The 66,317-nt window shown below is 36.5% G+C and overlaps 3 protein-coding genes across 5 annotated transcripts in view; 2 read left to right on the top strand and 1 right to left on the bottom strand.

Moving 5' to 3' along the window:
- The window catches only part of LOC131634981 (uncharacterized), a 4,149-nt gene extending 1,935 nt beyond the window's left edge, over positions 1–2,214 (top strand). For both annotated transcript variants that reach the window (XM_058905615.1, XM_058905617.1), the window contains exons 4-5: positions 1–425; positions 546–2,214. The exon at positions 1–425 is cut by the window's left edge and continues 209 nt beyond it. In XM_058905615.1, the coding sequence (XP_058761598.1) occupies positions 1–425; positions 546–2,023 (1,903 nt within the window). In that variant the 3' untranslated portion in view covers positions 2,024–2,214. The remainder of the gene's footprint in view (positions 426–545) is intronic.
- A 19,222-nt stretch (positions 2,215–21,436) lies between these two features.
- LOC131634969 (uncharacterized) lies at positions 21,437–24,447 on the top strand. 2 transcript variants are annotated; one of them, XM_058905605.1, is made up of 2 exons: positions 21,437–21,734; positions 22,260–24,447. In XM_058905605.1, the coding sequence occupies exon 2, from the start codon at positions 22,262–22,264 to the stop codon at positions 24,191–24,193; it is 1,932 nt and encodes a 643-aa protein (XP_058761588.1). In that variant the 5' UTR covers positions 21,437–21,734; positions 22,260–22,261; the 3' UTR covers positions 24,194–24,447. The 2 variants fall into 2 exon arrangements, with proteins under 2 accessions (XP_058761588.1, XP_058761579.1); XM_058905596.1 differs by having other exon boundaries at positions 21,439–21,734; positions 22,226–24,447.
- A 297-nt stretch (positions 24,448–24,744) lies between these two features.
- Positions 24,745–33,565, bottom strand: LOC131634959 (uncharacterized). The gene is made up of 8 exons (XM_058905588.1): positions 33,167–33,565; positions 31,521–32,816; positions 29,201–30,928; positions 27,597–28,685; positions 26,738–26,842; positions 26,459–26,548; positions 25,910–26,026; positions 24,745–25,831 (listed from the first exon to the last, which is right to left on the bottom strand). Exons 1-8 carry the CDS (start codon positions 33,221–33,223, stop codon positions 25,349–25,351), a joined length of 4,965 nt encoding a protein of 1,654 aa, XP_058761571.1. The 5' UTR covers positions 33,224–33,565; the 3' UTR covers positions 24,745–25,348.
- Positions 33,566–66,317: the final 32,752 nt, after the last annotated feature.

Below are 66,317 nucleotides of genomic sequence, written 5' to 3'. Positions count from 1 at the left end.
ACCACCGGTCTTTGCTCAAGAAAAAAACAGGCAAATTTTTCCTACTCATGCTTCAACTGTAACCAAAGAATCTTTAAAAGATTATAAACTACCAGAGTCCAAATGTAAAAAAGTCGGTAAAAAGATATTGGATCTTCAACTTCCTGCCGACGAGTACATTGATAGCGACGAAGGTGAAGATAACGTACCATTTAAGCTTGACTTAAATGTACCATGTAGGCTTGAAGTAGAGCCAGCTGCAATGTCTTGTGATATGGAGGGCCCTGCGCATCATATGAACAATTGTTTGTATGATCCATCAATGAGAACAAAATTTGGATCTCAAAATTTACGCGGTGATGTCATTAACAAGAGACAGGATCTTGAAGGATGCTCAAATAATTCACTGCCAGAAAATGAGAAGAAATGTGAATGGAAGTCCTCAGGTAATAGTCAATATTCAAATTTTTATTACACTCTTTATTTTCAAAATTTTCAACTGCTAAATATTGTCAGTTCATTCATATACACTAATATAACTGTATAATGTATGATTTACTTTTCAGGGCTAAGTGGTGGTTTGTTTCATTCTTTTGCTAAAGGTATTAATACAGAAAAGCAACCAGTTTCAGTTGATTCGTTGAATAAGAACGTGGAGCAATTTGATGACGGTTCATGTTTCCGTTCATCACATCAAATTAACCGTGGACCTTGGACAAAGAGAAAGTTTGGTAGCAGTGAGAGCTCTGCACAAACTCAATGTTCTACAAGTAACGATTTGATTGGGGCAATGGGGTTGCCTTATCTTAAAGAAAGTAAAACCTCAACCCATATTGAATCTGTTGTCTTAAATCCTAAAGATACAGGAGTTTTACAAGGTTTCAAATTAAGGGAGATTGGGGAAAGTAACTTAGGTACAGAAAAGGCTCTTGCATTTCACAGCAATGGAAAGCCGCCCAAGTCATCTGATCCACATTCTTTTCATGACTTCGCCACTGAATTCTTCCAAAACCAATCCAAAAATCAAAGAATTGAAGACATCGATAAAGGCGGCATTTCTGTTGTAAAGTCATCTTGTATTGATGTGCCTAACTCGGGGGAACTGATTCCCTCAGGTGAGCATTTGATTAAGAATGAGAAGCAGGAGTTTTTGGCAGGTATTATTGACCTAAATTCAAGCATGATTGAGGATGAGAATATGCCAATTGATGTTGACTTTCATGCACCCGCGAGTCCGGAGAACAAGGAATGCTCTCCACCCAGAGGAGAATCTGATGAAAACCAGCTTCTGACACCCTTTCAATTTACAAAACAGGAGGATCACCATGTGCAAGAAGAGCAAACCAGAATTGCAGCACAAGCTTTGGTTTCCATATCAGGATTTGTAGCTCAAAAAGACATCCAAATGACAACTTGTTCATCATCTGAATCTTTTTTGAATAGTCCTCTTAACTGGTTTGCTGCAATTGTTGCCACAACAGCGGATCATCTAGAGAATGACAACGAAACCGATTTCAACAATAAAGTTAATGGTCTCAAGGAGTTTCTGTCTGATGAAATGGATTACTTCGAGTTCATGACCTTAAATTTGACAGAGAAAACAGACCTAGATTGTTTCTGCAAGAATAATGACCAAACCGAGCAAATTTGTGGATCAACTTCACAAAATCAACCAAGGAAGAGTGTCCGAACAAATAGGGGAAGGTGGCGAAAGGATTTTCAGAGTGAAGTCCTTCCAAGCATTGCTTCTTTGTCAAGGTATGAGGTAACTGAGGATCTTCTGACTATTGGAAGTCTTGTAAGTGTTGGTACTCACTCCGAGACGTGCTCTCAAAGAAATGCACATAGTAATGTACCAAGTAGGGGGAAGAGAAGATCCTGTACTTCAACCTCTAACACCAAAGACACAGACTTGTTAAACTTGAAACAGCTAACTAGCATCTCTAAATTGGGAATTGAGAAAAAGTGTCTAATAAGTTGGGGAAAGACGTGTAAAAAGCGAAGGGGGAAGAGATTTCGCATCACTAAACCTTGGTTTATTTGAAGCTAAGTATAGAACTAATTCTTAGACTATGTTCATTGACATTGGATGAGATTTTTATGAAGTATAGAATGATTTGTAAATGTCTTATTATACAATATAGTAACTGAAGGATAGAAAAAGAACTTTATTGTATATCCTGTTTTTCATTGGGATTGAATCCATTATATCCTCTCATTGAAGAGATGGAATTAGTTATGACGTGAATCTTAAATAAAAATAGCTTTTTGAAGAGTTCATTGTTGATGTGAATTGACATTGACATGTCATCAATGTGAGTGTCATGCAGGATTAAAATCCTTAAGAAAACTAAAATAAATGAACTAAAATTTCAGATTTTAAAATGGAGAGACCAAAATCTAAAAAAAAAAAAGATAATAGGGAGACCAAAATTACAATTAGGTCTAAAAGATTTAATTTTATCTATTATCATTAATATTATTTGGGTGATTTGACATTACATAAACCATTTGAGGTGAGGTTTCATAACTGAAGTGTTTCTTTTCGAATTGCTTTACACTTAGATAAATTTTTACCATCTGAAACTAAAAACCTTTCAAAAGAAGCTATGTTCAACTGTATCGAGTATAAATCATATTATTAGGATAATTATGTATTGTTGAGATAATTATGGATTATTGAGAGTATAGCTCATATTGTTAAGATAATTATGGATGAGATAATTGTTTGTTTAGGAAAACTGAGGATTAAGATATTAGATTAACTAAACTCAAGTATTATATATATGACTTGTAACACTATAATCCAATCAAATTTATAAGACAAAAATAAAGGGAACTATAACTACTCTATAGTCGCAGAGGTAAGCATCATTGATCAAACTGCATTAACAAAGATTGATTGTGTCCATTGTTTTTTTTTTACTTTCGTTTATCTTTAATCTTATATACTAGTTGCTATTCTAACAATGGGTATTAGATAGAGATTAATCCTGGTGTGAAATTCGAAGTAACAATGTTCGCCGGGATGAGTAATTTCAAATTATGGCAAATGAGGGTTCAAGATAAGTTGGCTCAAAAAAGTTTACAGAATGCGCTATTTGAGATGAAACCAAACGACATGGAGGATATTGATTGGGCAAAGATGAATAAGAAGGTCGCAAGATTGATTCATCTATGTGTTTTATACAAGGTGATGAATCATATCTTGTACCTGACGACTCCAAAGGAGGTTCGAGACAAATTGGAGAGTCAATATATGTCCAAGACGCTGATGAACAAATTATTCGTGAAGCAGCGACTATATAGTCTGAAGATGCATGAAGGACCTGGTTTGCAACAACATGTCAATGTCTTCAACAACATAGTCACTGATCTAGTGAGGCTTAGAGTGAAGTTGATGACAAAGATAAGACAATTATCTTACTCTACTTGTTACCAGTTCTTATGATCACTATGTGACTACTCTTACCTATTAAGATACTATCAGTCTTGATGTGATTACTAGTATAATTTTGTCTCATTCTCAAAGGAAACAAGGCGTAGAGGAAGGAGCTCAATGTGAAGGTCTGTATGTGAAAGGGGGTCAAGATCGTGGGTGGAACAAGGGTGATTGAGGTTCTGGAAAGGAGAGGTCTAAATACAAGAATAAAAAAGTAGTTGAGTGTTACAATTGTAAAATGATTGGACACTGGAAGAGAGATTACTCAAACAAAAAGTAGTGTTTATCTAATTTTGCAATTGTGGTTCAAACCGATGATTCTGACAGTGAAGCAAATATACTTTGTATTTCATTCAAAAAGTGCACAGATGCGTAGATTCTTGACTCTGTTTGTTCTTAGCACATGACACTACACTGGGAATGGCTCACTACATTCAGGTCATGTAATTTTTTATTATTTTTTGTAGGTGATGATAAAGATGGTACTATCACTGGAATGTGACAAATTAAAATGGTCATGGACGATGGTGGCGTTCGAATATTGAACAAAGTCGGATATATTCTAGAATTGAGGAAGAACTTGATTTTCCTAGGTACTCTATAAGTAAATGGTTTCTCCTACCGATGCGATGGAGATACGAACATTATGAAGGTTAGCAAGGGTGCATTGAATATGATGAAAGCAAGGAGGACTGCAAGTAACATCTACAAATTTTTAGGGAACACTAGTATAGGTGATGTTACATCAGTTGATTTTAATAATGATGCAACCAAAATCTGGCATATGCATCTGGGTCATCTCAGTGAACGTGGGATGATATAACTTCATAAGAGAAGTATATTCAATTGTGTTCGTAGTTGCAAATTGGAATTATGCAAGTATTGTATACTATGGAAACAATGTCGTGTTTGGTTCAAGACTGGGAAGCATAAAACAAATGGAGTTTTATACTATGTGCATTCTGACGTGTGGGGACCTACCAAAGAGGTTTCTATGGGTGGTTTCAGGTATTTTGTGACTTTCACAAGTAATTTTTCTCTCAATGTTAGAGTGTATTTCTACAAACAGAAATCCAAAGTCTTTACCAAATTCAAGTTGTGGAAGGCAGAGGTAGTCAAACAGGCAGAAAAATCAAGTATTTGAGATCACATAATGAGACATAGTACAATAATTTGAAATTCAAGAGTTTTGTGAAAAACACAGTATTCAAACATATTTTTAAATTCATAAGTCATCACAACAAAATGGTATGACAGATAGAATAAATAGGTCTTTAACTGAAAAAGGAAAGATGTCTTTTGTTAAATGTTGGACTATTAAAAGGTTTATGGGTAGAGACACTTAACATGGCATGCTATCTTATCAATATGTTACCACAGGCTTCAGGAAGGGGGAGGTTGCATAGGAGGTATGGACAGGTATTCCTATTGATATTGACAATTTAAGGATTTTCTAATGTCTTGCTTATATGCATATATCAAGTGAAGATCAATCCAAACTTGATCCAAAGTCAAAGAAGCGTGTCTTCGTCAGTTACACAAAAGGTGTGAAGGGGTTCAAGTTATGGGATCCAATTAAAAGGAAGATAAATATTAATATAGATGTTGTTTTTATGAACAATTAATGTTGAAGCACTCAGTTGCAACAAATGTATCAACATTTGGATAAGAAACTTCCAACAAACAAGTGATTGAGGTGGAAGTTGATCAGCCACTTATGAACAATTTGCATGTATGACTGAAGAACAAGAGGAACTAGGCTTTAATACTGAATTTAACCATGAACCTAACCTTTTAGGTGCAGTACATGATCATATTCTTGTACGTGATAAAGAGCACCGTTCAACCAAGCCACCAAAAAGATATGGGTATGTAGACTTGGTAGCCTATGCACTTCTTACTAGTTCTGGAGATTGTTCTACTTTTAGAGAGTCTATAGCTAGCAAAGATAAAGATAATTGGATGGGTTCAATGGTAGGTGAGATGGAGCCTTAAAGAAAAATCAGACATGGGAGCTTGTTTAGCTTCCTAAGGGAAAAGACCATCGGTTGTAAGTGGGTGTTCAAGATAAAACCAACAATAACAGAAAAAGAATGAGAAAAACCCAAGGCTCTTATTGAAGCAAATGGGTACTCACAATAGAAGAGGATTGATTATGATGATATATTTTCTCCGCTTGTTAGACATACTTTTATCAGGGGAGTGTTAGCCTTGGTAGCTAGTCGAGACATGCATTTAGAGAAGATGGATGTGAAGACAATATTTCTTCACGATAATCTAGATGATCAAATATACATGGAGAAACTACAGGGGTTCATTATCATTGGAGAAGGCAAACTAGTTTGCAAATTAAAGAGGTCTTTGTATGGTTTAAAGCAATCTCCAAGGCAATGGTACAAGCGCTTTGATTCATACATGCTTAAGATTAGCTCAAAAGGTGTCTGTATGACTTTTGTGTTTATGTTAGGAGCCTTGATGATGGCTCTTTTATTTTTCTGTTATTTTATGTTAATCATATTTTGATCATTGCTAATCATTTACATGATGTAAATGAATTAAAAATCATTTTAGGAAAGGAGTTTGACATGAAAGACTTAGGTGTTAATAATAAAAAAATTGGTATGGAAACTCATATGGTTAGGAGTGCTAAGAAATTATAACTCTCTCACAAAAGCTATGTTGAAAAGATGCTAAACAAGTTTCGCGTAAGTAATTCAAAAACTGTGAGTACTCTATTGGCGAATCAATTTAAGCTTTCATTGGATTAGTGTCGAAAGATGGATGGAAAAGCTGAGTATATTTCAAAGGTCCCATATGACAATGATGTGGGTTGTTTAATGTATGATATGATTTGCATTAGACAAAATTTGGCACAAGGTGTAAGTCAAGTTTGTAACTTTATGTCTAAACTAGGAAAGCGTCATTCGGTAGCAGTCAAGTGGATTTTCACACACTTGAAGAGTACTATGAGTTATAGTATCATGTTTAACAATGAACAAGTTGGTGATATGGATGATAGGAGGTCTACAATTTGGTATGTCTTTACTTAATTATGAGGACCTATTTTTTGGAAATCATTGGTTCAATCCATAGTGACCATGTTAACAGCAGAAGCATAGTATATGGTGTTGGTGATTTTAGTATCATCAATGTATTTTGATAGTAATGTGATTTACTATAGGCCAATGCAATTATGCGTTAAGTTTGAAATGAGTTAGGGTAGTGCGGAGTGCACGCTCGTCGAGTCAAACGTGTAATTGAATACGAATAATTGAAACGGAGTTCCAAGGGGCGTAACCCTTGGCGGGGTGCGGGGCAGCGCCCTGTCGGGGTCCAAGGGGCAGAGCCCCTGGCTGGGGTCCCGTTCGAAAAATTCGTTTGAATAGTTGTACCCTTTCGCAACCGATATAACCGTTTTTCTAAAAAGTTGTGCCTTTTCGGTTTCAGTTATTAATCTCCTATATAAGGAGTCATTTGGCCTCAATTTTGGTACACGAAAATTATACTTCCTCTCTACATTCCTGATCTGTTCTCTATTGTCAGAAACAGATTGTTCTTCGAGAATTATCCCCGTAAAGATTTCGTGAACCCAGACAAGAATAGGGTCGAAATACTTTGTTCGGAAAGTGAACAAACACAATTCTTCGAAGTTATCGAGGATTATCATACCCGAATTTCTAACATATGGCGGCATGTGAAACTGCCAAAAAAGCCTTATGACTTACAAGATTGGTGAGAGAATTGGATGTTGAGCAATGTGGAGTTCAATTGCATTATGATAGTCTTGTTCCATTTACTTGATAGAAAATCAGGTGTATCTTGCTATGAATAAGCATATTGATATGATATTTCATAAGATTGGAGAGTTACTTGCATCTGGATAAATATTACTTGAATAGGTTGATGTTGACCAAGTATGCCATCAATGACAAGTTCTGAAATTACTTGGACTTGTTACTTGTTTCTCAATGTTAAGCCGAAGGTGTACCTCCCTAGTTTCCATGATAAATCGTTATGCAAGAAGTCTTCATAGAGGTTTGATATTCTCCAAGGTGGAGATTGTTGGGTATGATTCATATTGTTGAGATGATTATGGTTTGTTGAGATAACTATGGGTTGTTGAGAGTAAAACATGAAACCAATCGAAGCAGATTTTCATCAAATTTTGGTCGTGTTCAAGTGTGAATCCGCGAGTACGAATTTTATTACCAGACCTACGCTTTGGTATTGCTACTCATTGTTATAGTTGGAGGGAACAATGTTCCCTCTTTTATTGGATTGGGTTTTGTCTTCTTTTAAATTGAAGTAATGTTGTTTTCACGAGTTTTAGTTTTTGTCCTTGTATACTTTATCATTATTATTTTTTTAAATATATTTTTCTGGGTATCGTTTTTGTCTTTTAAGTTGGTGGTGCTAACCTAGTTGGAATCACAAAGAAGTATCAACTTATTTGTGATCTCTTTTTTTATTTTAAATTTTGCTAGCTCAATATTTCTGTTGACTTGAAAAAAGAATAAAAAGAAATTTAGAGGTCGTTCGAGGTGGTTGTTGTTATATAATGCTTCTAAGTGGAATGAATCCAGACTTAAATCTGGAATGTTATTGAAGAGGAAGTACGTTTGTAATGTGATTTTCTAAATTCGAAATGATCAATTTATAAGTCAAGTTAGTGCCGTTTCACAAGGTTGCACCCCTTTGATGAAATAGACCCTTTTAGCAACAATTTTACTAAATGTTGTACTATTTTGCCTATAACAATACTTTTTAAGCGTCGGTTATTTGCATTCTACAATACTTCACGAAGTATTGTTTATTTCTAAATTCAAAATTTAAACTTAAGCAACGACCACAAAAAACAAGAGCATCGACCACCGCCGTGTGTAGCAACTTGCCGCCACAATCCCGACGAAAGTCGGCCGTCAAAGCGTTACAATCTGATACTAGCATCTCTATGCCCACGCCTTCAGACCGGGTCGCAGAGCCGGTGTCGTCGGTACGAGGAGATGTATGGAGGAGACAAGGGGCATAACGTTCGGGACCACCGCATTTGTCCATGTGACATTTTATCCTATTTACCTCTTTTATTGAGTTAATGAATGTAACTCTTTATAAAGACTTTCGAAATGAGTGATACTTTTTATGTGGGACTATTTCCCGTGCTTTTATTGTTCATTTACTCACTTGCATGTTTTTTTTTATCATTTTGAAACACACTCATAGAAATTTATTATTATTAATTACAACAGTCGTAAGTCTTGGGTGTTTAATCCTAAAAGTTAAATTTTAAAAACAAGAAATATTCTAGTAAAATGAGATTGAATTTGATTTTTTTTCATTTTAAAACAATTTTTATTTAAATTTCAAAACAAAATATAAATTTTAAAATTTAAAATCTAACATATAGTTGCCCAACATTACTTGACCACCACTCTAATCACCGTCAACTACTATCATATGATCATCGTTGTTCACCAAAAACTATCCTCATCGACTATCACTATGACTACCATTATGACTATCATCGATCACCGCTTTATGGATTCATCAATCTTAACAACTAACATTTTAACAACCAATATTGACTATACTCAGACTTCTACCCAAAAGAACTAATATCTCTAATATAGTTTGACACTGTGTGCTAATTTCCATTTCATCATTATTATTAAATTTATTAAATTTATAATATTTATTTACTTTTATATTTGCATTTTAAATTTATTTTAATTCTAAATAATTAAATATAGGTTTAATATTTTTTTTTTTAAATTTATATGTTAATTTTGAGATTCATTTTAGTTCTTTAATTTAAAAAAATATTTATACTAGTTTTTTAACTTTTCAAAACGGCTAGTTCTTTTTATCTAATTAATGACAAATTTAATAACTGATTTTTTAGTTTTTCCGTCATTAATTATACAAAAAGGATTAATATGATACATTTTGAAGAATTAAACAAGAATCTTTTTAAAATTAAAAGATCAAAATAAATCTCAAAATAAACATTCGAAACTAAAAAGAATATTAAGTCAATAAATATATAAAATAACACGGAAAATATAATGTGGAATAAAAATAATAGTCATTATAAGTTTTTTTTCTTTTTTACTATTCATTTTAAAGAGTATTGATTGATAAACTTTATAAAAAACCATAATAAAAATAAAATGTAATATTAAGAATAACAATGGAGTGAGAGCAGTGTTTTAAAAACCGGACCGGTCATCGAACCGGTGAGGATACTGGGTCACTAGTTTATCGGTCGAACCACTGGGTCACTAGTCGAACCGCACGACCAAACCGGATTAAACTGGATAACTCGGCTAAATGGACCTGTCATTATATAGGTATAAAACCGGTCGAACCGGATGATTCAGTCTCTAAAAAAATATAACTAGCTTTTAAATTTTTTAAAAATATCATATCATAAATTCACAATTTCATAACTTAAATTCAAATTTTAAACAAAGGTATCACACATAACAAAATAGTAAAAAATTACAAAGTCTAATTGCAAACAAAGTCTAATTACAACATAATTTAATTGAATAGTTTATAACAAAAAAAACTCCAATATGTACCAAATTTAATTCAAAATAGGATCCTCCTAAAAAGAAAATCAAATAAAATTCAATATGTTTATGCTATTTAAGAAAATTTATTAGCAAAGATAACAAATAGACAATAAAGTTTTTAATTTGTCACTAACGAAAAAAACTATGTGAAAATGCTATTTAAGTAATACAGTACTAAATATATAAAAAAAAGTTAAAAATTTTTTTTAAAAGAAATGTTAAAAAAAAATTTAAAAAAAAGTAATTAAACCGCCGATTTTTTCGGTTTTCACCGGTTTGATGACATACCCGATCCGACAATTGAACCAGACCGGTTCCCGGTTCGACCGGTCCGGTCCGTTTTTTAAAACACTGAGTGAGAGGGATACTTCAACTTATTTGAACAAGTTGAATTAAAATTTAAAAAAAATGAAAATTTAGAGTTTAAAATCTAACTAAGTAAATATAATATAAATAAGTAACAATTGCGATTAAAAAGAAAATAGCGAGAATAACCCTTCGTAAAAATAATAATAATGATAACCCCCTATCACCTGTTTGGCTGGCTGACGTGGCTTGCTTATTGAATATTATGCTTAATAACTCTAAAAAAATTGTCTCCCATGAGAATCGAACCCATGAGCACATGGACATAAACCAACCCCCAAACCACTAAGCCAATTCGTTTTAATTGAAATAACATTGCTCCTATTAAACTATATTTAAAGCTGAGTTTAATTGTATAATTTAAAGCTGTACATATATACTTAAAAAAACTGTATGTTAAATAATTATAAAAAAACGTAAATTAAATATTTTAAGTTTTTTCTTATAATTATATAATATAATATATATAAATGTTAATTAAAATGTTTTTTTAATAAAGTTTATAATTAACGTTTTTAATTTTTTTAATAAACGTTTTTTTAATAAATATGTACAGCTTTTTTTAAAAAAATTTAAATAAATTTAAAAAAAAACGTTAAAATTATTTAACGTAAATTAAAAAGGTTTATTACAATTATTAAAAAAAGTTTATATAAATCATTAAAATATAAATTTATATAACGTTTATATTAAAAAAAAAGTTTATATAAATTATTAAAAAAAAGTTTATAATAAACTTTTATATTTATATAATTATATAACGTTTCCAATAAAAAAATTAAAATCGTTTATTAAAATTATTAAAAAAAATGTTTATATTAATTACTAAATAATACATTTATATAATTATTAAAAAACTAAATAAAATTATTAAAAAACGTAAATTAAAAAAATTTATTAAAAAAACGTAAATTAAAAAAATTTATTAAAAAAACTTAAATTAAATAAAATTATTAAAAAAATGTAAATTGAAAAAAAGTAATATATATATGTTACATTTTTTATATATTACATTTTTTTATATTTATTATTAATATACTTTATTATTAATATATGTTTATATATATGTTTATTTAAATAAAGTAAATAAATTCAGTAATAAATAAATATTAATGAACATATTAAACAAGAAAGGTTTCATGGCTCAGTGGTTGGTGTTGTGCTATTTTACCATTAGGGGAGCGGTTCAAATCCTAGCATTTGTATCTTAATTTTTAATTTTTCTTCTATTTCTACAAGCATCCAAGCATAAGTCCAGCGTGTCAACGTCCACGTATGCAGATTCATTCCAGTCAGCAAGATTCCAAAAGCCCAGTCAGCCAAACAGGTGATAGGGGTTCCTGGAAACAGAATCTTGTTTTCTAAGGGGCGAAGGCTAAATTTTTTTTAATAAGGGGGTGTCGCTGCCGGCAAAATTAACAGAGTCGCCATCGATATTTATTTGTTCCTAAAGAACGGGTAAAACGTCGAATAAAACCTATAAGAAAAGGGAATGGTCATCGCAACCATATCGGGTTCGGGAGTCGGTTACGCGAAGGGAAGGTGTTAGCACCCCTCACGTCCGTTGTACTCAACGGGACCCATTTAGTTAATTTTGCGTTCAAGTACTATCATAAAATGTTTGCAATCTTCTACTTAAGAAAGAGAAAAAGAAGGGTTTTTAGTTTATTGGGCTCGCCAAGACGTCGTGTCTTGTGCCTACGTATTCCCTCGTGCAATGGGAAAGTCAGAGCTCCGTAGTTCGGGGTAAAAACCACGGGTTTGTTGGTTGATTTTAGAAGAATGATGCGTTAGACATTTTGAACGTTTGAACTTTGACTTGTTTGCTCGTCTGAGAGGCTAAGTCTATGTGTTCGTTCTTCGTGTCGAAATGGCTAAGACACATTCGTTTTGAAAATGTTTCGAAAAGTCACACAAGGGCGAAAAAGAAGTTTGATGAGTTTAAGTTGTTTTTTATGTGGGTGACAAATATTGGATCACAGGTCTAGAACAACAAACGATCCAATTACGAGAAATCAGAGGAACAAAATGGGCTCAACCAATCATTTTCATCCAAAAAGTTTTACTTATGAAAATGGTAAGGTGAAACAAGGTTCACTTATTAGAGTCTCTTATGCATGGAGGACAAGTATTTAGACAATAGGTCTAACAACCAACAATCTCAATACTCGGAGTTAGAGGAGCATGCAGTGCTCAACTAACCTTTTTCATATCCAAGTTTAGTGTGAAAATGTTTTGAAAATACATCTCGACATTGGGTCGAGGTTTTTATTCTATGAGTTTGAAATGATTCCTCTTATTTGGTTAAAATATTTTTCTTTTAAAAACAAAAAAAAAAACCAAAGTTTATTTTCATATATTCTTATTAATTTGTATACTAGTACACAAAAAACCAAAACTATAGTTCTTAATAGCATGCAGCTACGATTATACATGTACACCTTGTAAATATGACATCACACTTTTTAACACATTTTGTAGTAACATCATTATAAGAATGACATCTCTTTTTCTAAGAAAACACTCATATATTACTACTATACTACTACTAGTAGCACCATTACGAGAATCACATCTCTCTCTTAACAAACACATATTTCTTGCATAAAGCTAAATCATGTTAAGAACACATATAAATTAAAAAGCCTTGGCTATTTCAAATAGGTTCTAACAGTATCTAGACTTATTTAAATGAAGGACAACATGCAAACTAGATATCTAAAGCCATGACAACATCATAAGCACTTAAAACCAAGGCAATTTCAACACAATATATGAACTAAAACCAACCAAAATCTCAAACGAAAATTAATCAATGCACATGAAACAGAGAAAAATGGAGATGAATAATACAGAGAAAGCACATATTAAAGGTAGATTTAATGAGATTCAAGCGAAATTGAAAGAATAAGAAATCTACCGACGAAAGTGCGATTGACGATGGGGGCGGACTGAGAGCTTTGCGGACGTGTTTCTTGTCGTCGAATACCTCTGCTGTCGAATTTGCAGCCCGGTGTTGTCGTAGCGTGGCTGAACTAGCTTGAACTTGTTGACGTGAAGCTTGAAACAGACGTGTTTGGGTTGCTATCGGCAGAGGTTCTTGGTGTAGATCAGAGGTAAACTGGTTTGAAGTTGTTGTGTTGGTGCAATGTTTGATACTTTGATGGTTGAGGAAAGTGTCACGATGAATGAGCTGGTTCTTGAGTTTGTGTGGTATCAGGAAGAATAATGGAAAGTTGGTGAGTGTACAATTGGGAGGAGATTATAGTGATAGGTTTGGAGGAAGCATATTGAATTTTGTAACCGTTTTCTTCTCCTCTTCTGTTGTGAATTGAGAGCTGTTATGTAGTGAGGGATTATACTTATTACGTGTGATAGGTTTAGAGAAAATTTAGGAATGGTTTTTGACTGAAAAAATGACGGGATCATGACTTGAATTTAAGAGAAGTGGTGGAGTCCGTTAGAGAGAACTTAGGAAGTTAGGATTGATTGAGCCATCAGAGAATTGTGGCTTAAAGTGTGAGAAGTTTTAGGGGTTGAGGTTGAAGAGTTATGGTACGTGTGAGAGACGTTGGGGAGAATTGAATTGGTCTATCCATAGTTTAAAATTTATTAACCAAAAATCTCAACAAAATATAAATAATTAAAATAAAATTAAACTGAAAATACAGTTAATTATATTTAATTATCTTAAACATTTTGCCGGAAAAAAAAAAATAAAAGGATTCAAAATGCATAAAAATCGGGCATAAGTATGCTCGAAAAATTAAAATGACTGCACCAAAATTATCAGCGCAAAATATACTTTCGGAAAATAGACAGGTCTTGACCGAATTTTGCAAAAAAAATACACGGTTAAAAAGACCCTGACAAGTAAAAATGTGACTGCTAAAAGAGTCAAAAAAATAAAATGAGCACACCAGGTTAAACTACACGATCCGTAGATTAATAAAACTGACGTCGGCAAGCTCGATTTTGAAATTTTTCGTCTGCTAATTTTACGTACATTTGATAATTAATTCAACCTGTCTGTCTATAGATCCAAAAATTTATTCTGCTTGACATTTTAGGCACTATGCGAGATGAAATGCATGTTATGATATGCATATGAAGCGAACGTCTGGTAAATAAATGGACTTATATATCGAGGGGCAAAATTGGGGTATGACAGGGGGAAAACCGAATCTCGCTTATTTGGCAGGGGGTGAACACTATTTAACCCAAAGTAATATATATATGTTAATTTTTTTATATATTACATTTTTTTATATTTATTATTAATATACTTTATTATTAATATATGTTTATATATATGTTTATTTAAATAATATTAAACAAGAAAGGTTTCATGGCCCAGTGGTTGGTGTTGTGCTATTTTACCATTAGGGGAGCGGTTCAAATCCTAGCATTTGCATCTTAATTTTTAATTTTTCTTCTATTTCTACAAGCAAACGTCCACGTATGCAGATTCATTCCAGTCAGCAAGATTCCAAAAGCCAGTCAGCCAAACAGGTGATAGGGGGTTCCTGGAAACAGAATCTTGTTTTCTAAGGGGCGAAGGCTAAATTTTTTTTTAATAAGGGGGAAAACCGAATCTCGCTTATTTGGCAGGGGGTGAACACTATTTAACCCTATAAAGTTTATAACTTCTCACATTAAATCATTCAGCTAATTATGTTATTAAACTACGTTAGGTAGGGGGTGATCGTATCCGAACCAATCCAAAAGCAAAACTGCAAATCGAACCAATCCAAACCGAAACCGCCAAAAACCGCATTTGGTTTGGATGATTTTGGATGATTTTTGGACTAAACCGCACGGTTCGGTTTGGTTTGCGGTTTTTATTTCGCAAAACCGAACCAAACCGAACTGAACCGCATATTTAACTTAAGTTTTGAATTTTAATAATTAATTTATTATCTTTCCAAATCCAATTGCACACAACCACATCTCACGTTTTGAATTTTAATAATTAATTTATTAACTTAAGTCTTGGCATAATCCACTTAGTTTTTGTATTTTATTGAGCTACATATATATGTAATTCTCTACTATCTAATATATATATATATATTTCATTTATAATGTATTTTTAGTTCTCTACTGTTCTTGTAATATAATTTCTTTTGTATGGTATAATATCATATATTATATTGACATTGAATTACTTTCTTTTTTTCTTTTATTTTAGTACATTTTTATTTTATAGTGTAAACCGCGGTCCACCGAACCGATCTAACCGCATTAGTTTGGTTTGGTTTGGTTTGGATGACTTTTTAAAAATCAACCGAACCAAACCGAACCGCATGTATTTTTATCTCGCGGTTAGGATGACTTTTATGCTCAAAACCGAACAAAACCGCACCGCGAACACCCCTAACGTTAGGCGTCAGTAATCATTCTAAGTTCTAACATACAGCAACAACCAGTGACTTTTATCTCATTAGATAGGGTCGGTGATGTGATGACACAACTTTAATTTTCTATCAAGTATAGACTATAGAGATGAACATAAGCTTAATATGGATATATTGGGATTTAAAAATATTTCTTAAAATATTTGTCATTCTTCTTAAACCATGACAAAATAAAATTTTATTTGTTTTTTCAAGAGTTAAACTGCAAATATACTACACGTGATATTTATAAATTTAAAACATCCTCAAAATAAATTTGATAATCCATGAGAAATTCTAATTTGGGGAACTAAAAACAAAAACTAAAAAAGTGAACTCATTTTGTTTATGGAAAATTTTAGTCAATTTAAATGGTATAATTACAATTAATATAAGAAGAAATTTGCTTTCTTCAATCTCAAGTCAACTAATCTTAAAATCTATTAGGTGTGGTTTGAATATATTTGATATAATAATGTCAATAACTTGAAAAATTAATAAATAAAGGAAGACTAATGACGACTTTTATTTATAAACTATAGAGAATGCAACGCATAGTGGGGACTGACATTGTAGTTAGGCTAACATCCAAGCAAACCCACCATAGCAAACTCAAAGAAAATTCTTAAATACCTATTAATAAGTTAGAGATAAAGTTCCTTTTAAATACATTGGAAACGTCTAAAATTTGAATTATTTAATAGATGATTAATTATAATTGTTCTATAGTCAAACCAGTAATACTTAATGAAAGTCTTTTCAGTACGGTCGAGAGGAGGTTGAACCAATAAATTGAGCATCTCAAAAACTCAAGTCAATTATTGAGTAAAAAGTGGTGTGATAGTAAATTATGGGTATAACATTCCTCGTCTTGCATGTGGTCCCTTATACAAGAGGAACAATTAGAGATTCTGAGTGGTATGCAGAGTGTCGCTACCGCGAAAAAACATGGAGTCACCATCGAACTTTATTTATTTTTGAAGGGGAAAGAAAAACATCGAGAAATCTCATAAGGGAAAGAACAAAGTCTCGCAACTAAATTCGAGTTCGGGAGTCGATTACGCAAGGTGAAGGTATTAGTACCCCCACGTCCGTTGTATTCAGCGGGATCCACTCTGGTTGTTCTAATCAAATGGTGTGTATATCTAAAACTTATTTGCTCTGATACATAACATTGGGGTCAAGATCGTTGTGTTTGGAACTATTATGTTCACTTTTAGCTATTTGAATTTGATGAATTACCTTTCATGGGATTAAGATGTTTTGAATTATGACTCATGAACTATGAAGTTCGATTGATGTTTTATGAAGTTTTTTAAAGAATGTTTTTCAATTATGAATTCCACTGCGAGATATTATGTTTGTTTTTGTGATGATTATGGAGTATAATTCTAAATCAATTTTGAGAATTCGTATTATGGAGCAGGACATTTAATTGCGAAGTTTTTATGACAATGTGATACTCTTGTTGGTGATTCTGTTTTGATGTAATTCGTATTATATTACGAATATTCCTTGTGGGTTAGAAGGGTGTTACACCAAACAATTAGCTCTTCAACACAACAGACTCAAAGTCAACATATTATTGAATCTGAATATATTTTGTCTGATGAAACTCAACATGAGAAACAACCACAACCTAAACCTCGCCCTCCATCTCCAATTAGAGAAACTGCTTCTGTGAAACAAGCTGGCACAGAACAAGTATCCGAGACAGGAAATGACCCTTCTCCTACACATTTTTTTACGACCCTTCCCTTTACATCACCTTATTCTAACATCAACCAACTCACTCATCCCCATATTATTTCCCAAATGAAAGAGTTTAGAGATGGATTTTATAACAAGGTCAAAGAGCTTGTCTCTTGCAAACTTGTTACTTCTGATGTTGGAGCATATGTTGCAAGATGGGATGCCTTCAGATCTTCTGTTGACTCATTTATACAGAATATAAGAAGCTTCACATCAGAAGTTTTTGCTTCATCTATTTAGAGGCAGAATCAACTTGATGCTATATTAGCTTCTGTTACTAATTCTCAGGTGCAGATGGATACTCAAATTCGGGAAATGAGCTCTCATATTTTCAATCTTTCAAGTCATTAGGATATTATGGATGCGAAGCAAAAAGAAATAGGTTTTGATATAAAGATTATTCTCGAGCTTCTGAAGAAATCCTTGGATTAGGATTTAGAACCTGCTTTTTTTACTTTTTCTGTCCTCTGCAACTATGAACTAATTTTTCTATTAAATATTTTTCTCTTCACTGTTTCTTTTCTTTCTCTCTATCCTGTTTTTTATTTTACTTTTTTGATGACAAAAGGGAGAGAAAATCATGGGAGTATTTAAAGAAGATAAGAGCATTTTGAATGCTTTTAAATGCACCTAAATCCATAATAGGAACTTATTTTATGTGTTTAAATTTGGAGCTTATTTCTTTGTGCTATCAAGATAAGGTTAAATAACCTGGATAGGACTTAGAGGAAGCTTACAAAACTCAACCTTTGGAATATTAGACTTAAGGGGGGTTTACAAACCTCAGACTCTGATGTTGTAAAGTTAGTTAAACTAACCATCCACTGTTCTTAAATACTTTTGCTTGTCATCATCAAAAAGGGGGGATTGTTGGAACAAAATTGTTATTATGCTGTGGGTTTATATGATACCAAAATACTTAAAGAACAATTGGAAATACTAACATTTGTTTAAGTGTGTAGTATCATAAGCTTAAAAATCAACTTGGTTCTGACCTTGATAAAGAGCTTATGAAGAGAAGTTAAAGGTCTCAAATTCTGAAGAATCAGAATCTGATGACTCAACACTTGGTATCTCAGCTTCTGGTGACAGCTCAGACTCTGAAGACCTGAGTTAAAGATACTCAGCTTCTTGTCCGTACTCTATCTCTAAAGTAGAACCAACTTGTCAAATCCATATTTTGGAGAAAGTCAACTAGAATTTCTTAGTGCAAAACTTAAGGAAAGTTGACATGACCTCTTAAGTCTGCTCCAACATATTGGTAGATACTTAGTATGACAAGGATGCCATGATTAAAGTTATTACACAGAGGATGAAGATTTTAACAGATCATCTTCTAACGTCTCTCTTGGAACCGCTTCTCTATAAATATCACTTGTGCAAGTCTCCTTCCAACGTCTCTTTATCTGCCTCTATAAAAGGATTTGAAGATTTGAAGGAACACAACTAATCATCTTACAAGAACAATTCTGAACATATTTGAAGTAAAGTTGTTTGTTGCACAAGATCTTGAGATTTCTTATCCTTGTATATCTTAGAAATCAAGTGTTTACAGAATTTTTGTGTGTGTATTGTATCTCTTCTAGATTTTTGATATTACATTAAGTATAGTGGTTATCTATTCTTCTAAAGTATTTGTTTAAAGTATAGGAAGTCTCTTTCTAGTGCAATTGAGCACTTGAAGTCTCTTGCTAGTTTGTTTGAGCAATGGAAACCTTTTGCCTGTGTGCTTGAGCAGAAGTCTCTTTCTAGTGTGATTGAGCAGTTGAAACCTCTTGCTAGTTTGCTTGAGCAAAGTGTAATCTGATTAATTATAGTTAAAAATCTCTTATGGATAAGAGAACTGCACTACTTTCAGTTAGTGGGAGGAACCAGAATAACTCTGTGTGTTGTTTTACTTATTGCTTTTGTACTATATTTTATTCTGCTGCTAACAACTCTGAGTTCATATTCTTAACATGTTTAGATTTTCAATTAAGTTGGTTTTTCAAAAGTAGAAAAGAATTCACTATACACAACTCAACCCCCTCTTATGTATTTTTCTCACATTTGTAGACCTTTTAGATTTTAATTATAGAAATTAAAAACATAAAAGGACCCGTGTGAAAGAAAAAAATCTATTGGTTGCCATACGCCCATACCAACCGATGTAATAGCAAATAATTTTAAAATAAAATTAAAAATTTTAGTTATTGAAAATTGATTGTGTATCTCCTAGAAATTTTTCTGATCAGTTGGTAGTCTAACCGAATAAATAGATAATCATTTTTTTAAATAAAATAAAAAGTTGCACGCCTTAAATTACACCTTAATTGGTTATTGGCTGGGATGAAAAAAAAAACTTAAAGTTACACATTGTAATAATTTAATTTTTTTTCTAAAATCTATTACACATTGTAGTAGTTTTATTTGTGCATATTAAAAAAAAAAACTTATAAATAATATTCTCTCTGTTTTTTTTTATCATAAGTTGTTTTAACATTTACACGAGTGTTAAAAAATGTAAAGTGATCTAACCTGATCAGAATGAAGCGTCACGGCGGCTAGATCTGGCTTGATGGACAGAATGAGGGGTACCTGCAAGGTTCTCCGATGTCAAAGTAAGTAGCAATCAGAGAGAGAGAGCAAGCATGGCTTTTAGGAAGGAAGAAAGAATGAATACCTGACCCTCTAGTGAAAGAGGATATTTATAGCCCCCAACGTTGGGCCAAGGTTTCCTAATTGGGCCAAATCCAATTGGAGGCCCACATGCTAGGAAATTGCCAGAACTCTCTCTGCTAGGGCTGAGTCAGCAGGTGGCTCATGTTCTGGGTGAGCATGGCGTAGGGTTCGGAGGTGGTTGACTGAATCTTTCGCTGTTGTTTTGACCACGCGGTCCTTGCACGTGGCCACTTTGCAACGGTCGCTGGGAATTGGGCCTAAGCAGATTGGGCCTGCTCGACTAACCAAGTGGCTTGGGCCTGCTCGGCCTAAAGGTAAGCGTTGGGCCTGCTTGGCCCAGTCCGGAACATAAAGATTATTATATAATAAAAAATTATGAAAAATTGTATAAAATTATTCTTCATTATGAAAAAAAAGTAAATTAGAAGAATGGAAAGAAGAATAAATAATAAATACTTAGTAAAAAATAACAAATATATTTCATTATTATTGTAAATAGGGATGACAACAAAACCCGTACTCACGGGTATCCACCCGAATCCGCTCTGAAGTTGACAGGGAAAACCCACTTTGATTGGGTTTGGATTCAGGTTTGAGTTTTTCCCGATTACAAAATATGAGGACGAGTTGGATAATGGAGACAGTAGTACCCTTCCTCAACCCGCCCCGTTTATTTAATTAAGTATATTATTATTTGTTTTTTATAATTTAGAATATTAAATATGTGGTCAATTATTTGATATTTTGATTTGTATTATTATTTAAAATATTTTAAATGTATGTATGAAATATTTTGAAATTATTTTATTTTATTATTTATAATAGAATTTGATTTTGGAAAAAAATAAATATTTTTATTTAAAAATATGATTTCACTAAACGGATAATGGCGGGACGGGGATACTCGAATCCAACCCGAACTCGTTTGGGTCGGGTTTGAGTTTTAATTCTTCATCCCTGTTTGAATTTGGAGCAGAAAACGGAGATTGTTTGAGAATTCGAGTTTAAGTTTTTGGAGGTAATAACCGTTTCCGACCCACCTTTTTGCCATATTTAATTGTAAACCCACTTATAATTGAGACATGCATAAGAGTTTCTAATCTCAAAATAACTTAAGTTTTCCACATTTATTACTGATTTTCCCATAAAAAATTTATAGGGAAAAAACAGGTTGTAAAAAAAGTGGTAGGGAAAGAAAAACGTGATAGGATTGAATAAAGGACATGTTGACGTGCCTTGTTCCTTCTGTTCTAAGCTATCTCATCCCATTTCCTGGTCTGTTGTAATCATATTTGCATGGTTAGGGTGACAGACTGTTATTCTTTCCTCATCATCTATACCCTCTCCTCTGGTGGGACTCTCTTTCTCTCTCCATAAACTAACGCGTATATTCGCTGGTTTCTTCTTTTTTTTCAAACGCCACCTTTTCATCTCATCAAAACAACACCACCTCTTTTGAGTTTGCATCCAACCATTTCTTCACACACACAACACAACTAATTCATCCTCCTTCTTCTTCCATTCCTTTCACCTCTCTTTCTTTTCTCTTAAGAATCAAACAAGGTATGTTATGTATTCATCAATACTACTCTTCAATCTTCATTTTGATTCATGCACGCATTCTCTTTAATTTAAGCTATGTCATGGATTCTTTTCAACCGATTATTCCTCACATCATACCTATAAAGGGTCTCTCTAGTCATAACATTATTTGTATTCTTTTCTCTTATTATTACAATCTTTTTGGTCTGAAATTAATCTGATTCAATTCATGATCTACCGTGTATGAATCTATCTATCATGTTATTATGTTATTTAACAAATCATGTACGGATCTCCTAGTCATGGAATTCAATCATGGAACATGTCTTGTTTGTTTTAAAAGATTTACCAAACATTAGCTATGTTTTAATTTAAGGTTATTGTCTAAGTTGTATATTGATGTTTGCCAAATCCTTAAACTTATCAAATTAATATTTTTGTTTCAAAAATCCACTCGATCTTAGAGCACGCGAACTTTACTAACTTCTGCTCGTTCTTATTATCTATTGCAGGCGTTTTTGAAATTGTTGTTTAATCCTTGATCAGTGATGGCAAAAGAAATTACTGTTAATCAAGTGGAGTCTGAGATGATTGAGCCAGAAGATGTTGATGAGAAAGCTAATGAGGGTTTGATTATCACAAAAGGAGAGGAAACTACTGTTAATCAAGTGGAGTCTGAGATGATTGAGCCAGAAGAAGATGATGATGATGAGAAAGAAAATCCGAATGAGGGTTTAATTATCTCAAAAGGAGAGGAAATTACTGTTAATCAAGTGGAGTTTGAGATGATTGAGCCAGAAGATGATGATGGTGATGAGAAAGCGAATCCTAATGAGGGTATAATTATCACAAAAGAGGGTTTTATTATCACAAAAGGTCCGCCTAAGATTCTTTCGCGTTATCGTCGTGAAAGGAGGAGTTCCTGTCACGATTTATGCAAATATGGTATCCACCATGGCACTGAAGAAAAACCATGGAAAACAGCAAAGAAAAGGAGGGAAACAAAAACCGGTATAACTTCATTGGAAGGGACTGATAAATCGGGAAGGAGTTTGAAACTTGGAGATCGTAATTATCGTGTTGACATCAAGGAAGTAATAACAAATGATAAAACAGCCATTTCGGAGAAAAATTCAACACCTATTGAGGAAACAGATGTTTCCGTGGAGCATAATAACAGCGACATGGTTCGAGGAAATTCTGAGGTATCTTCTCTTCATGTGAAGGAATGTTCCAAAAGTCAAAGAAGATGGGAATTAGTCAAAAACAAATGTGCTTTTGGTTCAAGCAGCAGAAAAGAAACTGCAATCCAAAGCAACCAGAAAATAATATCTTCTGGTGGAGGCAAGGATAAATCAGCAGCATCAAGTTTTCTCTTGTCTTCAAAACAAAATGTCAAGAAATCTTCAAGCTCGAGCGATACGGCCAAAAACTTGAAAAGAGTGTCTTCTCAGAAAAATCGTGAGAATGGTGAAGTCAAACCTGAATTAGCCAACAATGACAATTTACCGGAGAAAATTTTGCATGCCATTGAACCAATCTCGGAAAACTTATCTGAGGAACCTACTCTGGCTTGTGATGCAACTAAGCCACCTTCTCCTTCACCTTCATCGTCGTCAACGTTAAAGGACAAAAGCTTAAAGAGGGCCAGTAAGAAAACCGGCAAGTCAGAGGTGTCTTCATCTTCAAGGAAGGGCCTTAGACATGCTGGACATGGAACACTCACTCATCAATCCTCAGGGAACAAATTCAAAACAAACATACAGCTTAAAGCACACAGTGTTTCTCGATCATCATCAGCATTATCGTCTGTTTCTTCATCTAACTCTTCCTTCAGAAAACAAAATGGTACTACTTTTAAACGCAACCAAACAAGACATGTTAATCAGGATGAACATTTGAAGGTAGGGTACAAAATCAGGCCAAAGATGACCACAATAGTTGGGGGAGCAAACAAAGTTAATCCATCAAGGAAGTTAACTTTTAGGAGAGGAAAGGTGATTGAAATTCAGCCTCAAAGCAACAACATTGCAAGGAGACTCAAATTCAAGCCGGTGCGCTTGCTTGGCGATGACGCCAGAAGAGATGCAAATGGCACAAGAAAAAGGATCATGACCCATAAGGAAGTTCACAGTGGTGAGTTAAATGCTGCAAATATCAAAACAGAGAAAATTGATCTCAAACACCAAACTATGGAAAGAGGTAAAAACAGAAGTTTTGTGAGAAAGGTTGGCGGCATAGATAGAAGCAAGGTATCTGGTTCAAAATCAGGATCTGAGAAAATTGTTTTGAGGCATCAAAATGTAGAAGGGAGGAAACAAAATACAGGTTTGTATAATAATGTCATTGAAGAAACTGCAAGCAAACTTGCTGGACTAAGGAATAGCAAGGTCAAGGCTCTAGTTGGTGCATTTGAAACTGTGATATCTCTTGATTCTCCAAGAGAGGCCGCAACTGCAGAAGCGACCACAGTTTGTTGAGTGTTACTGAGTACTAGTGTCAACCATATATATCTGGGTTATTGTATATATTGATAATTGTGGAGGAACAAAAAGGAAGAACTGTCTGAAAGTGACTTTGGTCCTAAGCTTGGACGTTTCTAAAACTGCATCTGTTTTGTGGCTGGGATTTATTAAGCTTGGATTGTTAATGTTGTTTCATGTGTTTTTAACTGTTTCTTTGTAAATTGTGTCTTTGAGATTTGGTGAATGAGGATTATTTCAATTGGATTGTAGTAGTTTTTACTGATATAGAGTTTTTCCTTTAATAATCTGGGTATAAAGTAACTCCTATGATATCACTATCACCAACAGGTTTTGAATTAACAAGCATCTAACTGACAGTTACTAATATTGTCAAGTTAGAGGAAAAGTACTGCAGTATTGTTATTTCACAAGTGCCACAATCTTGTGCGCTTACAAGTGTGTGAATTATGCATTGTATGTATACTAAGTGTCATAAAAAGCATTATAATGAATGTATGAATTAAGAACATTTAAGTATAGTTACTTAACAAGCAGGATAGAGGTTAAACCCTCAGATTGAATACGTGAGTTGCATTGTAGAGATGTGAGGGATGCATGAATTGAGTTACATTTATGTTGAAGTGTCATTTTCAGTACTAACAAGCAGTATCAACTATCAATCATATGAAAATGAAGCATATGTTCCATGATTTTGCTTTTGAAATATTACAAAATATGACAGTAGCTCAGTTAAAACTATAAAAGTTGATTAAAAATAACAAAAAAAAGGAATTGAATTCTGTATTCTAAATGGATCAACCACACAGATAGAATAGATATATTTTTTTCATCAAAAAAGGAAATGGAAACCAACCATTCACCTTTAGACATCATGCAACTACCATACTATGGTAGTTAACCAGCCACTCTTCCATTATTATGTATATATTACAAAAATGCTAAACCGGCCTTACTGTGTATATTTCTCAAACTGTTGAGTACTTTTGGCATTAGATGACTAAGAATCATGCTTCCTGTATTGCTATATTATTTACTCAGACAGATTAATGTCTTCAGGGCATGTTAGCTTTATGTATATTCATTTGCTGTATAGGCTAGTGTGAAGATCCTTGGAGTGTCAAAATGAGATCACAAAACTTAAACTCAGACTTAATCAACCTCGTTTGTAATATCAGTTGAAAAGAACTGCTCTACTTTATCAAGGAAACTGTGAGGAAATCTACAATGCAACAGTGAATATGAGTACTTAGGAACCGCTTCGTCTGAATTCTTAGTTGCCTTGCCATCCCGCAGGCTTCTGGTCCTGCTACTTTTCGCACCATTTCCCAAAGCACCGCCCTTTCCGAAGGAAGCCCTGGTGCCTTTGCCATTGGATCGGCCGTGTTTTACAATACCTGACTGATTACTCCCACTAGACTCATCTGTTGGGATATTGTCTAAGTTTGAATTAAGCTGAGTTGCAGGTGCAGCAGTTCTGCAAGATCTTAGCAAGGAAAGTAGCATGTCAACACTTAGTTCTTGCTGAACCATGAACTTGTTCTGCTCGCATCCATAGCATGCAGCAACTAATGTTCCAGCCAATATTGGCATCAACTCTGGGTCACTGAAGAAAACGAATGGCAGATCGCATACCTGTATTCTTACAACTGAGCATTAAATTATCTTAACAAAATTGATTAAAAAATTCACCAAAATTTCTTAATTATTGACCTTGTGGAGGATGGTGGGTGTAGGACTTTTTCCCCATCGAAGGACAGCTTGATTTCCAGGATGAAGCAGTGCAAAGTGACCAAGAAGGGATAACGATTCAAGCATAAGCGAACCAATCTGAAAAACAATGCAGATTGTGGCATTAAACTAGCTGTAGCTACGTAGCCCCTGAGATAGCATGAAAATAAATGAAAGGTAATAAATTGTGCTATAAATGCTTCGAAAGCAAAGCACTCCTTGCAACTACTATTTCTGTGTGGAAAATCATTTAGACCTCTTCCTTTGTTCCTTCACTTTTGGAAGTTACGTGTATCCTCTTGTTTGTGTACAGAAGGGATGTGTACCAAAGAATTAGAAGTGAAAATTAAAAAGAAATATTTATCCTTTATGTTTGAGGGGTTTCATGGAAGTAACACTAAATATATGGGTCAGAAAGGTTTCATGTTGGAAGGTTCTAGAGTTAGGCAAGTTAGGGTTATGAAAGCCAATATAAGTCTTTCGTTAGTAAAAAGTACTAATATTTCTTTTATTTTGTAGTTGATGAGTCACCTGATCATTAGGAGCTTTCCACCGGCTGGCACAATGAGAAAGAAGGAAGCTCATCAAATGGAAGATTTCCATTTTCAGATCTGGCATAGCCTATGAGCAAAACAGAAAAGGGAATATAAGAAAATATGTGCAATAACCGGCACCAGGAAGGAGATAGAGAGTAAATATAATCTAACATACCAAATCAACCTTAAATATCTAAGCTTTCTTTATTTTAACATACAGCTTCTTTAAATATAACTTACTTATTATAATTATAAGTGGAGTCAGCAAACTTACCAGCATTCTCTGCAAAAATGCAAGATCCAAAAGAGCCACGTTATTCAACACCTTGAATACTCCAGTTGCCACCTCTTCAAAATTAGATGGCAGAATAAAAGAGCCCTAAACGAAATTGAATTGTTAAACTTCAAATAACTCAAGAAAAATAACGACTTATTATCAAGAGACACAAGGAGAAGAATAAGAAATTGCTATGGCCTAAATCCACATCATCATGGTAGTAAATTACTATTTCCAACCCTAAATAATATAGGACCCCGTGGACTTAATCACAAAATTTAAGAAATTTGACAGCAAAATATTAAACTTGTTTACAATTGATATTGTTTTACAAGTTTGTCCACTATAGTATTTACTACTATTTTCAGCAAAAGATGTTACATAATTAGGAGTATTTTGGTAAGAATAATGCTCAGAACATACCCTCTAACACACATTTTTCAACACTCTTTTATTGGTTAAAAAAACTCATATGGGTCCCATCAAATTTAAATGGGACCTGCGTGATTTGGTGGGGGGCGTATGAATTTAAAGCAATAAATAAGAGTGTTTGAAAGTGCGTGTTAAAGAGTGTATTGTTAGCAGTCCTCGTGTTGGTAAAGAAATAATTAATACAGTTGATAATTTGAAAGACGATTCTATAATTAGGGAAGAAGGAATATCGTTGGAATATTTAGCAGCAAAATATTTTGAAAACAATAATATAGTGACAAGCATACAACAGAAAATGAAAAGGGAATAATAAAATGTGGGATAATGGAAATACCATATATCTAATGAGTTTTCATATTAAGACTTTCAACATATATTATTACTTGTGTAAATGATTTTGCAAAATAGCATTTTAGAAAACTACCTGTTCAGAGGATGATCTATTGTTTGCCTGCAGAAGAACAGCAGTCAAAAGAGAAGGGAGACTGACAAGTCCTGTTTCAGAAACTGACAAAAGAAGGAATACCACTGGCTGAGCCAAATTTGACTCTTTTTCATTTTTTTGTGCTGTATGTTTTTCATCTTTCTGGGGAACAACAGAAGTCACAACATCATCATTCTGGTTTTTCTTGGATTCATCTACATTTGCGATCTTCTCCACATCATTGTTTTTTAATTTAACAGAACTACTATCATGCTCCAATTCACAGCCCTTGCCAAGAGAAAACGAGTCTTCATTCCTATCCACCTTACTTATTTCATCCAGTGGTCTATCCTCGGGGACATCAGGCAAAGGCATAACTGAGCCACCGTTGATTACCAATAAGGGATTGTAATCTCCCCGAGAGTTCTTCACTACAGAGAGTACGGAATTTGCAAACTTAACCCCTTCACTGCCGATTTCCTGCTCTGTTGCCACAGGGGAAGATTCCCAGTCAATATAACTCAACTTACCAGGTCTGGAAGTTAAAACCATCAAAAGATGTATGCTTAAGACAATAGGGGCTGGAAATGCTGACCCTTCCATCTGAGGCCTATCATGAAGTGCAAAAAGATCTCTCAACCGGTGAATCACTTGATAGGAAATCAATAACTCGAGCAAACCATCACGCATCTGAAGTTGTCTTGCTTCTAAGCTTATATGGCCAAAAATAGCAGTAACAGTCCACAAAAAATTAATTAATATTTCAGAAATTGATTCGAAGTTCTCCGCTGATGTTTTAGTTGAGGGCAAACTGACATTGCCAGGAGTACTTAGAGATGCTGCAATCTTTATGTAGTTCTCAAGAGCTGCGGAAAGCATCGGGATGATTGGGGGCAGAAGATTCAGTGCAATAAAATAACTCCTATTTGCAGGTGCAGATAGTACGACTTTCAGAAGTTTTAACAGGTGCAATGTAACCAGGCATGCTTCAGGTTTGGATGTGTGAGAAGCAGGCAAGGCAGATGCAATAAAATCAAGTAGTCCAGCTTGTCGAGATGCTTGTAACTCAGGGTCCTTTCCCTCCAAATACTATAAATAATAATTAGTATAACTGACATGTTAAAATTTACTAAAGCAATTACAAAAACTATTATCCCTAGATTACACAATATGAAGAGGAAACATGCACATTCAAACTGTAATATGTCCTACGAAATTGGAATCTGGTAGTCAGAAACAAGGAGTTGGTGAGACAACCGTCTTTAGAACTATTGATCTACAATTTCTTAGTAAACAAAACAAAGACATGTGCAAGCATCAAGGTGAAAAATCAATAGCAAAGCTGAGGAAAAACAAGAAACCAACACTATGACAATAATTGGTAATTTTCCCAGGAAAATAGTTATTCACTAACTAAACAAGAGCTCTTCTGAAGTGCTGCATGAATTTACAAAAGATTCCTAATCAAAGTGTAGGGATAAAAATTCAATGCACATAAACTGAACCAAACTCAAGCTTTTAACTTTGGAACATTTTATAACTTCTGGTTTTAAGGATCCAGAGAAAAGGATAGAGATATAATTTGGTGAATGAAAAAATAATACCTTGATCATTTCAGAAATTATCTGCCCAATACTTGAGGCCCCTTCTTTTCTTGCTTGCCGAAGTCTTTGAAGTTCTTGAAGCCATCGGCCAACTTTCGCCCTGGCAGCACCCACTGCTACTCTATATCCAATTCCAGCACTTTCACCACCAAGAGAGGGCTCAACAAACTCATACTTTAAAGCCATAAGCCTTTGTCGAATCTTCTTGATTCTTCTCTTTATTGAGGGTTGTGATGCGATATTACCAACTCCAAGACTAGAACCTACTCCAGATGTAATGTTTGTCTGAGAATCATCACTGCAGTTTGTAGGTGTAGACCTACCTTGTCCGTCCTTATTCAACGATCGACGGGGTAAAGGGGATGACTGATCCCTTAAATTTGCTCTCTCCCGAATTTGCTCCAGGTAAATCTTGCGACGTTGTTCACTCTCATTAAGTCTTTCTGCCAATTTTTGTGCTAAAAGTTCAGCCTCTTCTTGTTGTGCTTTGGCTCTTTCTTCCTTTCTACGGAGCTGTTCAATTGCTCTTGCCTCCCGTGCTGCACTTGATGCTTTTCTTTCTTCTTCCCTTCTGACTTGAGCCTCCTCCTTTTTCCGTTGTATCTCAGCAAGACGCTGTAACTTTTCAGCCTCAATGAGTTTCCGGCGTTCCAGAACAGCTTCTTCCCTTGCCAGATCCTCCTTTTGCTTCGATTTTATCACCTGAAGCTTTTCAGCTCTTCTCAACTCTGACTCATGAAGCTTCTGACGCAATATCAGTTTTTTATTTCCATCATTTAAGGAAGTAATGAATCGAATCTCATTTACTTTGCTACTCTCATCACCAGCTCTCTTTGCCACTTGAGCTAGAAAAGCTTCATGACGAGATTCACTCCGTTGATGGCGGGCAAACATGCCTTCTCGTAACTTCATATGACGAACAGCGTGCCACTCAGTGACACGATTTAATTTTTCAGACGTACGCTGAAGCTTTTGGATTCTCTCATTTTCTAACTCGCCTCTGATTCTCATAGCCCGAGCATGCTTTTCTTCAGCTTCCTTTTTTAAGTCGGAAGTTGTTTTCTTCTTTTTTTCAGGAGACATTAGTTTATCATGCAGTGTACGTACACGCTCGGCACTTTTTCTGCTGAGGCTTGGTGAATGTGACATGCGGGAAGAAACACGAAATGGAGATGAAAGTATGTCCTCCCAGTTCCTCTTCTCCTTCCAAGCATTCAAGGACTTTCCCGGTGCAGTACTCCTCTTTTCCTTATCCTTTTCAGACAGCAGCATCTGTCTCCTAAGGTTATCTGTGGACCTGGGGTTCTTCTCGTTAATAACTACTGTTGGTGCCTTATCTTTCTTAGAAAGCAGCTTGTCAGCCCCAGATCCAAGGTGGTCTCTTTTACCCTTGGTAGAGGTAAAAGAAGAAGAACTTTCCAAGGGAGGTAATTTTGATAAATTAACTTCTGAGGCTAATATGCTTTTGCGTGTGTCACTTCCACTTTGCACCGTGATAGCAACAGAAGATAAGATATGCTTTCTTGACTTTGTCACTGGATCTTTGGCATTGTCTGTTCCATCACTGACCCTAGATATATCTACATTGCCAACAGATTCAGAAGTCAAACATTTAGACATGGAATTTTCTGTGTTATTACCAGCACGCTCTTGTTGAATCTTCCTAAAAGCCTCAAGAGATGAAGACAGTATATCTGCCCTATGAGGTGAAGTTGTCATCCGGCGGACCTAGAACCAGAGCAACTGAACAAATTAAGCATAGCAACTGAACAAATTTAACAAAAGAAATCCATTGAGCAGATTTCTAATAGGAAATATTCACTATCTCGTATGTGAAGTCAGAGGACCTGCTTATGGGAAACAATAAATTATGCAGATGATTACTATATCATATTAGAACAAAGAAGTCAAAGAAACAAAACACAATAGTGAAAGGAAACTGTAAGTCTGTAACTGGGCATAATATTATCATACAGATGATTACTAAATGTACATGTACATGGACATTGCACTAACAATCTAACATTGACCTTCACATTCAAAAATATCAAGTGTAGTAATCATCTTTAGAGTTCATCCTTTCATAGAATCGGAAGACGCGGCGGGTCATCATACATTTGTTTAGTACAGGGAGACAAGTCTTTTCTAAAAATGGTGAATTTGTTATTAGTGAATAAATTGCTTTTCCCATATGCAGGTCCACAACATCAAGTACAATATATAAACCTATGGAAGATGCATAGTGGTATACTGAAACCACAATATATCAACATGAAGATTGGAAGGAGGCAAGCTAATAGCAACATATGATCAAGCATACCTCCCATGAGAGAGCATGTGGCCTGCGATGATCACTCTTCAAAATGGCAGGAACTCCATCAATTACTTGAGAAGACTTTTTAACCTTTTCAAATTCCTCAACTCTGGCGATTAGCTCTTTAAAATCAGACGCAGACTCCTCAAGAACAAGAATTGCCTCTTTCATCTGATCCAAATCACATTCTAGTTCACATAGAAGATACAGTTCATCTACAGACCTATTAAGATTTTCAAATAGAAAGCACCAAAGCCTCTGTCTAAACCTTTCTTTGCTTTCACTTGAATAGGCTTCTTCTAGAGCATCCATATTATGTGATCCAGAAAAAACATTTTCCACATTACCATCTGCTTGATCCCTAACCTCTTCAACAGAAGTTGAATCAGTGAAAATTTCAGGCACTTGTGAGGAAGTAACTACTTCCCTTGAGCTGCAGTTTTGTTCTTCCATTTCCGAAATTTTGATATCACTTGCCACATTGATAAGACTATGCACTTGATTTGCAACCACCTCGTCATCTTTGGAAAACGAATGTTCATTATCAACCCCATGGTCGGTTGCTGGTTTATTTTCTTCATTTTTATCATCACAATATAATGTATCATCTTCTAGACCAACTTTTTCCCCATTCATTTCTTGAATGTTGGAATGCTCCAGAGATATATTTTTAACATCTTCACTATTCTCTCCCAATACTTCATCCTCACATCTAAATGAAGAGGTCGGATCAGGAACGGTCTCTTCACCAGCAGATGGTGCAGTTGAGTCTTTTTCTTGGGCATGATATGAATCAACATGATCAGATATATTTTCATGCTTTTTACAGTTAAGCAAACTATCATCTCCAATACTACCAAACTTGATTCCAACTCCAATCAAGTTTTCATGTGGCGGCAGTGTCAGGCCCCCCTCCTTCAAATCACCCCGTCTTGATTGCTGGGCTACGCCAGTCTTATCGGTATGGTGTAATTTCTTAGTTTCTTCATGTTTACCTTTGGATTCCATGCTAACTACTGGATCTGACTTCTGAATTACAACGTTAGGTCCACTCTCATTTGTATTAATAGAGCTTGTGCCCACCTCTTCGTTTGACACAGAACAGGAACTCCCAACACTTGCAGGAACAGGGCTTTGTAAAAAACTCTCCCTGGACCTAGAAACACGAGTTTTCTGCTTTCCATGTGGATTATTTTCCTTTTTATTCATGGACTGTTGTTTGCCTTGAGAGCTAGAAGAACTTTTTCCTGAAAATCCTCCCATCCAACTCTGCAAGGAGAATTTTGAAACATTCCTATGCTTCTGGATAACATAACATGTAAACCACAAAACTAAGAAATGTAAGTTAAACTTGTATAACAATCCATAAACAATCTTCAATCCTGGACTCAAAATCAAATATTATATATCTAAAGATAGAGAAAATGAACAAGAATTAGCATTTGCCACAACCAAATTACAAACTAGTCTTCAAGAAACAGGTGATACTAAAAGACTACATAAAAAAAAAATTAAAAAAAAAACTCATTTTTCCTTTTATCTATCTTAAATAGGAAAATCAACAACAACAAAGAAGAAAACAGTTACAAATAAGAACTCAAAGTAGATTGCATCAACCGAATTGAAAATTTTTAATTAAAAAAAAAATGAACCTTTTTGACTTGGAACCATCCTGAGTTCTGATCATCAACTCCTTCACTTTCCTCCATCACGAAACCCCAAATGCAGGTTGTGATTAACGTTACAGAATTCAAAATTCAATCAAAATTGACATATAGATGAAACTGAATATAGTTTCAATTGGGAACGATTTTCAAACCGAAATCAAAATATTTAAATAAGATTTGAAGGAAAAGGGGATGAATTCGGAAGCTGCGGAAATTGAGAGTGAAAAGTGTGGGTTGTGGTTTTTTAGGGTTTTGAGAGTAATAGTAATTTAGGAAAGAAAGAAAGTGAGTGGAAAGAAACAAGAGGGAATTGATTTATGCAAAATTAAGTAGAGTAAAGTTAATGCTAACCATGTTTACTAATTCTGCAATGGAGGACCATTTTCATATTATATTATGCTAATGCAAAATTTGCAAATTGACAGAATGATTACACCTTATTTAAAAGATTACTCATTTCATTCTTTTTGATATATTTTATTCAAATTTTGTCACTTTTAGTAGCTTTTTTTTCTTCTAAATTATGGTGTTAGTTTAGTTCATTAGTGTAGCTTACACTCTAGCATGAGCAACACTTTCATGACTTGTTCTCATGCTTTTTATCATGTGACTTACACTCTTGCATTAACTCCATATTTACTATGGCTGTTTAATTTTTTACTAGTATTTCAAAATTTAAACATATTGATATAATTCTTAATTAATGAATTTATTAATTTATGGTTTTCTTCTTTAAAATTAAAAATTATTTTAAATAAGGACAAAATGACTTTAAAATACAAAATTTTAAATTAATTTTTATCAAATAGACAATAAAATAGACTTAATTTATATTAGTTACCACTGCGATCGTAAAAGAGTTGAAACCACTTGATATTAGAACTTATCTACGAACCAAATTAGTCGGATCAATAGGCTAAATATTGGTGGTGAAAAAAATTGCAAAACTAATTTGATAATCTAGTTTTGTTGCTAGATGTAGTTTTGTTGCTAGATGTAGGAACATTGATTACATTGGTGTAACTTCAAACCCATAAAATACATTTATTCACCTCTAAGAAGTGAAATCCCTGCTACTAATCCACTAAACTAAAAAAATGTAAAATTAAATCTTAACCTACCATCATCATCATCACAAACCAAAACTCACAAAATTAAAACACATTTATAAATGAACTAAGGTAGAATAAGTTTTTCTTTGTGGATGTTTATTGTGGATTTATACAAACTATAAAGTTAGTTATGCTAACAAACTTTCCTAATTACTTTAACAAATTCTAACCAACTTTTCAAAAGTAGTTAGGTTATTTTTTGTTATATCTAATACTCCCCCATAAATTCATGATTGGTGAAGAGAAATGACTTTGTGTTTGGTCCTAAAGTCTTGGAATAAATTAGTTGGAAAAGACTTTGTGAGTACATCTCGTAGTCGTGTTGGTCTTGTAACAGGTTGAATGTGGAGGTTGCTTGCTACTACTCAAAATGGACATCAAGCTCTATGTGATTGGTCCTATCATGTAGTATGGGATTATGGCAGAACATGACTTTACTTAGGTCGCCACATGTAGCAACCTGCCTAAAATTTTACTTAGAGAGTCGCCACCTATTCTACCAAGGCGAATAGGAAACCTTACGCAGACGCGAGATTCGGGGTAAGTTATTATAATCAGGCTGAGGGAAGGTGTTAGGCACCCTCAACCCTTTCCTAAAGGCTAATATTTCAAAGATCAGGGTTTCATGGCAGGGTTCATAAAGAAGGGTGGCAAACAGAATTATAATGGCATGATTAGAATTTTGAAGAGGGGGACTCGCCTTGTTGCCAAGTGCCTACGTACCTCCTTAGGGAGGATCAGAGTCTACGTAGTTCGGGGAGGGTTGTACGCCATTAGAATTGAATTTGATTAGAAATGTTTTTTAGAGGCTTTTTGAATGGCCTTTCGTAGTTTGATGATTTTGTAGTTTTGAATGGATTTAAGAAATATTTTAAGATTCGGGCGTACAACCCTGATTTGGCACAATTAACCGCAATGATCAATAGGTTTGATCACCATAGTTAAGAGATTAGGGGTTTTGCACCATTACCAATTCAAATCGATTGATTCGATTATCACTAATAATGAATTAATGTGTTTTATTTTCGTGAATTTTATTTTTGTATTGTTACCCCTCATAACCGATTAATACGATTACAAATAATAACAAATTAAATTTAGAACAAGGGAGGATTAATCATCACAATCAATAAGATAATTGCAACCATTTAATCAAATAGAAATTAATTGCATTTTAATTAAATAATCATTTTAGTTAAAATTATTATTGACCATCACGATTAGTTGATTTAATCGGAACGAACAATAAATTATCATTTTAAATACTAGCATCATATGTTAATTTATTTATAAAAATAAATCATTATTATATGAATGAGTATTTAAAAAGAATTTAACTAAAACAAATAAATTAATTAAAATCATTTTAGTTAATAGGATTTTGATTCAGTATGAGTGGCTTGAGGGTGCATATTATAGGGGATCAGATCTTGGGCGTTAGATCTGAGGCTAAGGGCAATTGAGTGGTTAGATCTGGAGGGTGTATGGTAAGTCCTACAGACGCGTATACATGGGATCAGGAGTCTGAAACTTTAACCAACGTTCCCCCAACCAACCCAGCTACGAAGCGCTTTTGATTATTACACGTTTCTAAATGGACAAATACGAAATTAACGCAGCTATCTGAAAAAAAGCGTGAAATTTGAATGGGCCAATGGCGTAATGACACGCCTTCGTCCCTGACCTCCAACCGTCGTTTTAGCCTAGTCTTTACCGACGGTTTCAGACCTCCATTGCTACAGGTCCTGTACATCACCAAAACTAAACCACAGCCCCACAACTAAAGGTAAGACCGCATACCAGACCATCTCATTGTCACGAATCCTACTATCCCTATAATTAGCCCTAATTCCTTCTAAATCAGAAAGCCCTATTTTCAAACCCTAAAATCCGACCATGGCATATTACGGCACAGACACGCAAACTTCACATTGATCAATCACAAAGGTTCAGAACATCATTATAAACACATATATACATTCAAATCATGATTATGCGCCGTGAATCAATGTATCCGAATCAAAGAAATTCGAGAACGAACCTTGGCTTAATGGAGATTGTTCTGGGGTTGTTGAAGCAGAGTAGCGATCCCAATAGCTTCAGAAGCCTTCAGGGAACCTTTGGCAATCTTTAAAACTCCCTGAGATGCCTTAATCCTCTCAAACCGATTTTGGATTTTTGATGACTTTTTTGTTCTTGCAGGTGTGTTTGCGCCCAGATTCTCCACCCCTAATCCATTGTTCTGACTTGTATACTTATAGGAAAACAAACTTAGGTCAAAGGAATAAAGCCCAAGGCCCTTGAATCAAATATTGCAAGTTTGTGAAAATTGATTTAAATCTTGAATGAAATCTTTCTTTTTTTGCCAAGTCTTGTATCCATTTTTTCCCAATAAGTATACCACGAAAATTATATGATATTGTGATATAAATGCTAATTGGAATTAATATTTATGCAACCTTTTTCCAAATATTTGATTTCCTTTGATTTATACAATTTTAAATCATTATTTAAATGAATAAAAATCATATGAAAATCAAATAAAAATCTAAAATTCGTGGCATATGGTTTTGGGCATGCTAATGACTTGTGGACCAAGTTTTTATCATAATATCATAGGCCCATTTGCAAAGTTTCTCAATTTGAACCTTCTCTTTTCACATTTAGTCCTCCAAAATCACCCAACTTTGATCAATCATATCTCACTCAATTTTTAAGCTATGAGGGAGTTCTAAGACTTTTTGGAAACCTCAAAGTGTCCTCTACAAGCCACTTTGGAACATATTTTTCATTTGGAGCTTTTATCTTGATCATATCTTCTCTGACAAAAAACTGCTTTTGAAGGGTGCCTGAAAATGACCTGTAATCTTTTACACTGTATCTCTCAAATGAATCACTTCTAGCCCTGGCTTGTGAGAAACAAAGTTGTAGAGAATCCAATTTCCTTCAAACTAGGCTTTGAGTGGGGAATTTTTGATGTTCCATGTGAAAGTTATGCCCAGTCAAAGTTGGGTTGACTTTCTCCTAAGAAACCTTAATTTGAACCTTTTTGCATTTGTTCATCTCTGAGTTTCTATTAATGGAATCATGATCAATCTTTGATCAAATGATGGTTATGCCTCCCTACACTTGATGTCTACCCAATGATCATGGTTTGAATCATGCTTTGATTGCAGTTGACCTTCAGGTTTGAATCAGCTGACTGTGGATCTTGGGGATTGTTTGAGCAAAGCTTTGGCATTGAATCTTGAACCTTGAATCATTGTGAATGGAACATGGAGGGCAAATTTTGGGGTATGACAGCTGCCCCTGTTCAATCTTCTTGAACCTGAAGAGGTAGAAGATGATTGGACACTGAAATGCCCTGAAATTTGCTTGCGTAGGGAAGGAGTTCCGCAGGAGATGGGCTTATAGATGCCACCCATTTGCTTGACAAGATGCTTGTCCAGAGCATATGCTCTTCATACCAGGATCATATTAATTGTATCTGAAGATACGGAGTGATGTCTTACATAAGACTACTTGAAGAAGTTCCTGAATAGGATGTATCGCAGATTGATGCGAAGAGGCTTAGGTTTCGAATAATGCTTAGGAAGAATGTCTTGGAGAAGACTAACTGAGGAGTTCTTTAAAAGAACTAAGTGTGTCTTAGAAAAGATTGGATAAGCATTTTAAGAAGGCTACCTATAAAGGCATGATATGTCTTAAATAAGACTCACCTAGAAAGGCTCCTAAAAAGATATGAAACGTCTTAAACAGGACTCACCTGGAAAGGCTCTTAGATAGGATACGAGATATCTTAAACAAGATTACCTAGAGAGGTTCCTATAAAGAGAACGATATGTTTTAAACAAAACTTCCTAGAAAGGTTCCTACAAAGGACATGAAACGTTTTAAACAAAACTATCTAAAAAGATTCCTATAAAGGATATGGAACGTTTTAAACAAAACTATCTAAAAAGAAATTCCTATAAAGGATATGAAACGTTTTAAACAAAACTACCTAAAAAGGTTCCTATAAAGGATACGAAGTATTTTAAACAAAACTACCTAGAAAGGTTCCTATAAAGGTCGTGGAATGTTTTAAACAAAACTACCTAGAAAAGGTCAGGATATGTCTTACACAAGACTGCTTGGAGAGGTTAGGATAATTGTCTTGGACAAGACTACCTGGAGAGGTAAGAAATTCTTTGATTGCTTCTAGATTGTCTTTGAAGAAAGACTTGGAATGAGGTGTTAGAATTGTATCTGTTAAGATCGAGTCGTTGATACGATCGCATTTGCACTGTAATTGGATGATAACATCCTTTTGAATATGAAGTGACCTGAAAAGGCAGCGTTAGTTTTATGCAATGTCATGATGCATGCGTCGTGTAATGAGATTCTCAAAATAAATGAGAATTATGCATGTATGCCTATCCCACACTGCGGGATATAAATAGTACAGGTCTGGGAAGATTAATTATGCAACAATGCTCCTAGTGTGACTTCCCGAATATCAGAAATTTGGAGACGCGCCCTTTATCCTGAAGGAAGGACCTTTAGAGAGAACTCGGGTTTCACCATGTCTTGCCTGATATGCATTGCCCCAGTGTTTGAATTCTTGAAAGATATGCCCCTAGTTAATAGGATCATTGATTGTATGCCCCTATTTTAGGAAAACCCTCTGGATGTGGTTTCCCCATTCAAGAGTCTTTATCAGGAATGATCGTCTTTGATTAGACCAATTTTGAGGTCTCCTTGATGCTAAGTGTTGATTTGAATGTGAAGCAGATGCTTTTCAAAATGAGTCATGCATTTCGGTCGCATCCTGACGGACAGTGATTTGCTGAGTACTTAGGATGAGATGATGCCTTCTATAAGACTACCTGAAGTGGTCCTTGGAAAGAAATGGGAGATTGTCTTAAATAAGATCGCGCTTTAAACAAAGCTCAAAGGGATGTGTTTGTGCAGAGGGTCAAAATATTCCTATAGAGGATAGAGACTGTTTTTTGTGGCGTTTTAAACAAAACTTAGGAAAAGATATCTTGAAGAAGATCACCCTAAAAAGGATAGTGAACTGTCTTAGAGAAGACTCTGTACTTTAAACAAAGTTTGACAAGGTTCTTGAAAGCATAAGAGAAGTTTGAATATGTCTTAAAAGACTAACTGAAAAAGTTAAGAGATGTCTTACAGAAGACTGCCTAGAAAAGGTTCTTGGAAATGAATATGTCTTAGAGAAGACTGTCTGAAAGGGTTTGAAAATAGAAAGGATAAGAAGGTGGGTCTTTAAAAGACTGTCTGAAAAAGGCTCCTAGAAAGGGTAAAAAGTATTTGAATGTGTCTTAAAGAAGACTATATGGACAGATTGAGAAGTATCCTATAAAGGTTCCTGGAAAGGATGTGAGACTGGCATTGACATCATCTGATACTGAGTGATCTTTGCAACGTGCCCCAGGTAATGGACTTGCCCCATGGGCTATTCAGCGTCCTTGAGAGACTCCATGGGTCTCGATTAGATTGCCCCATAAAATGGGATAATGACGGGTTATGCCCCGTGTGCACCCCAGCTATCTCTGTCATGTGTAAGAGATGTTTCTTCTTTTGATAAGCTTCTTTTTGGAAGCTATTTCATCTGTCGGTAGGATTTTTAGTCATTAGCCATGCTCCATGCAACTTCTCCCTGATGTTAACATTTAAATCTATATAGACAAGTGTACTTTATAATGAAATGCGAATGCATATGTCTGTCTTGAAAGTTTAAAAACATTTTTGAGTAAAACAAAGTTTTTTGTAAGAAAGTGATATCAACTCAAGAGTTATAGTAGACCTTAAGGAGTCGGGATACCTTTTGGTAACGGTATGCTTTCGAACTAACCATGCTTCAGTTAGGACTTTTAAGGGTTGTAACGTGGCCTGGTTCACGGTTTAAAGAAACAAAGGATAGAGGCTCAAAGTTTATTTGTACCCATCCCCATCTTCGTAATGTTCTCCAGTCCTATGCTCAGTTGACCATGCGTTTAAGCTCCAAAAGACTTTGGGAATACTGATGTTCATGATGGTTCAAAAACCAAAGATTTATTTGCAAAGGCAGTCATTTTCCTTGTAATATTTTTGTCGAGGTATATAGTGACCTCTTTTCAACTTTGTTATCCCTAACTTTTGCATGAACTGTTCGTTTTAAAACTACAGTCAGCGGGATGCCCCAATTTTGCCTAAGTCTCCTTAATAGGTTTTGACTTAGCAGGCCTTTGCATTGCTTTCTCTTTTTCTTGGCGGATATTGACTGCCAAACTTAATGATGACGGGGAACCATCGGTGATTATGTTCAAAGGAACAACTTGGAATAATTTAGTTAACTGAGCAGCTACCCTACCCCAGGTTATGTATGAAGGGTTTTATTTTATATGAAGGAAAACTCCTACTTCTTTAGGCTCAAAGGGGTTGACAAGGGATTAACATCCTTATATCTCCGTTATTTAGGAATTGAAACAATGCATGTACATCGTCAACACGGTCTGTTCGAAAGCGTAGTGTATGAAATTGTGGTATCGTTTTCGTCATTCTCCCTCTAAAGGTGTACGACTTTAATCGAGAGTTGAATATCACAAAGAAGAAAACCGAGTAAAAACACAGTTTTAAATATAGTGAGAACACTAGGAATGAATCAAGACAAACGTAAGCAATGCATTAATGATTGTTGTAAAGTACATAGCATATGTCGTAAGACTAATGTTTAAACAAACGGAAGGAAATTGCGAATGAAAACAAAACTAATGATCTAAGAAATCCTTCTTCTAGCCACCTATGGCACTGGACTTGCGAGGATCTTCGAACTCAATGAGCCCTTCTTCAATCAAATCTTGGATTTTATGCTTCAACGGCCCACAATCCTCTGTATCATGACCAGGACTATCTGAATGATAAGCGCACCTAGCATGATGCTTGTACCCGGGAGCGGGGTTAGCTGGAGCTGAGTATGGAGGCAGCAGAGTTATCAAGTTCTGACTGAGTAGACGTTGCAAGGCTTGAGATAGTGGCATGTACAACGGGGTGAATGATCGTTTTGGCTTGGACCTCCAGGTGCGTTGGCCACCCTGGTGCTTTTGCTGATCCCTTTGCTGTGATACTGGGGTCTGATTACCCATGATTGCCCCTACAGTGTTGGATTCCTTTTTTCCGTCATATGACTTCTTTGTGTGAAAGGAACCTGAGGGTGCCCCTTGTATCTTCCCATTTTTGATTCCATCTTCAATCCTCTCACCAATGACTACCAAGTCCGAGAACCCTGAAGATATGCTTCCGACCATCTTGTCGTAGTATGGTCCTTGCAAGGTGCTCATAAATATGTCCACCAGTTCTTTTTCCATTAGGGGAGGTTGGACTCGAGAAGCCATTTCCCTCCACCTTTGGGCATACTCCTTGAATGATTCATCCTTCTTCTGTGACATGTTTTGTAATTGTATCCGATTGGGTGCCATGTCCAAGTTGTACTTGTACTGCTTCAAGAATGTGTTAGCCAGATCATTCCAGCTTCTGATATAGGATTTCTCCAGTTGCATATACCAGTCAATAGACGCTCCGCTTAAACTTTCTTGGAAGAAGTGTATCATCAGTTTTTGATCATGAGCATAGGCAGCCATTTTTCGCACATACATGCGCAAGTGATTCCTCGGACACGTGAGCCCTTTGTATTTCTCGAAGTCTGGAATCTTGAATTTGTGTGGGATAGTCAAGTCTGAGACTAAGCTCATTTGGAAGGTATCCACGTCGAAGGCATCGTATCCTTCTACCACTTTTAGTCTCTCTTCCAGCGCCTTGATTAGTTCACTATCCTTGGAGTCTTCCCTAGAGTTAGGATTAGACTGTTGCGTCCGAGGTGCTTGGTCTGTATTGTCCACCTCTTGCACTACGTACTGTAGATCCAGGTAATCATCATCCCTAGGGACATTGCTAGCAGGAATGCGAACTGTGCGGGTTGTCCCTTTCGTTTGTGGAGTGGGGACAAATCCTTCTTGGGAGGTCTCTCCTTTCTCTTGGAATTGGATAGCTCTCCTGACAGATCGGGCCTGAGGTTTGTTCTTAGCTGGGCCAAAGCCTGAAACAAATCCTAGCAGCGGGTTTTCGTCGTTAGGGATCTCATCCTGAACCAGGGTATCCCCAAACTGAACCTCTTTTGCTTTTTCTTGTTTATCCAGGAGGGCCTTCATGAATCCTAGCATCTGAGTCATACCTCCATTAACTTCTTCCATACTAACCTTTAGTTGATCCACCTCCTCACGAAGAGCGGCTTGATTCTGTTCAAGTTGATCCATTGATTTCTTCTGCTGAAACCTTGTTTGATAATATGGGCGGGATGTTAGATTATCCTTTCCAATGGTTCCTTGCTCTGGAGATAGAAGAGAAATCTTCTCTTAATGCCATGAAAATGATGTGCATGCCATGCATGATATGTATGATATCCCTTTTTCTTTCTTTTTTTTTTTTGAATAAAATATGATGCAAGAATGCCCCTGACGTATGATGAATGGAAAAAGAAATAATAGAAAAATGATCAACACATATATATATATATATATATATATATATATATATATATATATATATATATACATATAGCACATAATCACATAAGTTCATAGGTTCGACGTAGGGGGCTCTTGGGAGCCAACCTTTTTATAGGGGGTTCTAGAAGGTCTCATGGGGTCGTTCGTAGCCTCCGAGACTTTTTCGTCTCTTCGGATTTTGGAACAACTCATTTTATCCATGAGGTTCGAATTTTTGGGGTAGGTTCCCGGAGAGATCAGCTAAGTATCCAGTCCAGCCCTCCACAAAGTCAAGCTTCGTTTCGGACCTTTCCAAATACCTAACCCACTCCGAGTGGAGTTATCAGTGAGACTCGTAAGGCGATTCATGTCCCCTTTTGGTCTCAATGTTAACCCCCACACTTAAGGTTTAACCGACATAGAAATAGAGCAAATATATAATAATAAAGGCAAATATTTTCAGGCAGATGAAAACAAATAAACAAATAAATAATTTAATGTTCATTAAAAGATAAACCTCCCCCAAACCCTAAATGTGGCAATTTGCCAAACCTAAAGTGCGCCACAAACCCTAAACCACAAACCACGAGCCATAAACCTAAACCCACTCAAGCCTTAGGAGCGTAATAATTAACTAAAAGTGTTGTCCCCAGCAGAGTCGCCAGCTGTAGCAACCTGCCTAAAATTTTACTTAGAGAGTCGCCACCTATTCTACCAAGGCGAATAGGAAACCTTACGCAGACGCGAGATTCGGGGTAAGTTATTATAATCAGGCTGAGGGAAGGTGTTAGGCACCCTCAACCCTTTCCTAAAGGCTAATATTTCAAAGATCAGGGTTTCATGGCAGGGTTCATAAAGAAGGGTGGCAAACAGAATTATAATGGCATGATTAGAATTTTGAAGAGGGGGACTCGCCTTGTTGCCAAGTGCCTACGTACCACCTTAGGGAGGATCAGAGTCTACGTAGTTCGGGGAGGGTTGTACGCCATTAGAATTGAATTTGATTAGAAATGTTTTTTAGAGGCTTTTTGAATGGCCTTTCGTAGTTTGATGATTTTGTAGTTTTGAATGGATTTAAGAAATATTTTAAGATTCGGGCGTACAACCCTGATTTGGCACAATTAACCGCAATGATCAATAGGTTTGATCACCATAGTTAAGAGATTAGGGGTTTTGCACCATTACCAATTCAAATCGATTGATTCGATTATCACTAATAATGAATTAATGTGTTTTATTTTCGTGAATTTTATTTTTGTATTGTTACCCCTCATAACCGATTAATACGATTACAAATAATAACAAATTAAATTTAGAACAAGGGAGGATTAATCATCACAATCAATAAGATAATTGCAACCATTTAATCAAATAGAAATTAATTGCATTTTAATTAAATAATCATTTTAGTTAAAATTATTATTGACCATCACGATTAGTTGATTTAATCGGAACGAACAATAAATTATCATTTTAAATACTAGCATCATATGTTAATTTATTTATAAAAATAAATCATTATTATATGAATGAGTATTTAAAAAGAATTTAACTAAAACAAATAAATTAATTAAAATCATTTTAGTTAATAGGATTTTGATTCAGTATGAGTGGCTTGAGGGTGCATATTATAGGGGATCAGATCTTGGGCGTTAGATCTGAGGCTAAGGGCAATTGAGTGGTTAGATCTGGAGGGTATATGGTAAGTCCTACAGACGCGTATACATGGGATCAGGAGTCTGAAAATTCAGAAAAAATATATGCGTGGGCGTGGGGGATCGAACCCACACCCTTAAACTTTAACCAACGTTCCCCCAACCAACCCAGCTACGAAGCGCTTTTGATTATTACACGTTTCTAAATGGACAAATACGAAATTAACGCAGCTATCTGAAAAAAAGCGCGAAATTTGAATGGGCCAATGGCGTAATGACACGCCTTCGTCCCTGACCTCCAACCGTCGTTTTAGCCTAGTCTTTACCGACGGTTTCAGACCTCCATTGCTACAGGTCCTGTACATCACCAAAACTAAACCACAGCCCCACAACTAAAGGTAAGACCGCATACCAGACCATCTCATTGTCACGAATCCTACTATCCCTATAATTAGCCCTAATTCCTTCTAAATCAGAAAGCCCTATTTTCAAACCCTAAAATCCGACCATGGCATATTACGGCACAGACACGCAAACTTCACATTGATCAATCACAAAGGTTCAGAACATCATTATAAACACATATATACATTCAAATCATGATTATGCGCCGTGAATCAATGTATCCGAATCAAAGAAATTCGAGAACGAACCTTGGCTTAATGGAGATTGTTCTGGGGTTGTTGAAGCAGAGTAGCGATCCCAATAGCTTCAGAAGCCTTCAGGGAACCTTTGGCAATCTTTAAAACTCCCTGAGATGCCTTAATCCTCTCAAACCGATTTTGGATTTTTGATGACTTTTTTGTTCTTGCAGGTGTGTTTGCGCCCAGATTCTCCACCCCTAATCCATTGTTCTGACTTGTATACTTATAGGAAAACAAACTTAGGTCAAAGGAATAAAGCCCAAGGCCCTTGAATCAAATATTGCAAGTTTGTGAAAATTGATTTAAATCTTGAATGAAATCTTTCTTTTTTTGCCAAGTCTTGTATCCATTTTTTCCCAATAAGTATACCACGAAAATTATATGATATTGTGATATAAATGCTAATTGGAATTAATATTTATGCAACCTTTTTCCAAATATTTGATTTCCTTTGATTTATACAATTTTAAATCATTATTTAAATGAATAAAAATCATATGAAAATCAAATAAAAATCTAAAATTCGTGGCATATGGTTTTGGGCATGCTAATGACTTGTGGACCAAGTTTTTATCATAATATCATAGGCCCATTTGCAAAGTTTCTCAATTTGAACCTTCTCTTTTCACATTTAGTCCTCCAAAATCACCCAACTTTGATCAATCATATCTCACTCAATTTTTAAGCTATGAGGGAGTTCTAAGACTTTTTGGAAACCTCAAAGTGTCCTCTACAAGCCACTTTGGAACATATTTTTCATTTGGAGCTTTTATCTTGATCATATCTTCTCTGACAAAAAACTGCTTTTGAAGGGTGCCTGAAAATGACCTGTAATCTTTTACACTGTATCTCTCAAATGAATCACTTCTAGCCCTGGCTTGTGAGAAACAAAGTTGTAGAGAATCCAATTTCCTTCAAACTAGGCTTTGAGTGGGGAATTTTTGATGTTCCATGTGAAAGTTATGCCCAGTCAAAGTTGGGTTGACTTTCTCCTAAGAAACCTTAATTTGAACCTTTTTGCATTTGTTCATCTCTGAGTTTCTATTAATGGAATCATGATCAATCTTTGATCAAATGATGGTTATGCCTCCCTACACTTGATGTCTACCCAATGATCATGGTTTGAATCATGCTTTGATTGCAGTTGACCTTCAGGTTTGAATCAGCTGACTGTGGATCTTGGGGATTGTTTGAGCAAAGCTTTGGCATTGAATCTTGAACCTTGAATCATTCTGAATGGAACATGGAGGGCAAATTTTGGGGTATGACACCACACATGAGTGTTGGTGCAATATAGTTGATGTGTTGTTCAAATAAACGAGACTTAGGCCACAACAATTCAGAGGTTGTATGTGTCAAAGCTTGATACTCTGCTTCAATGTTTGAACGTGCCACAAGTGATTACTTCTTTGAGCTCCAAAAAACTAGGTTAAGACCAAAGTAAACACAAGACCTTGATGTTGATCTTCTATCATCAGGATCATTGGCTCAATATGAGTCATTGTAGGCTCTTAGGAAAAACTTTTGAAGAGGATTTGAGGATGAAAGCATTAGGCCATGTGTAGGTGTACCACTTAAGTATCTGAGTATTTTTTTGACCACACTCCTATGAGTTTCAAGAGCATTTACCATAAATTGACAAGCTTTGACACGATAAGCAATATTAGGTCTAGCTGGTGTGACATATTAAAGAGCTCTAATTGTAGACATGTATAATGAAGGGTCAATTAATGTATCAATGCCATGCTTGCTTGGCTTGAAATGGTTAAACATAAATGTATTAACCCCATTAGCATCAACCATGTTGACATTGACAAAAGATCTTTGATGTGCTTTGTTTCTGTCAGGAGAATGGAGCCAATTGACTGATAATGCACCTTAATGCCAAGAAAGTATTTGGTATATTCAAATTTTATTCAATGCAAACTTATCATGGAGTTTGGTGGTAAGATTATGAATTATTATAGAAAATATACTAGTGAGCAGTATGTTATCAACATAAACTAATGCCATAGTGTGATATCTTGATGCTTGTACACAAAGAGTGAATGATCACATTTGTTAGAGGAGAAGCCAAACTGAAGCAAGGCTTGATAAAGCTTTTACAAACCATGCATTTGGATCATTCTTTAGACCATACAAGGACTTTTTAATATTTATTTGCTTAATTTCCCACTTGTATGTGAGAATCAGGAACAAAATTACTCTAATGGTGGTAGGCTTCACAACAGCTGAGAAGGTTTCATGAAAATCCAAACCATGTTGTTGATGAAATCCTTTTTTTACAAGTTTCTCCTTATACTTGTTAATGCTCCCATATATATTTTCCTTTACTCTAAATACCCAAGTGTAGTTAGTGGATTTATTATGAGGAGGAAGAGTTGTAAGAGTCTAAGTTCCATTATGTATAAGTGAATTGTACTCAGTTTTCATAGCTCTAAATCATTTAGGTGGAGCTAAGGCTTTCTTTGTGGTGTCAGGTTCTGAGTGAACAAGTAAAAATCTTTGGTTAGGATTTTCCCGTTTTGGCTCTCGTAAGCATGTGATGATCATTGATAAGTAAACATGTGTTGGGAGGTTAACTATAAAAGGAAAGAGAATAAGACTCGGCAGATTAGATGTGAGATGGTAAGAGAAATAAGATGTATTATCAATTTCTTAAGATGACTTGAGGGCTAAGCTATATGTCGACCAGGTGGGCTAGAGGTGCCTGCATGGCTGAGATTATGAGTATGTGTACTTGTGACAGGTTGAGACTCATTAGGAATATTTGATGGTTAATATGTTTGTTTCGTAGGTAAGACTTGATTTTGAGCAAATAGCTCAGTTAGAGAGATTGTCCTTTATGGAACTATTGCATAATTTGTGTTTAAGTGAGATGTGGTATGAGTTTTTTCTACGGGTTGAGTTAGACTACATATAATTAGAGGTAAGGTATAACTACTTTGAAATTTTGATGAATTTATTGACTCAGATTTGTGTGATGGAGGAAATAAGTTAGGGCGTGGAAACTTGGTTTTATTGGACACCATGTCTTTTGAAATAAAGATTATACGTTCGTTGTACATTTGAATATGTTGTTGTAGCAACCTGCCTTAAAATTGAAGGTTTAGAGTCGCCACTTATTCTGAAGGGCGAATAGGAAACCCTACGCAGATATGAGATTCAGGGTAAGTTATTATAATCAGGTTGAGGGAAGGTGTTAGGCACCCTCAACCCTTTCCTAAAGGCTAACATTGTAAAGATAAGGTTTATGGCAACAGTTATGAGGTTTATAGCTAATGAATTGAAAAGGGTAAAAAATAAGATTTAAAATGAATTGAAATTTTAAGGGGGGAGACTCGCCTTGTTACCAAGTGCCTACGTACCTCCTTATGGAGGATCAGAGTCAACGTAGTTCGGGCACAGGGGTGTACGCCTTTGAATTAGTATGAGGTTGTTTGTAATTGTTTAAAGGCTTTTTGAGTGGCCTGTCGTAGTTTTAAAATTTGTTTTGAAAGATGAAAGTGTTTTGAGGTTTGGCATACAACCCTGATATGGCACCGTTAAATGCGGTGACCAACAGATTTGGTCAGTATAGCTAACGGATTGAGGGCATTGCTGGTTACTCAGATCGATAGATTGATCGTCGCGGGCAGCAAATTAAAATGTATTTTAATTTTAAGTATTTTTCATCTCTCGTCTAAAGCGACTAATAGCTTTAGTCGGGTCGAGGAGAGAATTGATTTAGAATTATTAAATTGATTAAATTGATCCAAATTATTTCTCGTCTACTGCGACTAATAGATTTAGTCGGTTGGAGGAGAAAATTAAATTATACGAAAAAACAATCATTTAAATAATTAACAATTTACAAGATTATGTTATTAATTTTGTTATTTTCGTAGGGGGGTGTATTTTGTTCTTAGTAGCAAAACCTGGGGGTGTGGATAGTCATGAACCAGGCCCATTAAGATAGAGGTCCAGTTGACCACGTGTGGTGAAGACGTATGGCTTAGGGTGTACGCTCAAGATCAGAGACGTTGGATCTTATACGTGGCTATCTAATGGTCTGAACGTGTATGAACCTGGGGGCGCATGGTTAGGAAGCACACACTGAATCATGTTCAGTGATGCTTGCCAAGTGTCCATGAGAGGACAAATGGCGACGATCGGGATGCCCAGGGATAATTATCAAAGAGACCACGCAAACCCTTCTCTCATTATTCTCTTCCCTTTCTCTCTCTAACTCAGACCCTCTCTCTCTTATTCTTCGTTCTTCAACCAAACCCCAGCAAAACTATGAATCCCACCGCAAACCACCCACCCCTCCGCCGTAAACCACCCTCAGACCACCATAAGAAACCCAGTTCCCGGTTGATCTTCAACCGGAGAACTCGAACCTTCGAACCCCATAAACCCAGACTCCCCAGAAGCGTAAACCCAGATGAAGATCCTTAAGATCTTCATCTTCCCCATCACCATCTTCATGTCAAAACCCAGAAAACAACATAAAAAACAAAACCCTAACCCCCAAATCGACCCGGATTCACAAACACACAACATACAAACATACAATCGATGAAACCTAAGCTAAGTTCAAGAGTTAGTTACCTTGATTTCTTGAATTTCTGGAACGTGTAAGCTCCACTCCTTCTCTAATCTCTCCCTCTGTGTGTGTGTTTTGCAGGTCAAGACGACAACGAGGCTCTTAGGGCTTGTGGCGTTCGCGGCGGCACAAGATCCTTTCAGGGTTTTCTCTGCAAATTCCTCCGAACCCCTCTTCTGTTTACTTATTTTTGCTTTATAGGCTAGGTTAGATTTTAATTTAGGAATAGTTAGATTAGATTATTTAGGTTTTGATTTTGATTCAATATTTAGTCCGGATTTGATTTTTGTTGTAAATTGTAAATCATTGTTTGATTAAATAAAATTATTTGATTCAATTTGTTAAGATTTGATTTATGTTATTGTTTGATTTCGTTTTCTGAGATTTGATTGAGTTTGAAGATTTGATTGAATCTTGGGCCTGGATAATTTGGATTTAGGGTTTGTGTGGTGCAGAGAAGGTGGGCGGCGCCGTTGGCTGGAGGCGCAAGTCTAGGGTTTTGTTTGGGAGAGAAGGGGAATAGGAACCGGGTTGGGTTTGACCCGGTCCGACCCCTGATGACCCATAAGGCCCATTGACTCCATCTGGCCCAACAACACGACAACAACAAAAAACCAAAAAGCTTCAATTAATTAGTTAATCAGTAAAAAACAAACTAATCAACTAATAATATTAATAATTAAAATTAATAAAACCCTAATAAGAATGATTAGTCTTAATATAGTTGAACTCCTATTTTTTTAGAAACAAAATTATATAATAATTCTATCAATAATAATCCAAATAGTTATTAATAATAGTAATATTATTTAATAGAAGAATGAAAAATTTGTAATAAAAAATGAGTAAATGACTAGAAACACATGGGCCAAAATAAATTGGACCTCAAATATTTGATGTTCACACCTCCACCAATTTATACGGGCATTTTATAAGAGAGCGAGTTTAATAATAGGTGTATTAAACCCTATGGCTCTTAATTTTTAACACCCTTAATAAATTAAAATTGGAATTACACCGGGTAAATTTTGGGGTATGACAGCTGCCCCTATTTAATTACCTTGGATTGAATGGCGTGAGAATACGCAGGTCTCACGCTTTTCGGATCGAAGAGTTATTAAATAATGGAAGACCCCTAAATTTACCTTGTACTTGAGTGTGAGGAAAGAATCGTCCTGCTAAAGCCTGAGTCTTACATAGCGAGGACTTACCGTTGGTTGTGTAATTAGCTTACTGTATTGCTAACAAGCTTTCGCAGTTTGTGAACCCCAATAGGATCACTTGCTATAGCTCTAGCAAGCTCACCTGCACCAATAGGATTACTTGTCATAGCTCTGACAAGCTCACCTGTACCATTCGGATCATTTGTCCTAGTTCGGATAATTTCACCTGCACCGTTTAGGATAATTTGCTATGCTTATAACAACTTCACCTGCACCATTTAGGCTAGTTTGCTATGCTCATAGCAACTTTACCTGCACCATTTAGGATTATTTGCTATGCTTATAGCAGCTCCACCTGCACCATTTAGGCTAATTTGCTATGCTTATAGCAACTTTACCTGCACCATTTAGGATTATTCGCTATGCTTATAGCGACTTCACCTGCACCATTTAGGCTAATTTGCTATGCTTATAGCAACTTCACCTGCACCATTTAGGCTAATTTGCTATGCTTATAGCAACTTCACCTGCACCATTTAGGCTAATTTGCTATGCTTATAGCAACTTCACCTGCACCATTTAGGCTAGTTTGCTATGCTTTATAGCAGACTTACCTGCACCATTTAGGGTCATCTGCGAGGGTCATCGCAAATTCACCTGCACCATTAGGATCGTTTGCGAGTGCTATGGTAAGTTCACCTGCACCATTAGGATTGCTTACCCTGGTTCGGGCAAGCTTACCTGCATAGAAGTTTGTTTTGTAAATGCGTATGCATCATGCTTATGCGTTATGCGCATGCCCCTGTTGTTTGTATAATGTATGTGTATGGATGTTTACACATGCAGATGTTACATGTATGTAAATGAATATGTATGATAACCCCAACGCCTTATCTCCTTATCACCCATTGCCTTTGCTTAACCCTTTTTGAAGTATTTGTGAATCCTAGATCGGATTGTATTTGAATGATCCATTGATATTATCCTTTGTGAAAGAGTTATATTAGATCAGAGTGATCGCAGCGTAGGGCGTATGTAGCCTTCCGGAGATTTCGCAGTTTTATCCTATTGCTTTTGTATTGAAAGTTTGTAAGTTTCTCATGTTAAATCCAAGTTAAAGCTTATGAAAATAATTTAACCTTTGCAAATGGTAATGAAATGAGGAAGAAAGCGTAGTATGCAAGAAAAGAAACTTTTATTGATATTGCCTTGAATTGGCGAGTGTACAAAAATGCAAGAAAAGAAAATGACAAATAGAAATGATATTAATACTGCCGTTGCTCCTTTGTTATCAAGGGTCCCAGTAATCCTTCAACCTTAGAAGTAAATGATTGCACGAATCCCTATCCTTCGTAGTCTGTCTTCAGCTTATGATCAATAATCCTGCATTTGCTAGGCGTAATACTTCTTGACCGCATCAGAATTGATTGGGTGCGGTAGCTCGTCCCCATCCATTGCAGTGAGAACTAATGCTCCTCCTGAGAACACCGTTTTTACAATATATGGACCTTCGTAGTTCGGTGTCCATTTTCCACGGGCGTCGAGTCGAGGTAATAGTATTTTCTTGAGAACCATATCACCTTCTTTATAAGTTCGAGGACGGACCTTTTTATCGAACGCCTTTTTCATCCTTTTTTGATAGAGTTGCCCGTGACACAAAGCCGTCAGTCGCTTTTCTTCAACGAGATTAAGCTGATCGAAACGAGTTTTTACCCATTCCGATTCCTCTAACTTTGTGTCAGCCAGGACTCTTAATGAAGAAATCTCCACTTCGATAGGGAGGACTGCTTCCATACCATAAACCAGGGAGAATGGTGTTGCTCCTGTGGATGTACGCACCGAGGTTCTGTAACCGTGTAGGGTGAATGGAAGCATTTCGTGCCAATCCTTGTATGTTTTCACCATCTTTTATATTATCTTTTTGATATTTTTATTTGCAGCTTCGACGGCGCCATTCATTTTAGGCCTGTATGGTGAAGAATTGTGGTGTTCAATCTTGAACTCCTCGCACAGCTCCCTCATCATGTTGTTGTTTAGATTCGACCCATTGTCGGTGATAATCCTGTTTGGGACCCCATACCGACATATGATGTTATGCTTGATGAACCGAGTGACTACTTGTCTTGTCACGTTGGTGTAAGAAGCAACTTCAACCCATTTGGTGAAATAGTCTATGGCAACCAATATGAATCGGTGTCCATTTGAAGCTTTCGGTTCGATCATCCCTATCATGTCAATTCCCCACATTGCAAACGGCCACGGTGAACTCAGAATGTTCAATGGATTTGGCGGTACATGTACCTTGTCAGCGTAAATCTGGCATTTGTGACATGTTCTTGCATATTGGAAACAGTCAGCTTCCATTGTTAACCAGTAATACCCTGCTCGCAGTATTTTTCTAGCCATTGAGTGTCTGTTTGCATGAGTTCTGAAGGTTCCTTCGTGTACTTCTCTGATAATCTCTCTGGCCTCATTTTTATCCACACACCTTAGTAACACCGAGTCATAATTTCTTTTGTATAGGACATTTCCGCTCAGGAAGAACTTAGCTGCCAATCTCCTTAGTGTCTTTTTATCAATCGTAGAGGCGTTCTCTGGGTATTCTTGTTTCTCCAAGTACCTTTTGATATCGTGGTACCATGGTTTGTTGTCGGACTGCTCCTCGATTGTGAGACAGTAAGCAGGCTCATCAAAGTGTCTAACCGTTATCCGTGGTTCTTGGTTTGGCCAGGTCACTTTGAACATAGAGGAAAGTGTTGCTAATGCGTCAGCCATTTGATTTTCTTCCCTTGGGATATGAGTAAAAGTGATCGTCTCAAACTCAGCCATTAACTCCAGTATAAGGTCTCGATACGGGATTAGCTTGGAATCTCGAGTATCCCATTCTTTGTTGACTTGGTGGATTACCAGTGCTGAATCCCCGTACACCTCAAGCAGTTTAATCCTTAGATCGATTGCCGCTTCTAACCCCAATATGCATGCTTCATATTCTGCAATGTTGTTGGTGCAGTCAAAGCATAGTCTTGCAGTGAAGGGTAAGTGTCGATTGTCAGGAGATGTCAAGACTGCCCCTATACCATGTCCTAGTGCATTTGAAGCGCCATCGAAAGCAAGTGTCCATACCAAGCCCGACTCGGGTCCTTCGTCGGGTCCTGGTATTTCGTAGTCTCTTACCAGCATAATGTCCTCATCGGGGAAGTCGAACTTCATAGACTGATATTCTTCGATGGGTTGGTGAGCAAGGTGCTCTGTCAGTACACTCCCTTTTATCGCCTTTTGGGTGACGTATTGTATGTCGTATTCTGACAGCAACATTTGCCATCTTGCAATTCTACCCGTGAGAGCCTGCTTTTCGAACACATATTTCAAGGGATCCATTCTTGATATCAGCCATGTGGAATGGTTCAGCATATATTGTCTTAGACGTTTGGAGGCCCATGCTAGGGCACAACATGTCTTTTCCAATGGTGAATGTCGAGACTCGCAATCCGTGAATTTCTTGCTTAGATAGTAGATAGCGTGTTCTTTCCTGCCTGTTTCATCCTGTTGCCCCAGTACACACCCCATAGACCTCTCGAGAACTGTGAGGTACATGATCAATGGTCTCCCTGGTACAGGAGGTAAAAGTATCAGTGGTTCTTGCAAGTAGTTCTTTATAGTTTCGAAGGCTACTTGACAATCGTCATTCAACTTGATACGTTGATCTTTCCTGAGCAGCTTGAATATAGGCTCACATGTAGCCGTCAGATGTGAAATGAACCTCGAGATATAATTCAATCGACCCAAGAATCCCCGAACCTATTTTTTTGTCTTTGGGACAGGCATTGCTTGTATAGCCTTTACTTTGTCGGGATCAACCTCTATGCCTCGTTGGCTCACAATGAATCCCAATAGCTTTCCTGACCTCACGCCAAATGTACACTTGTTCGGGTTTAACCTCAACTTGAACTTCTTTAAATGCTCGAACAACTTATGTAGGTGCGTGATATGCTCTTCTTCTGTGCAAGATTTGGCAATCATATCATCTACATATACCTCGACCTCCTTGTGAATCATGTCATGGAACAGTGTGACCATGGCTCTTTGGTATGTTGCCCCTGCATTTCGCAATCCAAAAGGCATTACCTTGTAATAGAAGGTACCCCAGGATGTCATGAAGGTTGTTTTCTCCATATCCTCGGGAGCCATTTTGATCTGATTATACCCGGAGAACCCATCCATAAAGGAAAACACCGAAGCTTGCGCTGTATTGTCCACCAAGACATCTATGTGTGGTAGTGGAAAATCGTCTTTTGGACTTGCTTTGTTCAGGTCCCTGTAATCCACACACATGCGTACCTTCCCGTCTTTCTTAGGAACTGGCACTATGTTGGCAATCCATGGTGGATAGTCAACTACAGCAAGAAACCCGACGTCGAACTGTTTGAACACTTCTTCCCTGATTTTACTATCCATATCCGGTCGAACTCTTCGGCGCTTTTGCCTGACAGGTGCACATCCTTCTTTAAGTGGTAACCTATGTACAACAATATCAGTATCCAACCCCGGCATGTCACGGTATGACCAAGCAAATATCTCTGCATACTCGTGGAGGAGCTTGATTAGCGTCGCTTTCACGTCCTCGTTCAGTGTTGCCCCAATCTTGATGTTCTTGGGTTCTTCGCCTGTACCCAAATTTATGGTTTCAATGGCCTCTTGAGGAGGGAGCATGCTTTTGGATTCCTTATCTATTAACCTTGACAACTCCTCTAGAAGATCATCGTCTTCCTCATCCCCTTCTTCGGACTGATTAGCAAGAGCCTCGAGTTTGTATAGAGTTTCAGCAGTATTATTATCGGTAGTGTTAGAAGGTGATCTGCACACGTTTTATGTTTTGTTTTTAGTATGCAGGTATGAACGTGCTTTTTGTGCAAGAAATTTATTTGTCATTTTGAAAGGAAAATAAATGCGGGAAAAGACAATGTTTTCAATACCAAATGCAAAGACAATTTTATTAATAAACTTTTAAACTTGGAAATAAATGGGGCCCTTACAAACCAACTCTATGCTTCGAGCGAGGCATGAGCGTTATTGTTTTTCTTCATTTGAAAGGGAAATAAAACACACAAAAGCAAATTACTTTGAAATAAAAACTATCTCCGGTATCTCCAGGCTCGTCCAATTCTGAAGCTATTCTCCTGGTCTGACCTCTCGGATGAAGTTGGACGTTCCTTCCTTAGAATCCTTGTTGGATACCATAGCCACATGTTCATATCCTCCTATTACGAAAGTCTGCATTATCGGGGGGAATTGTCGCTCCTCTTTCACAGTGCTTCTGACCTTTGATGGTTGATATCCTAGCCCTAGGCGATCCTTCTTCTCTAAGATCTCCGGTACTTTGCCCCAGCCTTCTACATTCAATTCTTGTAGATCTCTCTAGGATGTTACCTCCCTTCGCACTTTCTCCACGGGTAGTGTGACAGCAGTTGCAATCTCTAATGCCTGAAATGCAGTCTCCAGTGCCCCTTCTCCGACCTCAATGTATCTGTACGAGTCCAGGTTGCTGACGAATATGTCTTCCTCTCCATTAACGGTCACTATAGAATTTCCATCCACAAACTTTATCTTCTGATGGAGGGTGGAGGTGACTGCCCCAACTGCGTGAATCCAAGGACGCCCTAGTAGGCAGGTATAAGCTGGCTCAATCTCCATCACTTGGAAATTGATGCAGAAGGTATGAGGGCCAATTATAACAGGAAGGTCTACTTCTCCAAACACCGGACTCTGTGATCCGTCAAATGCTTTAACCACCAGACGACTTGGTCTAACCACAAGACCCTCCAAAGCTATTTTATTCAGTGTAGCCTTTGGCATCACGTTTAGTGATGAACCTGTGTCAATCAGAACTCTGGCCAGATGAGCCTTTCCACATTGTATAGAGATATGTAAGGCTTTATTGTGCGCCCTTCCCTGTGGAGGTAACTCATGATTGCTGAAACCCAAGCATGCCCCAGCAGTCAGATTAGCCACCATTCTGTCAAACTGATTGACTGTGATGTCTTTAGTTACATGGGCAGCATTTAAAATCTTCATCAGGGCGTCTCGATGCTTCTCGGAGTGTATCAGCAATGATAAGAGTGATATCTTAGAAGGTGTCTGATGTAACTGATCCACCACCCTATAGTCGCTTTTCTTGATCAAAGCAAGAAACTCTTCAGCTTCCTTATTGCTAGCTTCTTTATCCCTGGGCTCAGCCTCGTTATTTGGTCTCACGACAGCTTGATCACCAGACTGCGTCAAGTTTTCATTAGACGTGGGTTGCGCTTGTGCAGTTTTGAATATACGACCACTACGGGTCATGCCTCCAGGTCCCACAATACTTGACACAGCAGGATTGGTACCAGAGTTGTACTCCCAAGGTACCGCTTTCATTTTTTCCAAAGGATATGGATCCTTGATTGGGATTATCCTAGTATGCTCTTGCGTTAGTATCATCAATGGTGGTCTCGCACAGGGGATGATTAACGTCTTTCTTTCCCCTTGACTGGGTATGATCAACGGTTCGTTCCTATCCACCATAGCCACATACTCTTCCTCAGAATGTTCCTTCAGCTGAATCAATCCTTGATCCATGAGTCTCTGCAGAGTGTCTTTAAAAGCTTCATTGTGTTCTAAGACGAACCCCTTTATAAATAGATACCTCTTAAGGGCGTCTATGGGGGAACTTCTTTGTTGAACCAACTCTTGCTCAGTAACGACCTCAATTGCATTGACTACGCCATCATGGTGTGGCATAGGATTTGTTTTCACATTGGGTTTGTCAAAGGCGATTGCCCCTGACTCTATCAGATCTTGGACTATGTGTTTGAAAGCCCAACATTTCTCCAATGTGTGTCCGGGAGAATTGGCGTGAAATTCACACCTTTCATTAGCTTTGTAGTTGGGTGTGATCTTGCCTGGAGGAGGAGGTTCCAATGGTTTAATTTCTACCAAGGACTCATTTATCAGATATCTTAGTATATCCTTCTTGGAAGTAGGTAGCGGATCGAATCTCCTTTGATTTCCCAGAAACCGGTTTTGTTGCGTGGGAATGACATGGGGGGTCTAGCTTCCTGATGTACCACTACATTAGTCTCTCCTTCCTTTTTCTTTGCGAAGGTGGGAGCAGGCCTTTTTGACTGATACGATCCCGATGATGCCCCTTGTATCTTCCCATTCTTAATTCCGTTCTCTATCCTTTCACCAATAACCACTAAGTCCGAAAATCCTGAGGATACACTTCCGAACATTTTATCGTAGTATGGTCCTTGCAACGTAGCCATAAACATGTCTACAAGTTCTTTCTCCGACAGGGGAGGTTGGACTCGGGAAGCCATTTCCCTCCACCTCTGGGCATACTCCTTGAACGATTCCTCTTTCTTCTGTGACAAATTTTGGAGTTGCATCCGATTGGGTGCCATGTCCAAATTGTACTTGTATTGTTTCAAGAATGTATTAGCAAGGTCATTCCAGCTTCGGATGTAAGACTTCTCCAGTTGCATATACCAGTCAACCGACGCTCCACTCAAGCTATCTTGGAAAAAATGAATCATCAGCTTTTGATCATGAGCATAAGCAGCCATCTTTCGCACATACATGCGCAAGTGATTCCTCGGACATGTGAGCCCCTTGTACTTTTCAAAGTTAGCAACTTTGAACTTGTGTGGAATTGTCAGATCTGGGACTAAACTCATTTCAAAAGTATCCACGTCGAAGGCATCATATCCTTCTATAGCTTTCAGTCTCTCTTCCAATGCCTTGATTTGACCACTATCCTTAGAATCCTCCCCAGAATTAGTAGAGGTCAGCTTAGGTTGAGGGACTTGGTTTGTGTCATTAGTGTCCCCATACTGTAGATCCAAGTAGTCCTCATCCCTAAGAGGATTGTTGACAGGAACACGAACTGTGCGAGACGTCCCTTCCTTCTGAGCAGCAGGAATAAATCCTTCTTGAGAGGCTTCTCCTTCCTCCTGGGTTGTGACGACCCTTTTAGAGGAGTGAGCATTCGTTTTGTGAGGGTCATGGCCTCGAACATATCATAACAATGGGTTGCCATCATTTGGCACCTCTTCATACTGATCCTGAACCTCCTTAGCTTTGTCTTGCTTATCCTTGAGGTCTTTCATGAAGCTCAGCATTTGGGTCATTCCTCCCTTGAGGTCCTCAACAGTGCCTTTCAGTTGGGTCATTTCCTCGCGAAGGGCGGCTTGATTCTGCTCTAGTTGTTCCATTGCTTTCTTCTTCTGAGCTCTTGTCTGGATGAGTGATCGGGTTGCAATGGCGTGACTGGAGATGAAGACAGTTTTCCCTTTAATGTTTTGGAAAAAAAATGCAATGATATGCGTGCTATGAATGGTATGCAAATGCTATGCTCATGTCTTATCCACATTGTTATTATAATATATTTATATATATATATATATTATTTTTTTGTTTTTTTTTAGTAAGAACCTCTTTTTTTTGAATAATCCTTTTTGGTGAAAAATTGCAAGGAAATTGAATAATGTGGAAATAAACACACTTTATTAATTTAAAATACTTTAAAGAAAGTACAAATTAAAATTGTTCAACTTTGTGAAAAGAAATAAACACCAATAGAAATAAGACTTTTAAATTTAAAGTAAAAAAACTAATAAATATCTAAGAACGCCTATGAATGTCCTCCTTGAATTTGTCCACCATGTCTCTACAAAGCTCCATGAACTCCTTGACTTCTTTCGGAAGGATAATAGGAGATGATTCCGCCTTTGCCAAACTCTTTGGAATGTCCAGGATTAAATCATTGCACAAATAGACCAACTTGTCATAATTTTCACGACATTTCTCATATTCTTCAAGCATCTTGGGAACCATGCTCACATGCTCATATGCCGTAGAAACAATTGTGTATTGTCTTTTCTAATAATCTCCTTCATCCCTTGCAGCCTCACACATCTCCTTTTGCCTTATAAGTAATTTCCTAAGCAAGGCCATAGCCTGAAGTGCTCTGTGACGCTCATCGGTGCGCTGTAAAAGTGTTTCTTCCGCAGTCAATCTCCTTGTGCGTTCTTCTTGTCCAGAATTGCGGGCTTCTTGAAGATCAAATTTGAGATTTCTTATTTCCACCTCTTGATCTTTAGTCCTATCCGTTAATTCAAAGACCCCAACTTCTAGATTTTTCTCGGATTCTGCTTTGTCATGGGAAGCCTTTTCATAACGCCTCCTCCACCTTGCAATTTCTATATTTGCTTGTTCCAACCTTTCATTATGTGCAATTAATTCAAAGTTGGCACTTAGTACTCCTTCGGTTGCACGCTTTCTTTTATTCCTTTGTCTATCATTCTCTTCCTTAGCGGCTTGAAGCTCTTGGCTCTTCTCCTTAAGATCGAAGCGTAGTTGGCTTTTTTCGTTGGAAAGTCGATGTATTTCAAGCTCTAATTTTTCCTTTTCCTTACGGGACACCTCTAGGGCAGCCTTGATTCCTTCTATCTCTTCGATGGATAGAGAAATAGGATTAGGAGAATCGGGCTTGTACGCGGGATCCACAAAAAAGGTAGCAAAATCTTTCCAACTCTCTCTTGAACCCATCTAGTGTAAGGCTCCTTGGCAACAATATTCTTCGGCCCATAGTTATTTGTTTGAACATGCTTCCAAGCTTGAATTATTTTCTTTAATGTTCTTGGATCTCCTTTCCCATTGTCATGCAAAATCAATCCTTCCACTTGTTGATCGGAAGGCTCACAATCCATAGAATGACCCAATTGGCGCAATGCAAGCACGGGATTATAATTAATACAACCCAAAGTTCCCATTAAAGGCACATTATTAAATTCTCCACATTTATAAATAATTCTTTCAGAATTTAATTTCCTTGCAAACCAAAAGATAGAATCCGCATTGAGAGCTCTTAGCTTTTGAGACCATTCATGCCTAGTCAAATCTTTGATTAAATAGCTAGCCTTGTAAAGATGAGAAGTCAACCAAGAGTACAATAAATGAAGACAACAAGATATCGCTCCCCTTTTCTTTTCATATCGATCATGGATAGTATAATAAATATTAGCAAGAATAGTAGGAGTTGGATCCTCATTTGAATTTCTGAAGGAGGTGAAGACATGAATAGCAGCATCATCAACATACTCCGCCTTATTAGGCAATAAAACAACACCAAAAATTAAAAGAGCTAAAAAATGTCCACAAATGTCCCATTGTTTCTTTTGAGCATAAGACATAGCTTGAGCTTCTAAATAAGTTCTTTTAATTCCTTGTATTCTTCCATCAGTTTTGTGATTAGCTTCTACATCCGCAACGGGCACTTCCAAAGCTTTGGCCAAATCAGACATCTCAACCCTTTTTCCAGCACTTGTATAAAATACTTTTTTAACCCTTGAAAACCCAAGCATATCATCCATCTCCTCCAAAGTAGGAGCCAACTGAAAATCCTGAAAAGTGAAACATCTAAGCGGCGGATCATAAAACTGGATCAAAGCGGTGATTGCTTCTTCTTGAACCTTAACCTTGAGCAAATCCAAAATATCCCCATAACGGCCCTCAAACCTGTTCAAAGCAGTTGATGACATTTTATCTCTAATATTTCTCAATTTCTTGATGTCAGGCACTGAGACGGTGAGGTGGACAATAGGCTTCTTAGCATTCATTTTTCCTGAATTTTTACCAAAAATAATTATTATTATTTTTTATTCTTCTTTTTTTTCTCCTTTTTTTTCACCTGTGGATAAGACATGATAAAAATATGCATATGACGTATGATGCATGCAAATAATTATACAAAAAAACACAATATTATAATAATAATAAGCACATATTCAGCATATAATCACATAGGCCCTAAGTTCATAAGTTCGACGCAACGGCTCGGGAGCCTACCCTTCCCATGGGAAAGTTCTGTTAGAACAAGATTTGTTCTGATCAATTATCTTAGTTTTGATGATAACAATAATATGAATTTTGCTTAAGATAATATGGTACTCTAATCCAATGCAATTTCCTTTTCAGGAAATATATAAAGAGTATGCATAATTCAGCGCTCAGAAGCTTTTTCTCAAGAGTTCAGCATGCAACATCAGAACATGGTCTGGCAAGACATCAGAAGATGGTCGAAGCAGAATCAGAACATGGGTCTATGGAAGCATCAGAAGAACATGAGATCAGAAGCACTGAAGTTCCGATGGTATCACGCTCAGAAGCACTTCAAGGTCAGAAGATCAGAAGATGCTTTGCACCAAGCTGTTTGACTCTGATGATATTCAAACGTTGTATTCACAAACATCAGATCAGAAGGAAGTACAAGTGGCAAGCTACGCTGACTGACAAAAGGAACGTTAAAAGCTATTATAGGCAACGTCAGTAGACACAGCGTGAACAAGGCTCGAGGTAGTTGACAAAAGCGTATAACATTAAATGCGATGCTGTACGGAACACGCAAAGCATTAAATGCACTCAACGGTCATCTTCTCCAACGCCTATAAATATGAAGTTCTGATGAGAAGCAAGGTTAACGATTCTGAACAAAAACAACGCCTATTAACTTGCTGAAACTCTGTTCTACTCAAAGCTCAGAATCTTCATCTTCATCAAAGCTCACTACATTGCTGTTGTAATATATTAGTGAGATTAAGCTTAAACGTTAAGAGAAATATCACAGTTTGTGATTATAGCTTTTAAGAAGCAATTGTAATACTCTTAGAATTGATTACATTAAGTTGTAAGGAACTAGAGTGATCGTGTGGATCAGAATACTCTAGGAAGTCTTAGAGGTTATCTAAGCAGGTTGTAACTAGAGTGATCGTGTGGATCAGAATACTCTAGAAAGTCTTAGAGGGTATCTAAGCAGTTGTTCCTGGAATGATCAGTGTGTGATCAGAAGACTCTGGAAGACTTAGTTGCTGACTAAGTGGAGAACCATTGTAATCCGTGCGATTAGTGGATTAAATCCTCAGTTGAGGTAAATCATCTCTGCGGGGGTGGACTGGAGTAGTTTAGTTAACAACGAACCAGGATAAAAATAACTGTGCAATTTATTTTTATCTGTCAAGTTTTTAAAGCTACACTTATTCAAACCCCCCCTTTCTAAGTGTTTTTCTATCCTTCAATTGGCATCAGAGCGCCGGTTCTAAGGTGCAAGCACTTAACCGTGTTTAGAAAAGATTCAGGAAGAGAAAAACGCTTCAGTAAAAGATGGCTGATGAAACTGCAAAGTCTACACCTGCATCTACATCTGGCTCTGCTGAGCAACACAACGGTAACAATGGTTATACTAGACCGCCGGTATTTGATGGTGAAAACTTTGAATACTGGAAAGATAAACTGGAAAGTTACTTTCTTGGTCTAGATGGTGATCTATGGGATCTTCTGATGGATGGTTACAAACATCCAGTAAATGCCAGTGGCGTAAAGCTGACAAGGCAAGAAATGAATGATGATCAGAAGAAGCTTTTCAGGAATCATCATAAATGCAGAACTGTTTTGCTGAATGCTATCTCTCATGCTGAGTATGAGAAGATATCTAACAGGGAAACGGCCTATGACATATATGAGTCCTTGAAAATGACTCATGAAGGAAATGCTCAAGTCAAGGAGACTAAAGCTCTCGCTTTAATCCAGAAGTATGAAGCCTTCAAGATGGAGGATGATGAAGACATTGAAAAGATGTTTTCAAGATTTCAAACTCTTACTGCTGGATTGAGAGTTCTTGACAAGGGATACACCAAGGCTGATCATGTAAAGAAGATCATCAGAAGCTTACCCAGAAGATGGGGTCCTATGGTGACTGCATTCAAGATTGCAAAGAATCTGAATGAAGTTTCTCTGGAAGAGCTTATCAGTGCCTTGAGAAGCCATGAAATAGAGCTGGACGCAAATGAGCCTCAAAAGAAAGGTAAGTCCATTGCATTAAAATCCAATATCAAGAAATGCACTAACGCTTTTCAGGCTAGAGAAGAAGATCCTGAAGAATCAGAATCTGAAGAAGAAGATGAACTGTCCTTGATCTCCAGAAGGCTAAATTAACTCTGGAAGAACAAGCAAAGGAAGTTCAGAGGCGTCAGAAGTTCAAAGAATTTTGAACGTGGAGAATCTTCTGATGACAGAAGATTTGACAAGAAGAAGGCCATGTGCTATGAATGCAATGAGCCTGGACACTTCAAGAATGAATGTCCAAAACTTCAGAAGGAAAATCCCAAGAAGAAGTTTCATAAGAAGAAAGGTCTTATGGCAACCTGGGATGAGTCAGAAGATGATTCAGACTCTGAAGATGAGCAGGCTAACTGTGCGCTGATGGCGACAGAAGATGACGGATTAGAATCTACATCAGAATCAGATTCTGAAGAGGTATTTTCTGAACTTACTAGAGATGAGTTAGTTTCCGGTCTAACTGAACTTCTGGAATTCAAGTCTCAGATTAGTCTCAAATACAAAGAGCTGAAAAAGCTATTTGAATTTGAAACAAAGAAGCTTGAGTTGGAGAATTCTGAATTAAAAGAAAAACTTTTAAAATTATCCAATAATGTTGGACCTCCTTCTGATTCAGAAAAATCCACTCCTAGTCTAAACCATATTCTGAAAGAATATGATTTAAGTTTCAGGAAGTTCTTATCTAGAAGTATTGGCAGAAGTCAGTTAGCTTCTATGATATATGCTGTGTCTGGAAACAAAAGAGTCGGCATTGGTTTTGAGGGTGAAACCCCATACAAACTTGAACCTGTTGATGAAATGAAATTCACATACAAGCCATTGTATGATCAGTTCAAGTATGGCCACTCCCATGATATTAGGCACACTTCACATGCTCAAAGTTTTCACATAACACACACCAAAAAGCATGTGACACAACCTAGGAAATATCATGAAACTCACATTAAAAATTATCATGCTGTTCCTCCTATTGCTTACAATGTTAAACCCAAGTTCAATCAGAACTTGAGAAAATCTAACAAGAAAGGACCCAAGAAGATGTGGGTACCTAAGGATAAGATTATTCCTATTGCAGATATCCTTGGCTGCAAAAAGGACAAAGCACAACATGTCATGGTACCTGGACTCTGGATGCTCACGACACATGACAGGAAGAAGGTCTATGTTCCAAGACCTGATGCTTAAGTCTGGAGGAGAAGTCAAGTTTGGAGGAGATCAGAAGGGCAAGATAATTGGCTCTGGAACTATAAAGTCTGGTAACTCTCCTTCCATTTCTAATGTACTTCTTGTAGAAGGATTAACACATAACCTCTTATCTATCAGTCAATTGAGTGACAATGGTTATGATATAATCTTTAATCAAAAGTCTTGCAAGGCTGTAAATCAGAAGGATGGCTCAATCCTATTTACAGGCAAGAGGAAGAACAACATTTATAAGACAGATCTGCAAGATCTTATGAGTCAGAAGGTGACTTGTCTTATGTCTGTTTCTGAAGAGCAGTGGGTCTGGCACAGAAGATTAGGTCATGCTAGTTTGAGAAAGATTTCTCAGATTAACAAACTGGATCTTGTCAGAGGACTCCCTAATCTGAAATTCAAATCAGATGCTCTTTGTGAAGCATGTCAGAAGGGCAAGTTCTCCAAACCTGCATTCAAGTCCAAGAATGTTGTTTCTACCTCAAGGCCATTAGAACTCTTGCACATTGATCTGTTTGGCCCAGTCAAAACAGCATCTGCCAGAGGGAAGAAATATGGATTAGTCATCGTAGATGATTATAGCCGCTGGACGTGGGTAAAATTCTTGAAACACAAGGATGAGTCTCATTCAGTGTTCTTTGATTTCTGCATTCAGATTCAATCTAAAAAAGAGTGTAAAATCATAAAGGTTAGAAGTGATCATGGTGGTGAATTTGAGAACAGATCCTTTGAAGAATTCTTCAAAGAAAATGGTATTGCACATGATTTCTCTTGTCCTAGAACTCCACAGCAAAATGGAGTTGTAGAACGAAAGAATAGGACTCTGCAAGAAATGGCCAGAACCATGATCAATGAAACCAATATGGCTAAGCATTTCTGGGCAGAAGCAATAAACACTGCATGCTATATTCAGAATAGAATCTCTATCAGACCTATTCTAAATAAGACTCCTTATGAATTGTGGAAGAATAAAAAGCCCAACATTTCATATTTCCATCCTTTTGGATGTGTATGCTTTATTCTGAACACTAAAGATCATCTTGGTAAGTTTGATTCCAAAGCACAAAAATGTTTCCTTCTTGGATATTCTGAACGCTTAAAAGGCTACAGAGTATACAATACTGAAACATTGATTGTAGAAGAATCAATCAATATCAGGTTTGATGATAAGCTTGGTTCTGAAAAACCAAAGCAGTTTGATAATTTTGCAGATTGGGATATTGATATATCAGAAGTTGCTGAGCCAAGAAGCAACGCATCAGAAGCAGAGCTTCTCAGAAGCAAAGAATCTGAAGATCAAGTATCAGCTTCTCTGGAGAATC

This window comes from Vicia villosa, linkage group LG1, assembly GCF_029867415.1.
Source record: "Vicia villosa cultivar HV-30 ecotype Madison, WI linkage group LG1, Vvil1.0, whole genome shotgun sequence".
NCBI lineage: Eukaryota > Viridiplantae > Streptophyta > Magnoliopsida > Fabales > Fabaceae > Vicia > Vicia villosa.
Note: the sequence above shows the minus strand (reverse complement) of the source record. Positions and strands in the feature narration are given on the sequence as shown.

Excerpts from the sequence above, each read along its gene's own strand:
- LOC131634959 (XM_058905588.1), bottom strand. The coding sequence starts at position 33,223 with ATGGAGGAAAGTGAAGGAGTTGATGATCAGAACTCAGGATGGTTCCAA. Across the intron at positions 28,686-29,200 it reads TAATTTCTGAAATGATCAAG|TATTTGGAGGGAAAGGACCC; the intron begins GTATTATTTTTT and ends TATTATTTATAG. Across the intron at positions 26,549-26,737 it reads CATTTTTGCAGAGAATGCTG|GCTATGCCAGATCTGAAAAT; the intron begins GTAAGTTTGCTG and ends TTTTGCTCATAG.
- LOC131634969 (XM_058905605.1), top strand. The coding sequence starts at position 22,262 with ATGGCAAAAGAAATTACTGTTAATCAAGTGGAGTCTGAGATGATTGAG.